At 43.5% G+C, this 72,089-nt stretch overlaps 1 protein-coding gene across 1 annotated transcript; it reads right to left on the bottom strand.

Moving 5' to 3' along the window:
• Positions 1 to 29,707: 29,707 nt before the first annotated feature.
• COX7A2L (cytochrome c oxidase subunit 7A2 like) lies at positions 29,708 to 45,170 on the bottom strand. The gene is made up of 3 exons (XM_075864583.1): positions 45,034 to 45,170; positions 32,409 to 32,537; positions 29,708 to 30,339 (listed from the first exon to the last, which is right to left on the bottom strand). Exons 1-3 carry the CDS (start codon positions 45,103 to 45,105, stop codon positions 30,199 to 30,201), a joined length of 342 nt encoding a protein of 113 aa, XP_075720698.1. The 5' UTR covers positions 45,106 to 45,170; the 3' UTR covers positions 29,708 to 30,198.
• Positions 45,171 to 72,089: the final 26,919 nt, after the last annotated feature.

Below are 72,089 nucleotides of genomic sequence, written 5' to 3'. Positions count from 1 at the left end.
TGGTGGAATATCTAGGAGGGAAGATTTCTCATGAACTGATGTTATATCGGCGGCGTCCTATTACAGGACCGCGCTGGAATTCAGTTATCTCTTTAGGGCTTGTCCACATGCTGCGGAATTGCCGTGTTTTTTCTGGACGGAATTTCGGATGGAAAAACCACAACAGAATACAGTAGCAGCATAGTGGATGAGATGTAACAAATCTCATCCACACGCTGCATAAAATCTCTGAGCCTAAATTGACCTGCGGTGCGTATTTTTTTTACTGCAGCATGCCAATTCTTGCTGCGGAAAGTGTCCAGAATTGCTGCGCTATTGATTCTGTCGGAAAAACGGAAACCATTAGCAATGTTTCCGTCACCATTGATATCAATGGTGATGCAAACGGAAGCTAAGGTTTCCGTTTGCCTTTCCGTTGAGGGGTTCCACGATGGAAACCTCAGGCGGAACCCCTCAGCGGAAAGCCAACACTGATGTGAACCGACCCTTACATTATTACACATACCATTCAAGCGGCAGGTAATAGTACCAAAAAATACAAATATAACACCACTATACTTACAGATATGGTATATCAGACCCCAAAAAAACAATCCCCTTAACCTAGAAGGACTATAGTGGCGATGGTTGTCACCCGCTCCGGTCTATGCCTGAGAAGTGTACGGAGGTTAAACATACAGTGGATATAAAAAGCAGCCATAATTCCAAAAGGTATGTTTGGCCAAAAACAACAGTGCACATCATCAGAAGAACATCATACCCACAGTGAATCATGGGGGGGGGGGGCAGCATTATGGAGGATCGTGGGGGCAGCATTATGGAGCATGGTGGAGGCAGCATTATGGAGCATGGTGGAGGCAGCATTATGGAGCATGGTGGAGGCAGCATTATGGAGCATGGTGGGAGGCAGCATTATGGAGCATGGTGGGAGGCAGCATTATGGAGCATGGTGGAGGCAGCATTATGGAGCATGGTGGAGGCAGCATTATGGAGCATGATGGGGGCAGCATTATGGAGCATGGTGGAGGCAGCATTATGGGGCATGGTGGAGGCAGCATTATGGAGCATGGTGGAGGCAGCATTATGGAGCATGGTGGGAGGCAGCATTATGGAGCATGGTGGAGGCAGCATTATGGAGCATGATGGGGGCAGCATTATGGAGCATGGTGGAGGCAGCATTATGGAGCATGGTGGGAGGCAGCATTATTTAGCATAGTGGAGGCAGCAATATGGAGCATGATGGGGGCAGCATTATGGAGCATGGTGGAGGCAGCATTATGGAGCATGGTGGGGGCAGCATTATGGAGCATGGCTCGGGCAGCATTATGGAGCATGGTAGAGGCAGCATTATGTAGCACGGTGGTGGCAGCATTATGGAGCATGGTGGAGGCAGCATTATGGAGAATGGTGGAGGCAGCATTATGGAGCATGGTGGAGGCAGTATTATGGAGCATGATGGAGGCAGCATTATGGAGCATGGCTCGGGCAGCATTATGGAGCATGGTAGAGGCAGCATTATGTAGCACGGTGGTGGCAGCATTATGGAGCATGGTGGAGGCAGCATTATGGAGCATGGCGGAGGCAGCATTATGGAGCATGGTAGAGACAGCATTATGGAGCATGGTAGAGGCAGCATTATGGAGCATGGCGGGGGCAGCATTATGGAGCATGGCGGGGGCAGCATTATGAAGCATGGTCGGGCAGCATTATGGAGCATGGTGGAGGCAGCATTATGGAGTATGGTGGAGGCAGCATTACGGAGCATGGTGGAGGCAGCATTATGGAGCACGGTGGGGGCAGTATTATGAAGCATGGTGGGGGCAGCATTATGGAACATGGTAGAGGCAGCATTATGGAGCATGGTGGAGGCAGCATTATGGAGCATGGCGGGGGCAGCATTATGGAGCATGGTGGGGGCAGAATTATGGAGCATGGCGGGGGCAGCATTATGGAGCATGGTGGAGGCAGCATTATGGAGCACGGTGGGGGCAGCACTATGGAGCATGGTGGAGGCAGCATTATGGAGCATGGCGGGGGCAGCATTATGGAGCATGGTGGGGGCAGCATTATGGAGCATGGTGGGGGCAGCATTATGGAGCATGGCGGGGGCAGCATTATGGAGCATGGTGGAGGCAGCATTATGGAGCATGGTGGAGGCAGCATTATGAAGCCTGGTGGGGGCAGCATTATGAAGCATTTTGCAGGCAGTATTATGGAGCATGGTGGGGGCAGCATCATGGGGGCAGCATTATGAAGCATGGTGGGGGCAGCATTATGAAGCATGGTGGGGGCGGCATTATGAAGCATGGTGGAGGCAGCATTATGAAGCATGGTGGAGGCAGCATTATGAAGCATTTTGAGGGCAGCATTATGGAGCATGGTGGGGGCAGCATCATGGGGGCAGCATTATGGAGCATGGTGGAGGCAGTATTATGAAGCATGGTGAGGGCAGCATTATGGAGCATGGTGAGGGCAGCATTATGGAGCATGGTGAGGGCAGCATTATGGAGCACGGTGGGGGCAGCATTATGGAGCATGGTGGAGGCAGCATTATGGAGCACGGTGGAGGCAGCATTATGGAGCATGGTGGAGGCAGCATTATGGAGCACGGTGGAGGCAGCATTATGGAGCACGGTGGAGGCAGCATTATGGAGCATGGTGGAGGCAGCATTATGGGGCATGGTGGAGGCAGCATTATGGAGCACGGTGGAGGCAGCATTATGGAGCATGGTGGAGGCAGCATTATGGAGCACGGTGGAGGCAGCATTATGGAGCACGGTGGAGGCAGCATTATGGAGCATGGTGGAGGCAGCATTATGGGGCATGGTGGAGGCAGCATTATGGAGCACGGTGGAGGCAGCATTATGGAGCATGGTGGAGGCAGCATTATGGAGCATGGTGGGGGCAGCATTATTGTGAAGCATGGTGGTGACAGTATTATTAAGCATGGTGAGGGCAGCATTATGGTGCATCGTGGGGGCAGAATTATGCTTTGGGGCTGTTTTTCTAATGCTGGAACTGGGGCTTTAGTCAAGGTGGGTGGAATTATGAACAGTTCCAAACATCAGTCAATATTGGCACAAAACCTGTAGGCCTCTGCTAAAAAGCTGAAGAGGAATTTCACCCAAAGCAAAACCTCCAAAATCAACAAAAGAATGGCTTCACCAGAAGATCAAAAATTTGGAATGGCCCAGCCAGAGTCCAGACCGGAATCCAATTGAAAATCTGTGGGGCGACCTGAAGAGGGCGGTAGACAGGAGATGCCCTCGCAATCTGACAGATTTGGAGCGCTTTTGCAAGGAAGAGTGGGCAACAATTGCCAAGTCAAGATGTGCCATGCTGATAGACTTGTACCCAAACAGACTGAATGCTGTCATAATGTCAAAGTATTAAACATAGTGTTAGTTAAGGGTGTGCATATTTATGCAACCACATTATTTTTGTTCTTTATTCTCATTTTTCCACCTTAAACGATTACAGTTTGATTTTCAATACAATTGTACAGATTATGGGCCACAGTAAAGTTGGAAAAAGCGCTGAAATTATTCATCTTGGACTGACTTTGTAACATGAAAAAAACTGGCATTTTAACAGGGGTGTGTAGACGTTTTAAATCCACTGTATGTGTGTATGTGTGTGTGTGTGTGTGTGTGTGTGTATATATATATAAAATGATTAAGAGGTGTGTCTGAATACTCCAGAACCAGAAAACTCCTTTATTAAAGATTGTTTTTCTTTTATCTGTCTGTGTTGGTGTGTGTTTTCTTAGTATGTGATGTATTAGTGCAGAGTTGTACTTTGTAGCATAACGAATTGTCTAACACATTCTGCTTACTTTATATTTGCAAACAATTTCTGTTATAATCACATAAGCGGTAAGTAATTTTTCAATTTATTTTTACCTGTATTAACTGTATTTTCGCCTGAAAACTTCAAAGCCCCAGATCGCCCTCATAGCTCACACAGGAGCACAGTTATATACCTAAGGACATATGCACCTGGTGTTTTTCCTGTTTACATGAACTGTATAGTTAGTTAGTCTTCTGGTAATTACATGTTTTTAACTTTGACATTTGTTTTTTTAATAAATATCATTCGAAGTTTTATAATACCAAAATGTCATCAGGACCGCTTTATTACTTATTAAGTTATTTCAAGCAAAGAGAGGCTGGATCCGGCAAAGGTTTCTGAAGATGTGTCACCTATGTCACCTATGCCTCATTAAAATAATGGGCTCCCTCCTTAATCACAAAGTCACCCTTGTCAACCAATTCAATCGCAAAATCCTCATCTATTCTGTTCACCAATACATTCATGCGCCTTAAAAGTTAACAAAAAAAAAACAACAACTATTTAGAATTTCAATTTATTTAAATCAATCTGAAATGGCAAAGAGCAAAAGGGATGATGTATTTTTAGCTGTATAGAATATATAGTTATGTGGCAGCATAAATAAAAAATTTATTTACTAAAGCACAACTTTTAATAAGATGTAAAGCTAAAATATTTGCAAAAACATTCCACATTCGAAAATGTATTGCATCTAAATTGATACCGCTGGGTCAAATAAGCGAGAACACCGTGTCACTGATGTAAGTAAATAAAACATTGTGAAAACAGTCAAACTGCTCATTATATTACAAAGTAGTCATGGAATAATCTTACCTTTTCAGTAGCTCACATAGATAACAGAACAGGGGTGTTCATGCAGTCCCTTAGCTGTAGTCCAATAGTGCACAGGGACATATTGTATTCTCTGTCCCTATTTCTCCGTCCAGTGGGTCTACAGATATCCCTAAGGTCTAACACGGATCTACCCCCCAAAAGGGGCGACCCAGTCTAGAACCTACCCCTGACAATAAAAAGTCCTAATATGATCTCCCATTGCACTGCCTAACGCATTTCGTCCAACATTTAAGTGTACATGCATCAAGGGACCTCTCAACATGAGTGACCAATACCTTCTAGCCAGTATGGTTTCGATGGGTTAGGTAAGGAATGGACCCTGTTAGATCCATTAGCAGCGTGGTGCATGCGGCTCATGGAGTTCTGTCTCGGCTCGCTCCAATCTCCATAAACCAAAAGGACCACGCTGCTAATGTACAGACACCCCTGTGAAGTTTGAATATTTTCACAATGCTTTACTTACATCATTGACACTGGTGTTCTCACTCATTTGTCCCATAGGCATCAATTTAGATGCAATAAACTTTAGAATTTGAAATGGTTTCGTAAATATTTTATCTTTACACCTTATTAAAAGTTATGTGGGGAGATTAAAGTTAGATAGGCCTATATCTTTGATATTTGAGGCAGTTTTTTGGCATGTGTTATTTTGTACAGAATATAGAGTGCCAAGATATTACATAGCGCGGTACACTGATTATCATTAGTCACATCAGTCCCTGTTCCTTGCAATCTAATTTACAAGGCCTAGAAGAAAAACTATTTCATAGGAAGTTAAATTCAGTAAAAGCGGTACCATTTAACCCCTTCTTAGCGTGTAGCGGACCCAGTGATCAGCTGATCAACGCAAGTCCAGCTTCTCGAATCCAGAGTCGTCGAAGTCCAGTTTCCCTATGCATCAGCTCATTTGTACATGCAGTGGCCACTACAGGGGACATGTAGTATTACATGGTGCCGATTTGTCCACGTGATACATGATAACATTGATTCCGCCTGATTCAGAGCCACTCTTTGCAGTGCCTTTCTGCTCTGGCTCATAGAAGGGGGTCAGTAGCAAGGAACCCTCCTCTATGATGTGCCCTAATGTGGTATATGGAAAGTGGTTGTCCTGATGGGACAACCCATTTATCAGTAGTATGTTACTGGAGTGTGGGGAAAAAAGCAGAAATATCAGAGGAAACCCACACAAGCACAAGCTAAACATACAAACTCCATGTAGATGTTGCCCTGGTTAGATTAAAACCCAGGACCCCAGTGCAGCTAAACAATATTGCTAAATGAGTTGGCTTAGGCACTAAAATGGACACTCCTAAACCCTTCCCGCAAATCGACTTACTATTATGTCGAAATTGCGATCCTCTAACTGCAATAAGATGTAATAGTACTTCCTTTCAATAAGATAATCAATAATAGACATGTACCCCAAAACGATGCCAATTAAAACTACAATTCATCCAATAAAAAACAAGCCATCATATGGCTACGTTGATGCTAAATATGGCTCATGATGAACTGTGGTGACAAAAAATGATTTTTCTTTCTATAAAACTTGTTTTTATTGTGAAAATGGACTAAAACATAAAACATCTACACATATTGTAACAACTCGTAGAATAACGTTAACATATTATTTATACCTCATGGTAAACTGTGTAAGAAAATGGCCCAAAAAAAGAAACAATGGTGGAATCATTGTCCTTTTCCATTCCCCCTTCTCCAAAAAGAAATAGTCAATTAATAAGTTCTATGTCCCCCAAAAATGAATCTCCTTTACAGCTACGTCAATAGGAAAATAATATAATTATGCTCGTAGAATGTGCAATAACATTTTTTTATTTTGCCATAAAAGGAACAACTCTGTAAAAACAGAAAAAAACAAAACAACTCATTCTACACTGCCCCCATTGTTTACAAGCGAAGCGGCTGAATCTCGGTGAGACTGCATTGTACATAGTTTACATATAAATAAATTAATGTATTATGTTTAGAGACAAAAATCATGATAATCCATAATCTACCTGATCAGGCCTAAACCTACATGTCCATGACCAGTTTAGAAGGGTTGTTTCACTAACTTAACCTCTTTCCATACGTCCGATCCTTGTATTACATGGACGGCTATTGATTTGAATGGTCGCCATATAATAATACGTCACTCTTGCAGCTGCTCGCCAATCCAGGTTAATTCATAAAAGGGGTTGTCATGGTGAGCCAACACCTTTAAAGGATTAAGGCGGTAAGGAGGTTATCAGAGGAAAATTTTAAATCATCAATGTACCAAAGACTGAAGAATAGATAGTTCATATTGGTGACATACAGAAATATCAGACCTAAGAACAATTACAAGAAATTTTCTGCATGATTTACATATATATATATATATATATCTGGGTGTATGTGCAGCGTAGGTTCCCACCTTACAGAGGTCGCCTTGTCGTGGCAGGTGGGCTAACACTTTTTGATCAAAATGTGCACTAAGAACCTCCCTATTTGTAAGTAGATTTAGCTTTAGTGCATATTTATTTATATTTAGTGGTTTAGGTGGCATTAGTGTCGCAGTGTGCTGTCGCCATTCTATGTCTGCTATACATATATATATATATATATATATATATATATATATATATATATATATATATATATATATATATATATATATAGTGCTGCTTGTTGTCACGGAGCTAGAATCTGCACAGAAGTCATTCCTGCAGCATTCCCTGAAGATTCAGCAGGTCTTTCATCATACACGTTGTCATCGGCTCTAATGGAACTGTGAAAAGTTCCAATATATTCCCGGAGGCACATTCCCAAATTCCTTCATGTCACAACAACCATTGTGACCTTTATATAAATAAATGTAAGCTCACAGCCCAAATGCTAACAGTCACGTGCTAGGTATAATTCTATCATATATTTTATCTGACAAGTAAAAACGCTCCACTTGGTGTAATCATAGAGAACGTATGTATTTCCCTACAGGAGCACTTAGAGACTGTGTACAGCGTTACCTGTTTCTAAATGTATTTAATTTATTCTTTTTTCACATATTTATGTAAAGTGTATCTGTCTACTGTTTCAAATTATAGGTTATTTACTATGTAAAGCATGGATATTGTGTATAGCTAACGCTCTTGTATGACGCTTGCAGCATTCTTATGTAAAACGTGCCTATCCTTCCACTGAAATGTATATATGCGTGAGTTAAAATAGCAATGTTTGCACCATTCGTGATAAACATCAGAGCAACAATTTTCCATGAGAACTATAAACCAAGCAAATGTATAGATTGTGCGGTCAGTGCTCCCTTTTACATCACAAAACAGGTTTTAAGGGGAGGGGTGAGAGTCCAAATTTTGGATTTCTGAACAAAGTAAAAATAAAACACTACAAAAGAAATCTGTAGGCTCAAAGCCAATTTCATTTGGTAGGTATATTTTTGATGAACATGAGGTTCTTAGTTTACGTTTTGATCAAAATGCATGCCCCCACTTGCCACTTCACGGCGACCTCTTTATAGTGCCATACAGTGCCCAGATATTGCCACAAACTCCAGATAACTAATGTTTACAGTGCCTGTACAGTGGCAACTAATGCCTAGATAAATACATAGATAACGTCACTAGAGGCCCTTTTACACTGGGCAATCATTGGGCAGACAATCGTTCATAGAACGCTCGTTGATGATAATTGCTGATTGTATAGTTTAAAAAAACTGAAATATTATCGTTGTCGGCAGCGCATCTCCTGTGTAAACAGGGAGATGCGCTGCAACCTGACAATAATGTATGGGGACGAGTGAGAGGAGTAACGACCGCTCGTCCCCATACATAGCTCCTTGCGACAGGATCAAACGAGCGCCGATTCATTGAACAATAGGGACTTAACTGTCCAGATAAGTAATGCTGTACAGTTCCCAGGCAATAGCACACAATGAGGAAGAACGAGGTTGGATCCAGCATGGAAGATGCGATAAAATGGAAAAAAAAAATCCAAGTTTAATGGGCCAATAAGTTTGGCTGGTTAAAATCAGGACTTGGGTGCACAGCGTGACATCCTGGTAGTGTGAGGAAAATTATAGTAGTATGTAGAGAGCCTACGCGTTTCAGACGCTGCAAGCGTCCTTAATCATGGCTGAATAGCACACAATGCACAGAAAAATAGTAACACAGTGTTATAGTATATATAACATTAAAATAATGCCACACAGTCTCCAAATAGTCATACGGTCCCCATACTATGTGCATCAATAGCAGCACCCATATAATAGTGCCATACAGTGTCACATCTGGTGGCTTAGTTGTCGTGGAATTGGCTACGTAGCATCATAAGACAAGTACTGAGTATTCCTTTCTACTGTGCTCTGCTTTAAGCTCAAATTATATTAGCAGCAGGATTATTGTGGACCTCAGATCTCCCCTATACAGCAATTTATAAAATGATAGTACTATGTTTATTTTAGGAGAAAACGTCTCTTTAAACAAAGTTTTAAAATGCGCCCATCGGAGCATTTAATAAACCATGGATTTAATGATGGAAAATTCCTTTAATCTTGAAATCATTTTCATGTTTTCTCCCTACATGGAGAAGATCGTCTATGTTTAATTGGTGAGGATCCGACCTCAAGTGACTCAAGTTAACGAGATGAGCTGTAATACTAGGCACAGCCGCTGTGCAGACACGCTACTCTACTGGCACAACCACCTCCATTATCTAACAAAGTGCATACCCTCCCAGATCATGAACGAAGCTGGTATAAACCTCACCTCTTGTCTCTATCTGACCCCCCATTTAAATTAAATTCTTAGCTCATTTTACTGTACAGAACACATATATACTATTCCTAATCGGACAACTCTATTCCTTGTAGATTTAATAGTTCCGATAACACCCAGTACAACAGCTTTCCTGCTAAACTTTAATCTAATATAGAATGATGACATCTAAGGTGAAAGTTTTTGACAGTTCGTGATTAAGAAGAAAAACACCCTGAAAAGCTGTGAAAAGTGAGAAAAGAAAATGGTCAAAGCCAATAAACAGTGAAATGGAAACCAAGAAGCGTCTTCTCACAGAGCTGAATCATTAAATCCTTTGAGAAATAGTTTCCAAAGTGGAAGATTATTGTTTGATTATTGTGGTGACTAGCTGTAAATATGGGGACAAGGGAAAGATGACGAAAGAAAAAAAATCAAATATTTTTTACTTAATAAGTATATTGAAGATTATTTATGGAAATGAAGAATATACGGTATATTGATAAAGGACATTTTAAATCAACTCCAATGAATTGATGATTTGGGAATTTGTAAAGGAAACGGCTGCAATAACGGCACAAGCAATATGACACAGTGGTATATGAAGCCATATATTTATTTTAAATTCTGTACATTGTGTATTGATCTTATAGAAATCAATGGGATATACACTAGTCCTTCTCAATGAATTAGAATATCATCAAAAAGTTAATTTATTTTAGTCATTTAATTCAAAAGGTGAAACTCACATTATATAGATTCATTACACACAGAGTGATCTATTTCCAGCATTTTTTTTTTCTTTTAATGTTGATGATTATCGTAACAGTTATCGAAAACCCCAAATTTTGTGTCTCAGAAAATTTGAATATTGGGTAAAAGTTGAAGATTGTAGACTCCTGGTGTGACACTCTAATCAGCGAATCAACACAAAACACCTGCAAAGGTTTCCTAAGCCTTTACAAGGACTGGTCTGCTGCTCAGTGTCCAAAGTCCTGTTTTCAGATGAAAGTAAATTTTGCATTTCATTTGGAAATCTCGGTCCCAGAGTCTGGAGGAAGAGTGGAGAGGCGTCAATCCAAGTTGTTTGCGGTCCAGTGTGAAGTTTCCACAGTCAGTAATGGTTTGGGGGCCGTGTCATCTGCTGGTGTTGGTCCACTGTGTTATATCAAGTCCAGAGTCAGCGCAGCGTCTACCAGGACATTTTCGAGCACTTCATGCTTCCCTCTGCTGACAAGCTTTATGGAGATGCTGATTTCATTTTCCAACAGGACTTGGCACCTGCCCACACTGCCAAAAGTACCAACACCTGGTGTAATAACCACAGGATCACTGCGCTTGATTGGCCAGCAAACTCGCCTGACCTAAACCCCATAGAGAATCTATAGGGTATTGTCAAGAGGAAGATGAGACCCCAGACCCAACAATGCAGACGAGCTGAAGGCCGCTATCAAAGCAACCGGGGCTTCCATAACACCTCAGCAAAGCCACAGGCTGATCTCCTACATGCCACGCCGCATTGATAACACCTCCGCAGTGCCACAGGCTGATCGCTTCCATGCCACGCCACATTGATAACACCTCAGCAGTGCCACAGGCTGATCGCCTCCATGCCACGCCACATTGATAACACCTCAGCAGTGCCACAGGCTGATCGCCTCCATGCCACGCCACATTGATAACACCTCAGCAGTGCCACAGGCTGATCACCTCCATGCCATGCCACATTGATAACACCTCAGCAGTGCCACAGGCTGATCGTCTCCATGCCACGCTGCATTGATAACACCTCAGCAGTGCCACAGGCTGATCACCTCCATGCCACGCCGCATTGATAACACCTCAGCAGTGCCACAGGCTGATCGCCTCCATGCCACACCACATTGATAACACCTCAGCAGTGCCACAGGCTGATCGCCTCCATGCCACGCCGCATTGATAACACCTCAGCAGTGCCACAGGCTGATCGCCTCCATGCCACGCCGCATTGATAAGAGCTCAGCAGTGCCACAGGCTGATTGCCTCCATGCCATGCCGCATTGATAACACCTTAGCAGTGCCACAGGCTGATCGCCTCCATGCCACGCCGCATTGATAAGAGCTCAGCAGTGCCACAGGCTGATCGCCTCCATGCCACGCCGCATTGATGCAGTAATTCATGCAAAAGGAGCCCCGACCAAGTATTGAGTGTGAAAGTGATTAAAATGAAATGTTTAAATGACTCCATCTTGCATAGACAATATCTTGTATGGTGGTGGCCATTTTGGATGTTGGAATCCATCTTGTCACCTGAGGGCGCCATTTTAAGATTAATAGGTTAGGATTGCTTTAAAAAGCTAAAATATATCTGTGAGCATTGTCTGAAACAATTCTATGAATGTTTTTATTATTCTTATTATGAGTCTGGAAGAATGACTATGTTTACCATACGGGAGGGGGTGAGCCTTGGAGAAGGGCTCTGTTTAAATGATTTCATGTTGGGCCATCTTATCTGCAGTCCCATTCTCTAGTGAGATAAGTAGACACACATTAACTTGTGTATCTGAAATGTGTGTCTTCCCAATGTGACAAAGGACAGGGCACCTGAGGGGACCTTGAGGGGGGAAGAATCATCATAATGCATTGAAATATTTTCATTGGCTGAATAAGAGTCATTATCATATTGTAGATGATTGGCTGAAATCAAAGCCTACGCCTTTCCTGACATCATACTTATATACTTGTTTGGATCAATAAAGATCAGAGAAGGATTTTGAGCATACAAGCATGGTCTCTTGTGTCATCTTTTCATCGATCATCTATGATTTGGAAACTGGATAAATCACTGGAGAGCGGGTATCGGTTGACATACCCTTATAATATTCTCATTTTCTGAGACACTAAATTTTGGGTTTCATTAACTGTTAGCCAGAACCATCAACATTAAAAGTAAAAATGCTGGAAATAGATCACTCTGTGTGTAATGAATCTATATGATATATGAGTTTCACCTTTTGAATTGAATTACTGAAATACATTTACTTTTTGATGATATTCTAATTCATTGAGAAGGACTAGTGTATAGTTGTGTTTAGGAAACCCTAGAATTGCAGCTCTCTAAAAAGAAAAATACATTTGATAAAAAACAATAATGTCATAAATATATTTTCACCAACAGAAGTTAAAGTTAAGAGGAGCCAATGGAATTTCCCAAAGGACAAGCAACTTATGAAAGGATAAACCACAGGTTGCAAAGAGCTCCCACTATACAGATCCCAGAACCAGAGTCCAGGAGGCTGTATAGTTTTTCCATCTGCTCTCAGCCAACCAGGATCCTGGGCAGCCATTCTGGTTACCCGGGGGCAGCTGACAAACAGAGCTCTCCTCCTATTCTCTTTAATATATTTATTAATGACCTTGAAGAGAGATTGCCAGTAAAATATATTTTTTTTTTGCAGGTAGTACTAAACTGTGTAAATAATTACATCAAAAAGAGGACCTTATTCTGTTCCAAATGGATAGGAATAAGGCTTTGTTCACATCTGCGCCAGGGTCCTGTTCTGACTGAGTTCCATAGTCGACTACACTATTGATTCCGTCAAAACGACGGAACCCTTGCACAACGGAGACAAATGGAAACCATTGGCACCGGATCCGTCACCATTGAAATCAATGGTGATAGAAACGGAAACCTATGGTTTCCGTTTGTGTCAGTCAGGGCTCCGTTGCGACGGTAAGCTCAGACGGAACGGAGCCCTGACACATGTGAACGCAGCCTAAGTTGGAGGCTTGGGCAGACACGTGGCAATTGAGGTTTAAAACCAATAAATGTAAGGTTATGCACATGGGAAAGGAAAATACATGCTACCATTACATACTTAATGGGAAAACGGACATGGAAAAGGAATTTTAGTTGATAGTAAACTGTAGAAACCAGTGTCAGGCAGCTGCTGCTAAGGCATATAAGATGGGTGAATCAATAGGGCCATGACTAGAAGACAGTTCTAACACTTTATAAATCACTCCTCAGACCGCACATGGAATATTGTGTACAGTTTTGAGCATCAGTGCAAAAAAAAAAAAAAAAGACATAGTAGAGCTTAAAGAGGCTCTGTCACCACATTATAAGTGCCCTATCTCCTACATAAGGAGATGGGCGCTGTAATGTAGGTGACAGTAATGTTTTTTATTTAAAAAAACGATCTATTTTCACAACGTTAGGAGCGATTTTGGTTTATGCTAATGAGCTTTCTTAATGCCCAAGTGGGCGTATTTTTACTTTCGACCAAGTGGGCGTTGTACAGAGGAGTGCATGACGCTGACCAATCGGCATCATGCACTCCTCTCCATTCATTTACACTGCACTAGCGATATAGATATATGTGCAGCCTCATACACAAACCCTAACATGACTACAGTGTCCTGATAATGAATACACATGAAATCCAGCCTGGACGTCATGTGTACTCAGAATCCTGACACTTCTGACTCTTTTTTGTGAGATTCCGGCAAGTGAAACTAAATCTCGCGAGATTACGGAGCTAAACGAGATTTCGTTTCACTTGCCGGAATCTCACAAAAAAGATTCAGAAGTGTCAGGATTCTGAATACACATGACGTGTACATGGCATCCAATCACTACTAAGAGGGGTGGGAGGAGCGCTTCTCCCATGAATATATCACTTTTATAATCGTGCGTCCGCTCTATTTATTGTTAGCTGCTATTAGCCAAACGCCACTATATGTTTTTGTGTCGTTCAGGCTATTAGAGCGGACCTGTCCCCATAGTATGGTGACAATCCATGTTACAGAGGCTTTGTCACCACATTATAAGTGCCCTATATCCTACATAATCTGATCGGCGTTGTAATGTAGATAACAACAGTGGTTTATATTTTGAAAAACGATAATTTTTTAGCAAGTTATGAACAATTTCGATTTATGCTAATTAGTTTCTTAAGCGACAACTGGGCGTTGTACAGAGGAGTGTATGACGCTGACCGATCAGTGACCAATCAGTGTCATACACTTCTCTTCATTCCAGCCCAGCTTGTTTCACCGAACACACGCGAGATCACGCTGTGCTGTGAGTTAAGTCCCACAGAAACTCTACCGAAGTGTTGGGAGCGTGAATAGACATCGCATCCTGGCTGGAGGTAATGTCTACTCACTCTCAAGACACTTTGGTAAAGTTAATGTGTGAGTGACAGCACAGCGTGATGTCGCGAGATCATGCTGTGCAGTGAAACAAGCTGGGCTGGAATGAAGAGAAGAGAAGTGTGTAACACGGATTGGTCACTGATTGGTCAGTGTCATACACTTCTCTTTACAACGCCCACTTGGTAAAAAGTTAAAAAACGTCCAGTGGTCTATTAAGAAACTAATTAGCATAAATCTAAAATTGTTCATAAGTTGCTAAAAAATGATTGTTTTTCAAAATAAAAACCACTGTTGTTATCTACAGGGTGGGCCATTTATATGGATACACTTAACCCCTTCCCTCTTTAGCCACTTTTGACCTTCCTGACAGAGCCTCATTTTTCAAATCTGACATGTGTCACTTTATGTGGTAATAACTCCGGAATGCTTTCACCTATCCAAGCGATTGTTTTCTCGTGACACATTGGACTTTGTTACTGGCAAAATTTGCTCGATACGTTCAGTATTTAATTGTGAAAAACACCAAAAATTAGCGAAAAATTGCAAAAATTAGCATTTTTCTCAATTTAAATGTATCTGCTTGTAAGACAGGCAGTTATACCACACAAAAATGTTGCTAATTAACATCACCCATATGTCTACTTTAGATTGCCATAGTTTTTTGAACATCCTTTTATTTTTCTATGACATCACAAGGCTTAGAACTTTAGCAGCAATTTCTCACATTTTCAAGAAAATTTAAAAAGGCCATTTTTACAGGGGCCAGTTCAGTTGTGAAGTGGTTTTGAGGGCCTTGTATATTAGAAACCCCCAAAAAGTCACCCCATTTTAAAAACTTCACCCCTCAAAGTATTCAAAACAGCATTTAGAAAATGTCTTAACCCTTTACACATTTCACAGGAATTAAAGCAAAGTAGAGGTGAAATTTACAAATTTCATATTTTTTTGCAGAAATATATTTTTAATACAATTTTTTTTATAACACAGAAGGTTTTACCAGAGAAATGCAACTCAATATTTGTTGCCCAGTTTCTGCAGTTTTAGGAAATATCCCACATGTGGTCGTAGCATGCTACTGGAATGAAGCACCGGCCTCAGAAGCAAAGGAGCACCTAGTGGATTTTGGGGCCTTATTTTTGTTAGAATATATTTTAGGCACCATGTCAGGTTTGAAGGGCTCTTGCGGTGCCAAAACAGTAAAAATCCCCCAAAAGTGACCCCATCTGGGAAACTAGACACCTCAAGGAAATTATCTAGGGGTGTAGTGAGCATTTTGACCGCACAGGTCTTTTACAGAAATTATTGGAAGTAGGCCGTGAAAATTAAAATCAACATTTCTTCAAAGAAAATGTAGGTTTAGCGATTTTTTTTCTCATTTCCACAAGGACTAAAGGAGAAAAAGCACCGCAAAATTTGTAAAGCAATTTCTCCCGAGTAAAACAATACCCAACATGTGGTAATAAACGGATATTTGGACACACGGCAGGGCTTAGAAGGGATGGAGTGCCATTTGGCTTTTGGAGATCACATTTAGCAGGAATGGTTTGCGGAGGCCATGTCACATTTACTAAGCCCCTGAGGGGACAAAACAGTGGAAACCCCCCACAAGTGACCCCATTTTGGAGACTACACCCATTGAGGAAATTATCTAGGGGTATAGTGAGCGATTTGACCCCACAGTTTTTTTGCAGAAATTATTGGAAGTAGGCCCTGAAAATAATAATCTACATTTTTAAAAAAAAATCTAGGTTTAGCTAATTTTTTCTCATTTTCACAAGGACTAAAGGAGAAAAAGCACCACAAAATTTGTAAAGCAATTTCTCCCGAGTAAAACAATACCCCACATGTGGTAATAAACGACTGTTTGGACACACGGCAGGGCTTAGAAGGGAAAGAGCACTATTTGGCTTTTTGAGATCACATTTAGCAGGAATGGTTTGCGGAGGCCAGGTCACATTTGCAAAGCCCCTGAGGGGACAAAACAATAAAAATGCCTAAAAAGGGACTCCATTTAGGAAACTACACCTCTTGAGGAATTCATCTAGGGGTGTAGTAAGCATTTTGACACCACAGATGTTTCATAGAATTTATTAGAATTAGGCAGTGAAAATAAAAACAGTCCTTTTTCTTCAATAAGACGTAGCTTTAGCGCAAATTTTTTCATTTTCTCAACAAATAAAGGAAAAAAAGAACCCAACATTTGTAAAGCAATTTCTCCCGAGTACGGCAATACCCCATATATGGTCATAAACTGCTGTTTGGGCAAACGGCAGGGCTCAGAAGGATAGGACCGCCATTTGGAGTGCAGATGTTGCTGGATTGGTTTCTGGGCGCCTGTGGGCCCAAAACAGTGGAAACCCCCCAGAAGTGACCCCATTTTGGAAACTACACCCCTCAATGCATTTACCAAGGGGTGTAGTAAGCATTTTAACCCTGCAGGTGTTTTGTAGAAATTAGTGTTCACTCGATGTTGCAGAGTGAAAATGGGATTTTTTTCCATAGATATGCCAATATGTGGTGCCCGGCTTGTGCCACCATAACAAGACAGCCCTCTAATTATTATGCGGTGTTTCCCGGTTTTAGAAACACCCTACATGTGACCCAAATCTTTTGCCTGGACATATGACAGGGCTCAGGAGTGAAGAGTACCATGCGGAGTGGAGGCCTAATTTGGCGATTTACAAAGTATTCGTTCACAACTGCAGAGGCTCAGATGTGAAATAATAAAAAGAAACCCCTGAGAAGTCACCCCATTATGGAAACTGCACCCCTCAAGGCATTTATTAAGGGGTGTAGTGAGCATTTTCACCCCACAGGTCTTTTCCATAAATGAATGCACTGCGGATGGTGCAAATTAAAAATGTATATTTTTCCCTAGATATGCCATTCAGTGGCAAATATGTCGTGCCCAGCTTATGACGCTGGAGACACACACCCCAAAAATTGTTAAAAGGGTTCTCCCGGGTATGACGATGCCATATATGTTGAAGGAAACGGCTGTTTGGGCACGCTGTAGGGTTCAGAGCCGAGGGAGCACCATTTGGCTTTTGGAGAGCGGATTTTGCTTGGTACTATATTAGTTTGAGTATTGCTGGTGTTTTATAATGTGGGGGTACATGTAAGCGGGGCGGAGTATATAAGGGGCATAGTCAGGTGGTATAAAAAAAATAATAATAATCCATAGATGTGTGTTACGCTGTGAAGCAATCCTTTCCGCACAGGCCAGTGTCGCACTGATAAATGGTGTCATTTCTTATCCCCCTTTTGGTCCACACTCCGCACCTTTTGTAGTTTGGGGAATTTTGCTGGGAAAGTGTTGTCCTGGTATAATACGGGCACCCTCGCTTCCAGCAGATATGTTTGGGCTCTCCCCTTCCTGGTTCCCTAATTTTAGGTCCTTGATAAATCACCTCTTGAAACAGAAGAAATGTTCCCCTCGGGCACAACTGCATATTTTTTTATTTCCTGACTTATTGGAGCCATAACTAATTTTATTTTTCATAGACGTAGCGGTATGAGGGCTGGTTTGTTGCGGGACGAGCTGTAGTTATTATTGGTACCATTTTGGGGTACATGTGACTTTTTGATCACCTTTTATCCTATTTTTTGGGATGCCAGGTAAACAAAAAAACGCAATTCTGGCACAGCTTTTTTCGGTTTTTTTATACAGCGTTCACAATGCGTTATAAATTACATGTTAACTTTATTCTGCGGGTCCGTACGATTCCGGCGATACCTAATTTATAGCACTTTTTTATGTTTTACAACTTTTTGCACAATAAAATTACTTTTGTAAAAAGAATGTATTTTTTCTGTCGCCAAGTTGTGAGAACCATAACTTTTTAATTTTTTTGTCGACGGAGGTGTATGAGGGCTTGTTTTTTGCGGGACGAGCTATAGTTTTTATAGGTACCATTTTTGGATACGTGCGACTTTTTGATCACTTTTTATTCTAATATTTGTAGGGCAAAGTGACCAAAAAGCAGAAACTCTGGTAAAGTTTTTTACGTTTTTTTTTTACGCTGTTCACCGCGTGCAATAAATAATATAATATTTTGATACCTCAGGTCGTTACGGTCGTGGCGATACCAAATACATAAGGTTTATTATTATTTTTCAATAATAAAGGACTTGATAAGAGTAAAAGGGGGATTGTGTTTTATTTGATTACTTGAAACTTTTATTGTTTTCAAACTTTTATTTTTTGCACTTTTTTTTACACTTTTTTATACTTTTTTTTTACACTTTTCTTCAAGTCCCACTAGGGGACTTGAAGGTCCAATGGTCAGATATTTTTTTTTCTAATACATTGCACTACCTATGTAGTGCAATGTATTAGATCTGTCAGTCATTCACTGACAGCAAGCCGATTAGGCTTCGCCTCCCGGCGGGGCCTAAATCGGCTTCCGTAATGGCAGAGCAGGAGACCATTGTGTCTCCTGTTGCCATAACAGCAGTCGCCAGTCCCGATTGCCTGTCAGGGCTGGCGATCTGCTAGTAACCGCTACGATGCAGCAATCGCTTTCGATTGCTGCATCGAAGGGGTTAATGGCAGGGATCGGAGCTAGCTCCGGTTCCTGCCGTTACAGGTGGATGTCAGCTGTACAGTACAGCTGACTTCCACCGCTGATGACGCCGGATCAGCTCCTGACCCGGCGCCATCTTGCCGGCAGCTACGGAAGCCGATCAGGCTCCGCCGCCGGGCGGATCTTGACCGGCTTCGGTGCTAGGCAGACCGGGAGGCCAGTATTAGGCCTCCGGTTGCCATTGCAGCCACCGGAACCCCGGCAATTTCATTGCTGGGGCTCCGATGAGCTGCAAACACCTTAAGTGCAGCGATCGCGTTTGAGCGCTGCACTTAAGGGGTTAATGGCGGGGATCGAAGCTAATTTCGGTCCCCGCCGTTACAGTCGGATGTCAGCTGTAAGATACAGCTGAGAGCCGACGATGATGGCACCGACTCAGCTTCTGAGCCGGTGCCAAACATTTGACGTAAATGTACGGCATTTTGCGGGAAGTCAGTACTTTCCATGACGTACATGTACGTCAAATGTCGGGAAGGGGTTAAATAAAATGGGAATGGTTGGTGATATTAACTTCCTGTTTGTGGCACATTAGTATATGGGAGGGGGGAAACTTTTCAAGTTGGGTGTTGACCATGGCGGCCATTTTGAAGTCGGCCATTTTGTATCCAACTTTAGTTTTTTCAATGGGAAGAGGGTCATGTGACACATCAAACTTATCGAGAATTTCACAAGAAAAACAATGGTGTGCTTGGTTTTAACGTTACTTTATTCTTTCATGAGTTATTTACAAGTTTCTGACCACTTATAAAATGTGTTCAAAGTGCTGCCCATTGTGTTGGATTGTCAATGCAACCCTCTTCTCCCACTCTTCACACACTGATAGCAACACCACAGAAGAAATGCTAGCACAGGCTTCCAGTATCCGTAGTTTCAGTTGCTGCACATCTCGTATCTTCACAGCATAGACAATTGCCTTCAGATGACCCCAAAGATAAAAAGTCTAAGGGGGTCAGATCGGGAGACCTAGGGGGCCATTCAACTGGCCCACGACGACCAATCCACTTTCCAGTAAACTGTTCATCTAGGAATGCTCGGACCTGACACCCATAATGTGGTGGTGCACCATCTTGCTGGAAAAACTCAGGGAACGTGCCAGCTTCAGTGCATAAAGAGGGAAACACATCATCATGTAGCAATTGTTGAATGCCCCCCTAGGTCTCCCGATCTGACACCCTTAGACTTTTATCTTTGGGGTCATCTGAAGGCAATTATCTATGCTGTGAAGATACGAGATGTGCAGCAACTGAAACTACGGATACTGGAAGCCTGTGCTAGCATTTCTTCTGCGGTGTTGCTATCAGTGTGTGAAGAGTGGGAGAAGAGGGTTGCATTGACAATCCAACACAATGGGCAGCACTTTGAACACATTTTATAAGTGGTCAGAAACTTGTAAATAACTCATGAAAGAATAAAGTAACGTTAAAACCAAGCACATTATTGTTTTTCTTGTGAAATTCTCGATAAGTTTGATGTGTCAAATGACCCTCTTCCCATTGAAAAAACTAAAGTTGGATACAAAATGGCCGACTTCAAAATGGCCGCCATGGTCAACACCCAGCTTGAAAAGTTTCCCCCCTCCCATATACTAATGTGCCACAAACAGGAAGTTAATATCACCAACCATTCCCATTTTATTTAGGTGTATCCATATAAATGGCCCACCCTGTACATTACAGCGCCGATCAGATTATGTAGGAGATCGAGCATTTATAATGTGGTGACAGAGCCTCTTTAAGTGCTTCGGTCTGGTGACAGTATTTGATTATAGAGGTTTGATAGGGACATCTTATGGTAAGCTCTTTGACAAAGGCTGCATTGGGCAGCTGAAACGTTGCATCCTATTGCACTGATGGGTGACTAAAAATCTTTTTTGATATTTTCCTTGGAGTGCTACCTATTTTTAAAAAAAAAATAATTTTATGTTATGGTAAGCGATTGTTTACCTACAATTTATCCTATTGTTTTTTGGTTTGGTCTTTTTTATTACATCGTGCACTTTGTCATATTTTCAATGATTTGATAAATGTTCCTTTATACATGTTTTATATGATTATTGGATTATAAACCAGGATCCAGTATTGGTTGGAGTCATAAACGGCTTCTGAAGAGGCTGAACAGACACGGATTGTTTTCCTGGGTTGTAAAGCATCTCAAGGAGAGATTATTTAGAAAGTTTCCTCCACATATTTATTGTTCATTTTCTCTACGTAAGGCAATCCATCATCCAACCACCTAACACGTGATTCCCGTGTTTCATATCTAGAATCTGGCCGCTATAGTGGTCTACTGCTGTTTTATGAGAACTGTTTCTGCACCATGACAACCAGTAACAGTCCAGTCCTGTTGATATTTATTGCACCCTGTAATAACTTATCATAAAGAACAGCAAACCGGAATATTCTGTAGTAAATCAAGCAATCCAAAAGTGGTTATGTTTATGCAGGGAAGAGGGGGCTTCTTCCACATCGATGCAGTCTATTTTGGCCCTCAGGACGCAATTTTTTTTTCGCTTTTTCAGAACCACATTCCGAAAACCGTACATTTTGGGGAACATTTAACTTGTCTAACTTTTACAAAAAAAATTGGGGGTGGGGGGCAGAAAAATAACAACAATTCCGACATTTTTGTTAAGCCGCTAATCGTATGGCATAAATAACATCTTAATTTTAGTTTATGGGTCACTTTGTTTACGCTGAAACCACATATATATTCGTTTTTATAAGCATTTTTCATAAAAGGAAAAGTTTTTGCCTCACCGCACTCCGAGGGCAATAACATTTATATTTTTCCGTCGCTATAGCTTTATGAGGACTTGTTTTTGCAGAAGTTAGACTTTTTAAGTGTACCATTTTGGGATACATATAAACACATTCATTAAAGCGGATCTGTCACTAGGTCCTATAAGTTGAACTGCTTTACTGACCTGAATAGCGCTGTCTCCCTGATTCCAGCGCTGTTTTTCTTTTTTTCCTGAACCCTCCTGTTCCAGAGATATGGCCCACTGTTGTGCTGGCTCACTATATGCTAATTTGCTGTAACTAGCCAACAGGATGTGAACTCCCATCAAGCAGCCTCATGCTGATTGGTCATCATCAGAGACAGGGAAGCTAGCTCCACCCCGTTGGCTAACTACAGCAAATTAGCCTATAGAAAGCCAACACAACAGTGGGCCATGTCTCTGGAATTGGAGAGTCCAGAAAAAAAACAAAGAAAAAAAACAGCGCTGGAATCAGGGAGACAGAGCTATTCAGGCCAGTTAACCAGTTCAACTTATAGAAGCTAGTCACAGGTCCTCTTTAAGCAATTTAGTCATGTACCTGAAGCCCAAGATTTGTTAAAAATGCTTAACCCCCAGTCAAAGAGGCTTCATGCACATGTGCATATTAGGGATCCATGTCACCCAGAACCTGAATACGGTGACCGTAGATTTCTATAAACCCATATGGAACCTACAGAGTTTCTTTCTCGTGGATCTCACTGCATATCCTTCTCCCCTAGAAGCATTACTTCTAGCGTGACCACATGATGACACAGAGCGCTCTACGAGTCCATACTGACCTGTAAACCAGTATGTGTTCAACCCTTGGCGGCTGTGTTCATGACCCCCAAAGCTAATTTAAGACATCTGATAACCAAGACACAAACAAGTCTCCCATAAACCTCAATGTTAGAACAATGATGTGAAGTCCAGAGAGTGACTATTTTGAATGGATTAGGGAGGTGCTGAGAGAGAATGGCCAGGCTCAGGAACAAGCTGCTGATAAAGATGGCATGTAATCTCAGAGGATATTTTGGGAACATTTCTCTTCACAACAACATCTCTTTACTGAGATATAAGTAGAAGAATTTCATTAAAGGGGTTTTCCTATCAGAGACATTTTATGACATATCCACAGGATTTGTCATAAATATCAGATAGATGCGGGTCCCACCTCTAGGACCCGCACCTATCTCTAGAATGGGGCCCCCTAAACCCCGTTCTGCCACTCTGTGCTCCGGCTGATTTCCAACCATGAAGAAGAAAACAGCGTAGCTCGCTGAGCTACGCTGTTTCCCTAAGTCCCATAGAACTGAATAGGAGTTATGGAAACAGTGTTGCTTGCATGCTATGCGGTTTCCGTAACTGCCATTCACTACTATGGGAGTTACGGAAACAACGTGACTCAGCAAGCTACGCAGTTTCCGTAATTCATGGTCAGGAATCCCACTTTTCAGCTACAACACAGAGCGGGTCCCAGAGGGTCTGTCTACACGCTCCTTTTAGATTAACCAATGCTTATTCATTTTGCTTATCTTCTTTTCCAGGAGCCTCTTCACTTGCCACTCTTACGCCTTTCATCAAGAATTTTAGTATCATGCTTAGTCGAGAATGAAAATCATATTATTCCACCTTCTGAAATGAATAAAAGTCTTAGGCTGGATTCACACGAGCGTGGCGTTTTTGCGCAAAAACCACTTACCAGCTCCGTGTGTCAGCAGTGTATGATGCGCGGCTGCGTGCTTTTCGCGCAGCCGCCATCATTATGACACTCCATTTGGATGTTTGTAAACAGAAAAGCACGTGGTGCTTTTCTGTTTTCATTCATCCTTTTGACAGCTAATGCGCGAATCACGCAGTACACACGGAAGTGCTTCCTTGTGACATACGTGGTTTTCACGCACCCATTGACTTCAATGGGTGCGTGATTCACGCAAAACGCCCAAAGAACGGACATGTCGTGACTTTTTTTCAGCGGACTCACGCTGAGTAAAAATCACGAACATGTCTGCACGGCCCCATAGACTAATATAGGTCCGTGCAACGCGCGTGCAAATCACGCGCGTTGCACGGACGTTTTTCCCGTTCGTCTGAATAAAGCCTTAAAGACATGAAAAAGTCTACAAGATGCAGCAAATACAGCAATGCTACACCTGCCATCATATCTGTAGTATACTAACACTGGCGTATATGCAGTAAGCTTACAGTCCCATAAACGGTCTATTTCATTTTACTATTAATTAATATTACAAGGCAGGATGACAAATAAGAGTCTGACAGATCATATAATATATATATATATATATATATATATATATATATATATATATATATATATATATAACACCAGTAAAATAAAATGGCAACAGGCAGGAAAGATCTTTTCATGACTGGGTGTCTCTAGTTCGGCTATTAACCCAAAGCATGTTGCTCTACGAAGGGTCAGACATTGACTTATAGGGTAGTGACCTATATTTGGCACTAGAGACAGTGTTATTCTGGAGGAGAGATAATTTGAATACTTTATCCCAGGGAGCATTGCCCTTAAAGGGAATGTGTCGCTAGAATTTTTTTATTTTTTTTCAGTTAAACAATTAGTATGAGTGATTACACATTGTTTTAATTTTTAAAATTTTTGCACAAAGTCAGGAAATATTATAAATTAGATTCTAATTTATAACATTTTCATGTGCTGGTCGCTAGAGGGAGCAGTTCCCAAAATTGCAGCATGGTCACTGTGGTAAAGCAACCTCATTGATTTATGCTGCAAATTTGGGGTGGACTGGGGTGGACACACTCTCCTCTAGTGTCCTCACACAATCCCCACTCCCTTATTCTGCCAGGAGGAAGGGGTTGAATCTTCAAACCTCCTACACTGTGTGCCGCCATTTTCTGAGCGACTGCAGTGTAGGAGGATTAGATACAGTGCTCAGCAGACAGTATAACACAAACATACACGAACATAATACACACATCACATACACGAACATAAATTACCTGCTCCTGCCGCCACCGCCTCCCCTCATATTCCTTGTGCCTTCGCTTCCTTGAACATGCGGCCGGAAGTCGTCACCTTACTGTCCGGCAGCGGCTTCCGGTCCACATGAAAATTGCACCGGATTTTGCTCTTTGAACGAGCTTTGGTTTGACCTGTGTGCACAGACGGCGTACGCTTCAGAGAATGGAATGGCTCCAGTTCGCATTCTCTATGGTGTTGTATGTGCCGTATAGCATCTCTGTATGTGTCGTTATTTGACACATACAGAGATGAAAAAAAAATGGCAGCCCCATAGAGAGGTAAAAGTAAAAACACAGTAAAAAGTAGAACATGAGAACACAAATAAATAAAATTGAATGTTAAGATCATATTAAAAGCAATATAATAATAATTAAAAAAAAAATCATGACACCTTCCATTTAACACTCCGTACCAGCTGGATCTTCACAAGGAAACTCAGTACCTTCCAAGGACTTCTGAACTAAAATGAGTGCACCATTCCCACCATGGCGGTGTTAAAATCGTCAGGTGGTGCTTTTTGCAGAATGTTAAGAACGCCACGCGGTTTGCAAATCCCTGGAGTCATAGGGGTGATGCAGCAGCATTATATAATCATGGAGTCATTGTTGTATTCCTGCCTATTCCTCAGTAAACGACAACCCCCTTCCCTATTGACGTCAGTGCTGGCTGCTCTGAAAGCTCTGACATGCATGGGGATGGGGCATGTTGGGGTGTTTACAGCGCTGACTCCGTGATTCTGAGTGCAGCGTTATTAAATGTAATATTCTGTAAACAGGGCCACCCGACTTTCTTAACACTGGCATGGTTGGAATTGTGTTTAAAAGCTCCATGCGGGCAGTTTGATGGGCTAAGAGCATGTGACGGGTTCCCTTTAAAAAAAGAAATAAAATGTAAAAAAAAAGAAACAGCTGCAAAATACTGATGAAATACACAAGTGTGAATGAGGCCTTAAACACTGTACAATACAGCTGTCTGAGTGAAGCCTATAGAAGTTTGTTCTCTGAAAAGTTGGGCTCAATACATCCTGTTAATATCCCTTGTATAAGTAACCAAAGACAGAAATCAGGTCTGAAGTATCCAAAACAGCAATTGTGCCCGCAGTGGGTCCTTCTGGCACATCGGCTATATCCACACTACACTACTAGCCAGTAGTGTAGTGAAGTGAAGGCACGCGAGTCACTACATCCTAATCGGCGCATGCGCAGTATAATCCTTATGCTCATCATTCTAAGCGGCATGCGCGGATTAGGATGTGGGGACGTGCGTTCGTTCACTACGGGGCCTGACGTGAACTCGCCTACTACGCTGCCTGGCCTCTGAGAATCAAAAGGAAGCGGGGGGGGGGGGGGTGTTGAACTGGGGAATGACGAGAGAGCATTTTGGAGCAACCGTGACACCCTCATTGCTCCAAAATGCTAATTTGCATAAATGTAACAAAAGCTTTTTCTCTTCAAAGGAGGCGCTCTGTGGAAAAACATCATATACGTCAGAATATAGTTATCCTTCTCTATAATAGCCTGTTTGTAGTTCAATACGGACATCTGGTGACAGACTCCCTTTAATGGTTAATTTGCAATGTTTCTAGCATAAAAAAAAAAAGCTAAATTATTTTTTGCTTCCATGTGTCCCCCTTAGTGGAGACTGTGCAGGATCAGCCTTCTTCCTCCTCTTCTGGCAGCTGACACTATAATCCCTTATTTCTTTCTTCAGCTATACTCATGCTACTATAAAGGCTTTGCTACTTCCCCGACAAGCACGGCAGAAAGAAAACACTTAAAGAGGCTCTGTCACCAGATTTTGCAGCCCCTATCTGCTATTGCAGCAGATAGGCGCTGCAATGTAGATTACAGTAACGTTTTTATTTTTTAAAAACGAGCATTTTTGGCCAAGTTATGACCATTTTCGTATTTATGCAAATGAGGCTTGCAAAAGTACAACTGGGCGTGTATTATGTGCGTACATCGGGGCGTGTTTACTACTTTTACTACACATACAGACATGGAATACGGCACATACAGCCCCATAGAGAATGCGAACGGGGCCCGTTCCATCCACTATGCTGTACGCCGTCTGTGTGGGAACGGCGCATGCGCCGCTCCCACACAGTCCAAATTGAACTGTGCGACGTCCGGCGCCATTTTCTTGTGGACCGGAAGTCACGGCCGGACAGTAAGATTACTACTTCCGGTCGCGGCTTCCGGACTTGTGCACTTGGAGCGGAGGTAGCAGACGGACCGGAGGGAGCGGCGGCGACTGGAGCAGGTAAGTTATTTCTGTAAAAATAGAGAGGAAGTTGGATCCAGCGCTTGGATAGGAGTAAAACGGAAGGAATTTCCAAGTTTAATTGAATTTTATAAGAAGTCCATTGAAATATGGTCCTGGTGTGTGGGTAATAGAAGGGTGATCCTGTGAAGCCTACGCGTTTCGGACGATAGCGACGTCCTTAGACTTGGCTGTAATAAAATTTGAAACTGGCGCCCTAGCCTTTTTGTACTATGTCCGGTGAAAAACAGCTGAGTTCTGATTGCGTTCCACTGTTTGATACGTCACATGGAACGCAATCCGGAAGTGGGAGACGTCCGTATGCATATCTGGTAAGTACTGCTCATGTATGTTGTTATATGTATGACACTAACTTCTTGTTGTTATTTATAGGTAATATTAGAGATTAATATCTTATTTATGCAGTATTACAGTATAAGTAAGATTTTGAGAAATAAACATGATTAATGGTCACGTGTGCGTTCCAGATCTTGTGGTCACATGGAACGCAAGATGCCGGACGAATCATTGGGAGCCGTCTGATTGAGCAGAGGTCATCCCATTTCAGCTGGCATGATGGGTAGGAGATTAATTCATTAATAGCAAACATAACTGATGATTAAATGATGTTTTCTATAATACATTAGTCATAGTGTGGCCGGAAGTGTAAATATTATGATTTGCCGTATGTAACGGAATGTATCATAATATAGGTACAGTAAGGGAGAGCCAGTTGGAGGTATTTGGCATCTTTGTAGTTCAATTATCACTGGTTTACATCATAGGATCATGAGTGCATAAGTGAGGAAAAAAGAAAAGAGATGAGGTGAAGGCTAAAATCGGGGATGTGGGGAAGTAATACATGCCATTAAGCATATGTTGTACATGCACTACGGAAGGTGATGGTTAAAATTGCGGGTAAATGGAGACTTTCTGGTTGGAAAGAATATCGAATGTATTTTTTTTTTTATTATAAAAATATTATGATGCAGTTAATGATGTCATGTGCTCTAAAATGATAGTGCACTGGTGGCTTTACTTGTTCCTTAATACTGAAACATAAGTTCCTTTTTTAAGTTAAGGCCATCCGGAAATCTTGTCCTTAATCTATATATCCAGAAAGCTTCTCTGAGGTGGGTTTTATTGATTATATCTCCTCCTCTTTTCGGTAAATGGATTTTTTCAATAGCATAGCAACAAAAACTTTTGGTTGTTCTATTGTGTTTATGTATGAAGTGTTTTGATGCATTTGAAATATTGACAATATTCGGATTCCTGACATAACTGAGATGCTCCAATATTCTGGTTTTAAGTTTTCTATTTGTGCAGCCCACGTATTTCAATTGGCAATCTGTACACTCAATTATGTAAATAACAGATTCTGTGTTACAATTAATGTAATTTTGTATGATAAATGTTTCTGTTTGAGTGGAGTTGCAAAAGTTTTTTGTAGGGTGTGCATAGGTACAAACTTTGCAGGGGTGTTGGCCACACTTGAAAAAACCTTTTGTTTCTAACCATGTTGTTTTCGTTTTGTCTTTAGAGCTGAAGTATGATGGAGAAAGGACGCTACCCAGGGATGGGCGTGTATTATGTGCGTACATCGGGGCGTGTTTACTACTTTTACTACACATACAGACATGGAATACGGCACATACAGCCCCATAGAGAATGCGAACGGGGCCCGTTCCATCCACTATGCTGTACGCCGTCTGTGTGGGAACGGCGCATGCGCCGCTCCCACACAGTCCAAATTGAACTGTGCGACGTCCGGCGCCATTTTCTTGTGGACCGGAAGTCACGGCCGGACAGTAAGATTACTACTTCCGGTCGCGGCTTCCGGACTTGTGCACTTGGAGCGGAGGTAGCAGACGGACCGGAGGGAGCGGCGGCGACTGGAGCAGGTAAGTTATTTCTGTGTATGTAAGTGTTTTACTGTGTGATTACTACTGTATGTTAACCTTCTACACTGTGTGTTAGCTCAAAAAATGGGGACACACAGTGTAGGAGGCTTGACCGTTCAATCCCCTCGTTTCTCCCGGCACTAGCCAGGATAAAGGAGGGGGGGATTCTGAGAGCTCACTAGAGCGAGTGAGTGTTCTCAAATTTTGCAGCATAAAGCAATGTGGTTGCTTTACCACATGCAATGCTGCAATTTTGGGAATTGCTCCATCTAGTGACCAGCGCTGGGAAATATTATAAATTAAAATCTAATTTATAATATTTCCCTGACTCGTGAAAAAATTACAAAAAATTAGAACAATGTTTAATCACCTACACACTAATTGTTTAACTAAAAAAAAAAAAAGTTTCTTCTAGCGACACATTCCCTTTAAGGATCCACAGTGCACAGAGCACCTTGGGAAATTGCATTTGACGGACCAGTGAGAATTATTGACCCTGGTATATTACACGACATCCATTATACCAATTCAGAAAATTTGCCTGGAGTTTCGCTTTAAGTTATTCATCTTCCATCAGTGCAACAAGACGATCTCACCAGTAATCACGGTCACTTTTTATTTAAACATTTAGACATCTCTCTCCAGTCTTATTTTATCGTACACATAACTTAATCCCTTGTAAAGCTGCGGCATCACCCTCATCGCGCAATTATTTTGTATGTTAATTAACAATCGTTCTGTAAAAAGACTTGATAAAACCATTTTACGGAGCAGCCCGAGACAACGCGTCTCATCCTTGGATCATATTCTTCCAAAGTAGGAAAATGGATCAAATCTACGGCTGTGAGGAGATGACGACATTTGTAATTTGCATAAATATTTCTCCGTCAGGTTATTCGCCTGGTTGGCGTTGGATAATCCGTGTTGGACACATCAATAACCTGTTGATATAGCATTAAGCTGGGATGAAGAAGTGGACCAGTCATATTTTGTAGAGGGAGGAAAATCTGTTGATTTTTACCAAACATAAGTAAAATAAGCAATAAAATGTGATCTATGGACAGAATTCAGACATTCGCTGTAACCATTTTAGTTAGTTCTTTTTCGGTTGTGAAGCAAGGTAGATTGCTATGAGGCAATAGATGGTCCCTCCGACTGTCAATGCCATAGTGGTTCTGTAGAGCAGTTTGTCAGGAAATCCTCGCTTTAAGTGGACAGGAATCCCATCTGGTTTCTTATAGACAAAAAGAAAATTATAAAAAGACTCTCAATTAAAAACAGAAAAAAAAAAAAAACAACTTGTAGTACTCGCAACATTTCTTAAAATTATATCTTGTATCATTTACGTAAACTTAAAGGGGCATTTCACAGGATATGCCATAAATGTTGGATAGATGCGAATCCCCGCTTTGGGACCCTGACCTATCTTGAGTTAGGGGGTCATAGCTGTGAGTGTTACAGAAGCAGACGAGCAAGCGGGTTTGGATGTTCCCGTAACTCCCATAGGAATCGTGGGCGCAGCGCACATGCGTAACCACCTCTCCATTTATTCGCCGCCTGGATGCACCAGTGGCCGCCTTACCAGGTGGGCATAGGGCAGCGTCACCCCCATTCTTGAGATAAACATGCATTTATCAGACATTTATGGTATATCCTGCAGATAGGACATACATTTCTTTGGTGGGAATAACCCTTTATAGTAGGTCCATCGCCCTCTTCGGATTTATCATACTAATCTCTCAAGCAGGGGGAAGGGCACTCTGAAGGGAGAAGTCAATCACGTTTCCACCTTTTATTTTCCAACAAGCCTCTGACAAATGAGAGCTGGAAGGTGATTGGCTGCTATGGGAAACTGCTAGACTTTTTACCTGCACTAGTTTTGATAAATGCCCCCCATTGTATCAATCACATGCAAGAAAAATTAACGAGTTTCAGAAATCATTGTACAAAAATATTGTGCAAAAATATTGCACCTGTCAAACGCATTGGCCCATTTTTGCCATCCAGTATCAATAGTTTGAGGGGCTACGTAGTCATAATGTTGCAACATTTAATCAAGGCAGTTATATGCGGGCACAATCGCACTGCTACAAGGGTACGAGGCGCTAGGCTTGCAGTGCGCGTTCCCCTCTAGTTCATGTTAAAAACAACATTTATGAGTTGCTGCACAACATTCTGAAACCTTGTGGCAGATGCGGCTATTTTTGGTGCCACGGAATATATTCAATTCAAGGGGACAGACACGCGGTGGAAAATTCTGCAGAAAAACCAAAACCAGAATACGCAGGGAACACTGTCCGAAAGACTGAACCAAATTGTGTTTACATTATTTTTATTTGCAAATTCTGGCCGAATTTACCACTGCGAACAACATCCCTGCGGCGCTCCGTGCGGTCGGGCTCCTGGGATGACCTCTTGTCCCATGTGACTAATTAAATACGATTAAAGTGGAAGCAGGGCTTTTATTTTCTTGCGATTTTTGTGTTGACATCCATTTTGCAGCAAAAAAAACCAAACCTGCAACATTTGATATTTGTGGCAGAATTTCGATTCCCTACTGAACTCAATGTGGAAAACCTGCAACAAATGCGCAACCATTCCTCAGCACTAAAATGGACATCCTACAGATTGAACAATCAGCACCGTAGGTTAATTTCTGCACAGAAAATAAAACTGCAGAATGTGGATGAGATTTGTCAGCATTTGCTGCTACTGTAACATGCTGTGGATTTTCAACCTGAAAACCCAGACAGAACGCAGCCCAAGACCCTCATTCCAGCTAATTTTTTCAAATGGAGGCGATCGATTACATGCATTTTCTGGTTTTGAGCAGCTCTCTAAAATACTTGTGTTTCAAATCACCATTTCTCAAGATCTTTGCTTGCTGGCAGCAAATGAAAACATTTTTGTCAAATCCAGAGGATGAAACGGCGTCCTGCTCACACAGGTGCATGGCTCATTACACCAATATAACGTAACAAACTTTACACCTGTGTCGGCTGGACAAAATCAGGGCAAGATTTTTAAGCCTCCGTTTAGAAAACAGAAATTTTCTAATCTTTGACAGCAATCTGACAGATCCCGAAATGTTGAGAAATTAAAAACACAAAGGATATTAGAAAGTAGCAGAACTTCAGTGCACAACTTTACCGTACGCCTAGGACCCAAGAGAGCTAAAGTTTATTAATAAATTTGTATCCATTTATGTCTAATATCATAACCGGTAATTTCCTGACCATTTGTGGAATTGGTGTCAGTAAATATTGGTGACTATTTGTTAATCTAAATACTTTAATTTCTTACCTGGAACAATTTTTGCAGCTCTGGCACTCTATTCTTACCAAGGAATTCAGACGATGCGTCACTTGGAAGTTTTGTTGGAGTGGTAAATATGGGCGCAGGAGCCTCCGGGTAAGTGAATGGTCTTAGCCCCTGTAAATACAGCGAATGAAAAAGTTATTGGAGAGCTAATAATCAAAAACAACTCTATAAAGTACTGACACAGTAAAGAGGTTTTCTTCTAAAATCACGTCAATCAGACAAATCAAAAAAGCCACCAATGTGGGTCCGATGGCTGGAAAACTCTACTGATCTTACATGGGAAGTCCTCATTCTAGAGAAGGGGCTACACATGCGCAGCTACTGGGAGCAATGTGGCTTAAAGGGTTTATTGTAAACTACAGCGACTTATGTCCAGGATTGCAAGCACGCATAAGATGGCGGTAACCATGCAAGTCTGCCAAACAAGCAATTTATCCTCAAATCTAAAAAAAAATACAACAAAAACCCTTCATTAAAGAGGCTCTGTCACCAGATTCTGAAATCCCTATTTCCTATTGAAGATGATCGGCGCTGCAATGTAGATAACAGCAAAGTTTTTTTTTTTTTTTTTTTTTTTAAAACTATCATTTTTGCCCAAGTTATGAGCAATTTTATATTTATGCAAATGAGCTTTGAAATGGACAACTGGGCGTGTTTTCTCGTTTTACCAACTGGGCGTGTATTGTGTTTTTACCAACTGGGCATTGTGAATAGAAGTGTATGATGCTGACAAACTAGCATCATACACTTCTCATCGTTCCCACCCAGCTTCTTTCACTGCAGAAATACAGCGTGACGTCACCCACAGGTCCTTCAACATTGTCGTCGGACAAAGAAGATACATCGGCTCCAGGCGTCCAAAAGGTTAATATGCTCATCTCTAGGGAGTTTGCTATGCTTACCTGCACATACACTGCACTGTAGCCTCTGACGCCTGGAGCTGATGTGTCTTCTCACTTCCGACGCCAAGGTTGAAGGACCTGTGGGTGACGTCATCATTCCCAGCCAGCTTCTTTCACTGCTGACACACAGCGTGACGTCACCCACAGGTCCTTCAACCTTGGCGTCGGAAGAGAGAAGACACATCAGCTCCAGGCGTCAGAGGCTACAGTGCAGGGTATGTGCAGGTAAGCATAGCAAACTCCCTAGACGCGAGCATATTAACCTTTTGGACGCCTGGAGCCGATGTATCTTCTTTGTCCGATGACAAGGTTGAAGGACCTGTGGGTGACATCACACTGTATTTCTGCAGTGAAAGAAGCTGGGTGGGAACGATGAGAAGTGTATGATACTGATTTGTCAGCGTCATACACTTCTATTCACAACGCCGAGTTGGTAAAAACACAATACACGCCCAGTTGGTAAAACGAGAAAACACACCCAGTTGTCCATTAAAAAGCTCATTTGCATAAATATAAAATTGCTCATAACTTGGGCAAAAATGATCGTTTTAAAAAAAAATAAAAAAATAAACTTTGATTTGATAATCTGGTGACAGAGCCTCTTTTACTGCATCGTGAGAATTAGTCATATTACGGATTAGTGCAACCTCCGTGTTGTGTAAAGTCATAAGACACCGATAGACTCTCAGAGCCTTAGCGTACCTCACTAAGCCTTTGATTTATAGAGGTGTCCATCTTTACCTATTCTTGAATTTGGTTAAGGACTCCAATTTATCATGAAACAAATTCAATACAATATCGCGACACAAAACCTTTCAATAGCTGAAATGCACATCACAACCAATGGGTGGCCAAACAGACACGTAGCAGAGACATCTCGTGACATAGTATCACAAAATCCTGGTCATCTCACGCCACACATCTCAGGATATGTGGAGATAAGAGGAAAGGTAAGAAAGGACACGTGTAATCAATGCATTCTTGATCGGAGATATTATCCCCTAGAAGCAACACTCCAGCATATGGTGCCACACAGAGTACCATAAGTCAGCACACAGCCTCTATGTTATAGAGCTGCAGGGATTCATTGTGCCAATGTAAAGCCTCCTGCATGCATTACAGGGGTTTTCCAGTCCTCGAGCGCAGCGGCCTCTTCAAAGCAGCCGATCGGTGGGGGTTCATGGAGTTGGACCCCCACCGATCTGGTATTGATGGCCTATCCCAAGGATAGGCCATCAATTCCTTAGTACTGGAAAACCTCTAAATTTAAGCCCTACAAAAATATACTAAAAAGTAGAAAAAAAGCATTTGTAATGGCAGGAAGGAGGTGAAGGGAACAAGTGAGCCCTAATCTACCCACCGCCCTGTCCCTGCCTACTTGCAACGACCCGCCCTAGGCGACGGGGTACAACTTGGCGGCGGTCCCTACGCTGTCTAAGTGCAAGGGAGTACAAACAGGGAACACGCAAGGGAATACAGTAGCCCGCGGAACGCCGCGAGGAAACTGAGCGGTGAATGAGCCAGTCAGGATCAGGATGTAGGAGTATACAAACGGGAGCACGGAGAAGAAGCAAGCCAGGGGCAGAGCGACGCAGGATAAACGGAACTGAAGCAAGGCAGAAGCACGGCAGAAGCAGGCTGGAGCAAGGCAGCAGTGGGGCCAGGAATCCAAGAAGAATAAAAAGCAAAGAGGAAGAGAAAACGGCAGGTATAAATGGACAGGGGACGGAGCTAACTCTGACTGACCAGGCCGCGATAGGCTCTCCCACTCCTGAGCCTGCCACCCTGATTGGTGGGAGCCGGTGTCAGTCTCAGAGGTCTGGCCTCAGGTGTCGACTGATTAATCCTGGGAGTATACCCAGACGTAGTGCCTGGCAGATCCTTTACAGTACTCCCCCTTTTATGAGGGGCCACCGGACCCTTACTAAGAGGACCCGGTTTAGTGGGGAAGAGAAGGTGGAACCTCCTGATCAATACCCCAGCGTGAACATCTCGAGCAGGTACCTAAGTCCTCTCCTCCGGCCCGTATCCTCTCCAATGGACCAGGTACTGGAGGGAGCCCTGGATCATCCTACTGTCCACAATCTTGGCCACCTCGAATTCCACCCCCTCAGGGGTGAGAACGGGAACAGGAGGTTTCCTCGAGGGGGACCAGGACGGGGAGCAGCGTTTCAGGAGGGAGGCATGAAAGACGTCGTGTATGCGAAAGGATGGGGGCAGCTCCAGACGGAAGGGGACAGGGTTGAGGACTTCAATGACCTTATAAAGGTCCAATAAATCGGGGAGCAAACTTCCTGGACGGGACCTTAAGGCGCAAGTTCCTCGACGACAACCACACCAGATCCCCGACGACAGACCGGGGGTTAGCAGAACGTCTACAATCAGCCTGAATCTTTTGTACGCTCTGTGACGCCTCTAGGTTCTTCTAAACCTGGGCCCAGACTGTGCCCAGTTCCCGATGAACGTCCTCTACCTCGGGATTATTGGAACAACCAGGGGAAACTGAGGAGAACCTAGGATTAAACCCGAAATTACAGAAAAACGGGGAGACCCCTGACGAGTTACTGACCCGGTTATTCAGGGAAAATTCGGCGAGGGGAAGGAATGAGACCCAATCAAATTGACAGTCAGAAATGAAAGACCTTAAATATTGTTCCAGGGATTGGTTAGTCCTTTCCGTTTCGCCATTAGTTTCGGGATGGAAGGCGGAGGAGAAGGATAGATCAATCTCCAACTTTTTACAAAAAGCTCTCCAAAATAAGGAAACAAAATTGTACCCCTCTGTCCGAAACGATATTAACTGGGGCCCCATGGAGACGCAGAATGTGTTAAACAAAGAAGCTAACGTCTTGGCGTTAGGTAGTTTCTTAAGGGGCACAAAGTGGCACATCTTGCTGAAGCGGTCTACTACCACCCACACCACCGACTTGCCCTGAGATGGAGGCAAATCGGTGATAAAATCCATGGAGATATGGGTCCAAGGTCTCTGGGGAATGGGCAAGGAACGTAGTAAGCCCGCAGGTCGGGACCTAGGGGTCTTGGACCTAGCACAGACCTCACAAGCGGCGACGTAAGCCCTAACGTCTTTAGGCAGCCCAGGCCACCAATAGTTTCTGGTAATGAGAAGTTTGGTACCCAAGATGCCAGGATGACCAGATAGAGCGGAGTCATGGTTTTCCCTGAGTACCCTTAGCCGGTATTGCAGGGGGACAAACAGTTTGTCCCCAGGGAGGTTCCCGGGAGCTGAACCTTGATCAGCCGCGATGTCAGAGGCTAAGTCAGAATCAGTGGCAGAAGCAATTATACCAGGGGGTAAAATACAAGCAGGATCCTTCTCAGAAGGAGGATTGGCCATGAAACTACGTGACAGGGCATCAGCCTTAATATTCTTGGACCCAGCCCTATAGGTAACCAAGAAATTAAATCTGGTAAAGAATAGTGCCCAACGAGCTTGTCTAGGATTAAGCCTCCGGACAGATTCTAGGAAAACCAGATTCTAGTGGTCAGTAAGGACCGTTACCTGGTGTCTGGCCCCCTCCAAGAAGTGACGACACTCTTCAAAAGCCCATTTAATGGCTAAAAGTTCGCGGTTGCCAATATCATAGTTACACTCCGTGGGCGAAAACTTCCTAGAGAAGTAAGAACGGGTGAGGGAGCTGGTACCCTGGGACAAGACGGCCCCCACTCCCACCTCGGACGCGTCAACCTCCACAATAAATGGCTCCCTTTGGTTGGGCTGAACCAGCACGGGGGCCGAGATAAAGCACTTCTTGAGGGTCTCAAAAGCCTGGACGGCCTCAGGGGGCCAATGGAGGACATCAGCACCCTTGTGAGTGAGGTCCGTAAGAGGCTTAGCGACGACCAAGAAGTTGGCATTAAATCTCCTGTAATAGTTAGCGAACCCCAAAAAACACTGTAGCGCCTTCAGGGAGGCAGGTTGGACCCATTCCGCCACAGCCTGAACCTTGGCAGGGTCCATGCGGAATTTGACCTAAAAATGGTATCTCCTGTACCCCAAACACACATTTTTCGGTCTTCGCAAACCGATTTTCCCGAAGGACCTGGAGGACCTTCCTGACATGCTCCACGTGGGAGGACCAGTCCTTGGAAAACACCAGTATGTCATCAAGGTACACTACAAGAAAATTACCCAGGTAATCCCTCAGAATTTCATTAATAAAATTCTGGAAGATGGCAGGGGCATTACACAACCCAAAGTGCATGACTAGGTATTCTAAATGACCTTCGGGCGTGTTGAACGCAGTTTTCCACTCATCCCCCTCTTTGATGCGGATAAAGTTATATGCCCCCCGTAGATCGAACTTAGAGAACCATTGGGCCCCCTGAACCTGATTAAAAAGATCCGGAATCAAAGGAAGGGGATACTGGTTCCTTACTGTGACCTTATTCAAGTTCCGATAATCAATGCACGGCCTAAGACCACCATCCTTCTTCCCCACGAAGAAGAAGCCAGCACCTACAGGAGAAGTCGAGGGGCGAATGAAACCCTTGGCCAGGCATTCTTGGATATACTCCCTCATAGCTTTACGTTCAGGACATGAAAGATTAAATATCCTCCCCTTAGGAAGCTTGGCACCAGGCACCAAATCGATGGCGCAATCGTAATCTCTATGAGGGGGCAACACCTCGGAGGCCTCCTTAGAAAACACATCAGCGAAGTCCTGAACAAACTCAGGAAGCGTGTTTACCTCCTCCCGGGGAGAAATAGAGTTAACCGAAAGACATGACATCAGGCAATCACTACCCCATTTGGTGAGATCCCCAGTATTCCAATCAAACGTGGGATTATGCAGCTGCAACCAGGGAAGACCTAATACCAGATCGGACGATAATCCCTGCATCACCAGTACAGAGCACTGCTCCAAATGCATGGAGCCAACACGGAGTTCAAAAACAGGAGTATGCTGAGTAAAATAACCATTAGCAAGAGGAGTGGAGTCGATACCCACTACCGGGATAGGATAAGGTAAATCAATAAAAGGCATTTTTAGAGACATAGCAAATTCCACAGACATGATATTAGCAGACGAGCCAGAATCCACGAAGGCACTGCCAGTGGCAGACCGGCCAGCAAACGAGACCTAAAAGGGAAGCAAAATTTTATTGCGTTTAGTATTAACGGGAAATACCTGTGCGCCCAAGTGACCTCCCCGGTGATCACTTAGGCGCGGAAGTTTTCCGGCTGCTTATTCTTGCGCCTGGGACAGGTGTTCAGTAGATGCTTGTCGTCCCCACAATAGAAGCAGAGACCATTCTTCCTGCGAAACTCTCTACATTGTCGAGGGGACATGGAGGCCCCGAGTTGCATAGGTACCTCCGAGTCCTCCGTGGAAGAGCGAGGAGACGGGACCTCGGGGGGAATCGCAGGGCAGTCAGAGGGGAAAACATTGAAACGTTCAAGCTGACGTTCCCTGAGACGTCGGTCAAGTCGTACTGCTAGGGCCATAACCTGGTCTAGGGAGTCAGAAGAGGGGTAGCTAACCAGCAGATCCTTCAGGGCGTCAGATAATCCTAACCTAAACTTGCACTTTAGGGCCGGGTCGTTCCACCGAGCAGATACGCACCACTTTCTAAAATCAGAACAGTATTCCTCAACAGGTCTCCTACCCTGACGTAAGGTCACCAGCTGACTCCCGGCTAAGGCAGTCCTGTCAGTCTCGTCGTAAATGAGACCGAGGGCAGAGAAAAACCGATCAACGGAGGAAAGTTCAGGGGCGTCAGGAGCCAAGGAGAAGGCCCACTCTTGGAGTCGGGATATAATGATACCCACCCGCTGGCTCTCGGAACCTGAGGAGTGAGGTCTTAGGCGGAAATAAAGTCTGCAACTCTCCCGGAAGGAGAGAAAAGTCTAACGGTCCCCAGAGAACCGGTCAGGTAACTTGAGGTCGGGTTCTAGAGGTGAGGTGAGGGGTACTACAAAGGCAGCGTCAGACTGGTTGACCCTCTGAGCCAGGGCCTGGACCTGTAGGGAGAGGCCCTGAATCTGCTGGGTCAGGGTCTCAAGAGGGTCCATGATAGCGTCAGCGTAGAAGAAATGGTAGACTAGGTAAGGGCTTGTTATTATGTAATGGCAGGAAGGAGGTGAAGGGAACAAGTGAGCCCTAATCTACCCACCGCCCTGTCCCTGCCTACTTGCAACGACCCGCCCTAGGCGACGGGGTACAACTTGGCCGCGGTCCCTACGCTGTCTAAGTGCAAGGGAGTACAAACAGGGAACACGCAAGGGAATACAGTAGCCCACGGAACGCCGCGAGGAAACGGAGCGGTGAATGAGCCAGTCAGGATCAGGATGTAGGAGTATACAAACGGGAGCACGGAGCAGAAGCAAGCCAGGGGCAGAGCGACGCAGGATAAACGGAACTGAAGCAAGGCAGAAGCACGGCAGAAGCAGGCTGGAGCGGGGCCAGGAATCCAAGAAGAATAACAAGCAAAGAGGAAGAGAAAACGGCAGGTATAAATGGAGAGGGGACGGAGCTAACTCTGACTGACCAGGCCGCGATAGGCTCTCCCACTCCTGAGCCTGCCACCCTGATTGGTGGGAGCCGGTGTCAGTCTCAGAGGTCTGGCCTCAGGTGTCGACTGATTAATCCTGGGAGTATACCCAGACGTAGTGCCTGGCAGATCCTTTACACATTTGTTTTAAAAGAAGATATCAAGGCTCCCAAACCCCAGTAGTAAGGTCAGTACAACTAGAGTCCCTCCAGCAGAGATGGAAGAGAAGACTGCGGAATAAAGTGTGAACGCACAGTCTGTCTCATCTCGCTCTCACACCAGCCTGTCAGATGTACTTGTAAGTAGCCAGAACAACAGGAGACGTGGCCTATTTCTGTCCAGCCAGTGTTGGTAAAATCAGGGTCATTTGCAGTACACTTATCACATGTAGGTGTCTGATGGCATGAAAAAGCCTCCCAGAGTCACGCTGACCTTGAAATTACTCGTAAATCCTGCAGCCGTTCTCCTCACCTACTAGAACAGGAGTGTCAGTTAAGGCTACAGAGGAGGGGTTCTGTTCTCCTGTAGAGATGGTCACTGCTTCAGATTTGTATTACCGGCCTTAAGATTTCCTCCTCCTCATCTGATCTTATATTTACTACATTCTAGAATTGTATTTTAATACCAAAAAGATCCACTGCAATATAAGTCTGACCCTTATTTAAAACGCAGACGGCAATTACAGACTGAAAACGGCAAAAAAAAATCCTATACTCCGGCATGTACTTAGTGTGACTCTAAGGCCTTATTTACACGAGCGGGTTAAACGTCCGTGGGGCGGCCGTCTCACGGACCTATGTAATTCAATGTGGCCGTTCACACAGCCGTTGTTTCAACGGACTGTGTGAAGGGTCCGTGGGAAAATAGGACATGTCCGTTCTTTTCACGCATCACTCCATAGACCCTCAACTATGGGGGATGCAAGACATCGCGTCCCGCAATGCCGAAAAACAGATGCATCTCGGACGTGAAAAACTGTCGTTTTTCATGGCCGAGGTGCGCAAAGCTCGTGTAAATAAGGCCTAAACTACAGGAAATTCCTATTAGCCACAGAGACCCAGACGGCTAGAAAGGCTTCTGATAGTCCAACATTGGAGCTGGAATGTCAGGGTTAAAACACACGGAGCAGCAGCAGCAGCCGCACATGGTCAAATTGACACCCCCATGCGGTGGCGAATGCCTACACTAACTACCACTATTCACGGATGCAACCTGTCCATTGATAAAGGTGCGTAAAACAAAGGAACAGGGGGGGGGGGGGATGCCAGAGACTCACCACTGCTGTTTTAGCTGCCCATACACTTTAGATAGCGATCACATGAATGATTGCTCAGACGACAGCTCTGCCTCCCCACTCCACCATACACGCTTACCTCAGACGAGCTTGCATGTATTTTCATAGGAGAAGAGAAAGCCGCGGCCAGACGCCTCTGCGCTGTCACCGTTGTGCAAGGGTTCCGTGATTTTGAGGGAAGCAATGTCGTAGTTGACTGCGCTATTCATGCTGTCAAAACGACGGAACCCTTGCACAACTGAGACAAACCATTTGCACCGGATCAGTCACCAATGAAATTAATGGTGATGCAACTATGAACCTATGGAATCCGTTTGTTTCAGTCAGGGTTCCGTTCTGATGGAAAGCGCCGACGGAATGCCAGAACGGAGCCCTGACGTGAACGAAGCCTTGTCTACTAACTAAAACTATTGGGTATGTTAAAACTCAATATGCCTGACCTGTCTCTCCCCCAATATCTCATCGGGGGAGAGTCCGGACACGGCATGCACATTAGACAGTCAGCCTGTCCCACTGAATCAGCAGCCTCGGCCGACGTACATCTAATGTCTATGGCGAGCTTTAGTCCATGACAAAACAAAAAATGTATCCTTTTTTTATCTTTCATTTGTCTCTCGGACAGTGAGGCTACGTTCATACGTTGAGATAGTAGGTCATGCGCTTTTTGATCACACACGCTTTACCAATGTTTTGCAAAAACATGTTTCACCTGTAAAAACAAGTTGTTTTTTTGCCGTGTGGAATACTACCACATTGTGTGAACACAGCCTAAAATAAGCACAAATTGAATCAATTATGTTGCTAAAACCTTTGTACAGCGCTGTATAATACGTTGGAGCTATATAAGTGATAAACCAGAGATTGGTGCTGCCAGAGATCGGCCTGTACAGTACCCGATCACTCCTCTTTATCTGCAATTCCGGATCTATAATTTCAGATAAAAATACTGATCCCTTGATTTCTTTGGCCCACGGACACCTTCCCGTATAGATTTACGGGTGTGTGACCGGGCCGTAGAAATGACCCGCAAAAAATAAGATCTGTCCAATTTTTGAATTTGTGAACCGTGCTCCTATACTTTATAATGGGAGCACAGCCTGCAAATGCGGGTGACTATCCGCTGCCGTCCGTGCTCGTAATCACAGATCGTGCACACGGCCTTCGAGAAGAACGTTACTATATAATCTCTTACAGATTCACATGAAAACCATGAGAACAAAGACAACTGGCACATACACAGTAAGGCCCATAGAAATGTTTGCGTGCTGTATTATAAACTGTACAACATGAACGTGCAATATGTGCAGAGCACCTTCTTAGACTGGATTCACATGGCCATAATCTAAGTTGGATGTGAGGTCGGATCCCAGGGAAAACCTTTCCTTTTAACATTTAACTGTTGGACGATGGGGAATTGGAAACCTGTTGATCAGACTGACAGATACTAAAGCATCGCTCCAAATCCAGGTATGACAGATTCCAGAAAACCATATTGGTGCAAATTGGAAAGTTTACTGGAGAAGCAATAATCCTCGGTGCGGGAAATCTTATAAAGTGTTATCTGAGCTCTTACCCCATTTTATTTACCCATTAAAGCAGTCGTCCCGCAGCGCCCCTTGGTCCTCGCTGTTCCATAACCCCGAGTCGTGGTGTTGGCGGCCATTGGACATGTGACATGACGTCTTCATGGATGAGGGATATATAATATATTTAGTGCCAGGATCAGATGCGACCAGGACAAAGCAGGAAAACTTATTACAAAAGCTTTTTTTAGGAAATAGTTTCTTTTTCCTGACAGGATCTGTTTTAGTTCCCGGCACTAAATATTCTGCTTACGTATGGTGCTGTATTATGGCTGCTTTACCGCGGCCTTACTTAAAAGGTTATCCCCTTCATCTTATAGGACTGGGACCTGCCATCACATTATGATCAGAGGGAATCCAACCCCTTAAACTCTGACCGATCCAGAGAATGAAGGGGCCACAGTGCGGATTTAGAGCTACGTCCCCTTCTAAAACCAAGAGGAACACAGGGGACGCAATTGTTATGGGTACTAGTTCGCCATCGATGAAAATGTAAGAAAATATACAAAAGCAAACAGACATGAGGGCTGGGGCTACACAATCATGATTTATAGTCTGGTACATGCGACTGCCATACAACAAAATACCAGCAGAAAACATCTCTTCTTTTACATTACTCAATGGAAAATTAGGGTTGATTCTCACTGACCCTAAAAAAAACAAACACAAAATCAGCCCAAATCACCCCCATTAATTTCAATAGGAGACTGAGGTGTTTTTTACCTCGGGCGGCTTTTGGCTGCTTGCGGGAGGAAAAAAAAAAGTATGTTCTTTCTAGCTAGTCTCCCCCTCCAAAAAAAACCTGCAGCGCTCGTTTCTGACCATTTTTCCCGCGGTCCTTGCATTAGATTCAATGGCCTTTGGGGAAAAACAAAGTAAAAACACACCACGTGAACAGGGCCTGAGAAGTGTGTTTTTTTTTCTAACTTTTAATAAGTGTTTTATTTTTAGAACATTGCTAAAAACTTTAAACACATTTTTTAATCCCGCTAGGGGACTTATGTATTGCGGTGTGCTGTGATTTCTACCGGCGAGAGCCTAATAGGAGGAGAAAGATGGCAGATCTGGGGGCATTCATTAAAGGGGTTTTCCCATCAGAGACATTTATGACATGTCCACAGGATGTGTCATAAATGTCAGATAGATGCGGGTCCCACCTCTCAGACCTGCATCTGACTGAGCTGCGCTGTTTCCGTAAGTCCCATAGAACTGAATGGTAGTTACAGAAACCGTGTAGCTCGCATGCTGCGCTGCTTCCATTACCGCCATTCACTACTACGGGAGATATGGAAACAGTTCCTCTGAGAGCTACGCTGTTTCCAGAATTCATAGTGGGAAGTCACGCGCTTCAGCCACAACAGAGCAGTTTAACACGGTTTAGGGGGCCCCGTTCTAGAGATGGGTGCGGGTCCCAGAGGTGGCTGTGTGGATGTGTCAAACGTCTCTGATGGGAAAACCCATTTAAGCTCCCAGCCTGCACTGACAACCATTGGCACCCCGCAGTCACATTGCAGGCGATGGAGAGACAGACGCACCCAGTCTTCCTAACAGCTTAGATGCCGCGGTCACTAATGACTGCGGGATTTAAGCGGTAAAACATTCAGGATTGAAGTTCTGGAGCGAGGGGTCAGCAGTAATACACAGCGGACGACCGCAGCGTCTGGACGGAGCTCAGATCCTGAGCCCACTCCATACATCTGCCCCCCCCAGTTACATCACTGGTCCTTAGGGTTTTTTGTAACGTAGCACCAGGGACCACGGCTATGTATGTGTACACCTGGATAAGCTACAACCGCCCCCATAGACCACCGCTGTGGTACACCTGTGTGTACAAATTCACAACAGCAAATCTGGTAGTAAGTACCCAACAAAAGGCGGTCACGTTTTAGGGCCATAACAAATCAACACCACTTATTACCAACAGGGAATCACGATATAGATTTGTAAAATCTGGAGCCCATAGAAACCACACTGGAGCGGTCACTTTCCAAAAGGCCTGAGAAACTAGAGCTGGCTTCTGATTGGTTGCTATAGGCAACCATCCTGGTGGTAAACAAACATCCAATAGATCTGCGCTCGGGATTTATATCACAGGAGCACACAGAATGCTCGATTCAATAAACTTTATTTATAAACATGTAAACAAGACGCTGAAACGACATCTTGTGAGGAGCGTCTTCCTCTAATACGTTAGTAATTTCCCCTCAACGTTACTGACAGTCCCCGAGGCTCCCATCCTTCAGTGCCCGGTGAAGGTCAGTGCTAGCTCCCCGCTGCTAATCCCTCACGTCCCGGCATCTCCGCCTTCTCCTCACCTGAGGATTGTACGCCTCCGCTGGAGCAGCCCCAACCAGCTTCTGTGTGAAGCCGTTGAACTTATAATACATGTTCGCGACCTCAGTCTGTGTCCGGACGCTGATCTTTTCCGCCGGGAAGGACCAGGCTAGCAGAATGGGCGCCTTTTGATGACGTCAGAGGCTGTCTTGACGCTGCCTGTTCTCATTTACATATTTAGATTGATTTTAGCTCATATTTTCAATACCCGAAAATCTTATAAACGATCTATCTTTAATTTACATCTATTCTTGGTATACTTTGCGCTATTATTTGTACTATTTAGATACGGTACTGTAACAGGCAGTAAAAGGGCAGCCCGCTGGTGTCACCTTGTGGGTGAAGCCGCTGTGTCTGGGTCACCCTCTCACGGCCGCTTGTGATCTGCTCATAGCTGTGTTGTGTAATAGGAAGTTACTTACAACTTGTGTGTAGATTATAATAACATCCTAATGATAAATTATGTTTATAATAAAATATTACTGCATTTATAAATAAGGACTTTTTCATTTGTGATTTTTAAAAAAATAGTTTTAAAGAGTCTCTGTCACCAGATTATAAATGCCCTGTCTCCTACATAATGTGATCGGCGCTGTAATGTAGAGAACAGCAGTGGTTTTTATTTTGAAAAACGATCATTTTTGACCAAGTTATGAACAATTTTAGATTTATGCTAATGACTTTCTTAATGCCCAACTGGGCGTTTTTTAACTTTTGACCAAGTGGGCGTTGTAAAGGGAAGTGTATGATGCTGACCAATCAGTGACCAATCAGCGTCATACACTTCTCCCCATTCATGTCTTATCTGTATTCACATCTCAGCGTGATCTCGCGAGATCACGCTGTGCTGTCACATACACCCACAGGAACGTTACCGGAGTGTCTTGAGAGTGAATAGACATCGCCTCTAGCCAGGATGCGATGTCTATTCACATTCCCGACACTTCGATAAAGTTTCTGTGGGACTCACAGCACAGCGTGGTGTCGCGAGATCACGCTGTGCTGTCATTCACAGCATTATCTCGTGAGATCACGCTGTGCTGTAAGTCCCACACAAACTTTACCGAAGTGTTTTATGGGTGCACTATGGCTAGCTCCGCTCATCTTCAGTCCGGCCAGGACCTCGCATGGCCACAGGTAATAGTAACGCCAGCTCACCCGAAAATGTCAGACTGGAAAGTTCATCAATTATTCCCCTATTCTACCGACTCATGGAAATTATCCAAGGCTGGTATACGAGACTAAATAAGGTGAAAAGAAGGATTGCATTCCCAGAATCGATAATTATTATCTCCCTACAGAATAGGTGATAATTAACTGATTGCTGGGGGCCCTTCTGCTAGGATCTCCACCGATCGCTAGAACGGGATTCCCAAACACCCAGATAGTATATGACAAGCGATGTACCACAGGAAACAAATTTACTGCAAAACACCACATATATACGGTAGTATGTTTGGCAGTTTTGGTCATTTGTATTGCCAACATCTATTGTTACTTTATACCTGGTGACTGTGTGTATTAGTTTGAAATCCATCATGCTTATCGCCTCATATGTGTTATGTTTTTAACTATTTGTGTAATAAAAATCACAATCAATGGTAGTTTATATTTCATTTTTCTCTGGGTATGTTTATATATATATATATATATATATATATATATATATATATATATATATATATATATATACAGGGTGGGCCATTTATATGGATACACCTAAATAAAATGGGAATGGTTGGTGATATTAACTTCCTGTTTGTGGCACATTAGTATATGGGAGGGGGGAAACTTTTCAAGGATTGTCAATGCAACCCTCTTCTCACACTCTTCACACACTGATAGCAACACCGCAGAAGAAATGCTAGCACAGGCTTCCAGTATCCGTAGTTTCAGTTGCTGCACATCTTGTATCTTCACAGCATAGACAATTGCCTTCAGATGACCCCAAAGATAAAAGTCTAAGTGCGTCAGATCGGGAGGCATTTCTTCTGCGGTGTTGCTATCAGTGTGTGAAGAGTGGGAGAAGAGGGTTGCATTGACAATCCAACACAATGGGCAGCACTTTGAACACATTTTATAAGTGGTCAGAAACTTGTAAATAACTCATGAAAGAATAAAGTAACGTTAAAACCAAGCACAGCATTGTTTTTCTTGTGAAATTCTCGATAAGTTTGATGTGTCACATGACCCTCTTCCCATTGAAAAAACTAAAGTTGGATACAAAATGGCCGACTTCAAAATGGCCGCCATGGTCAACACCCAGCTTGAAAAGTTTCCCCCCTCCCATATACTAATGTGCCACAAACAGGAAGTTAATATCACCAACCATTCCCATTTTATTTAGGTGTATCCATATAAATGGCCCACCCTGTGTGTATATATATATATATATATATATATATATGTATATATATATATATATATATATATATATAGCAGATATAAAAAATGGCGACAGCACCCTGCAACACTAATGCCACCTAAACCACTAAATATAAATAGATATGCACTAAATCTAAATCTACTTACAAATAGGGAGGTTCTTAGTGCACATTTTGATCAAAAAGTGTTAGCCCACCTGCCACGACAAGGCGACCTCTGTAAGGTGGGAACCTACGCTGCACATACACCCAGAACTGGGACTAAGCCTACATATATACCTGGGGATGGTAGGATCCAGCATTGAACTGATTAAAATCACACATAAATAGGCGGCAAAATAGTGCGGTTATTGGGTATCACAAGTGAACGAGGTCGTGGCAGCCGCTACGTACCCTAAAGATTTATTCAAGGTTATCTTAATATATTTGCATTATTAAGTCTAAGGTGTCATCTGGGTGTTCCACCCACAGAACTTGGATGGTAAACCCCAATTGGTCAAACTTTTTATCACATGTTTACTTATGCTATAAGTAAGAACCCTGCGGAAGTCTGAAACGCGTAAGTAAATTTTATATATGTTTTTTAAGATTTTTAAATGAGGAATCGCCAAGAGTGCTGGTTACGCTTTTTTTCTAATGGCAAAAACACCCTGCCATCTTACGGTCCATGTTTCCTTTGCATATTCTTTTGGTCAAGAGCGGATTTTGGCAGACGGAAGCAGGAAGAACTTTACTTTAGAAAAGTATTTCCCTTTTTCTCCACTTGAATTCAATCCTGGAACACAAACTGCCAATATGGCAATATATACCCGTATGTATGCATGTCTAGCCCCTGTCCTGACCCTGGGTGCATGTGATACGTGGCCCTCTAAAGGACTCAAGGGCCAAACCTGAGGCCTCTATACTGTGACAGGTTGACCACCACTGATGTATCATCTGGGCTTTGCAGTGAGACTACGTCAAGACCATATGCAACTATAGTGGGTTGTCCTCTGTAGACAACCCCTTCCTATATTATAGGCCAGGGACAATGAGGTAATTGTTACAGGTCCCACTGTTGGCATCTTCCCACCCCCACATTATAGGGGAAGTGGCTCCCTATTACATCCAATATGGCCCTAAAATAGCAAATGAAAAGAGTTTTATTTAAAAAAAACAAAAACGTATTATTGCATATAATGAAAATACATAAATTGTAGTTAAGGGTATGTTTACACAGGGCGGATACGCTGCAGGGAATTCCGTCCGAAAAACCGCACCAAATTGCGGAAAATAGCAGGTAAAAAAAAAAATCTGACTTACCTGTAGCCATAGCGACGCATCCCTCTGACGTCCTGCAGCCCGGTCTCCTGAGATGTTTATCCCATGTGACCGCTGCAGCAGTCACATGGGATGAAATGTCCTTCCCTAGAGGCCGGGCTGGACACAGGAGCAGAGAGATCTGGGTAAGCATAAGATTTTTTTTTACCGAGTTGCGATTTTTGCGGCAGAATCGCAGCTTTTCCACCGCAAAAATCTCAACATCTCCTATCTATTGCAGGTTTTTCCTCCCCATTGAATTCAGAAAAGCAGCGAATCCGCAACATAACTGGACATGTTACGGATTAAAAAACCACACCGCAGGTCAATTTGTAAAAGTTTTTTCTGCGTTTTTTTTATGTAGCGTGTGGATGACATTTGTTCAAATCTCATCTACTCTGCTGCTACTGTATTACGCTTGGGATTTTCCGCAATTAAATCCCTTGAGGAAAATCCACAGTATTTCAGGTTTGTGTGAACCCGGCCTAGCTGATCCAAAGACGTGCAGTGAATACAATAATCGTGAATCCAGATATAAAGCATTCACCTTCGTATTTTAAGAAACAAATGTTTTATTTTTCATTGCTGGGAATCAGTAATTATCTTTTGTAACGAAAAAGAAAATGCAAATATATGCGTCAGTAACTAACCTTGTACGTAACAATCCAATGACTAATATTCTATCGTTGATATGAGCCAGATTACAGCAGTAAGAGACGTTCCCACACATGCATGTTATATTCATATTATCAGATATGTGATTAATAGACGAGAAATAGGGAAGATCTGTCTCTACTGTATGTGCCGTAACATCTGGCAAGGTTAATATGACAACTGATAATACATACATTACTCACAATTATACCCGGTAGGCGGTTACTTATGTAGGCATGATGAGCAGAACACGTAGGCCATGATCACATGCTGTGAAAAATCCACACAGGTGCCCGCTGGAATATACTTTATGTAGAGCCTGAGTTAGATGATTTACTAGGGGACCAAAGACAGGTACATGTGGAACATGGAGGCTCCAGTTTTTAGATTCCCCAACCTCCCAGAATAGTCATAGCAGCCGCAGCTAGTTACTTATTGCACTTCACAACTCCTCCACCTTCTTCATACATGACCGAACTGACCTGCTTGGTGTTTGAGTCCATATCCCGTCAGGTAGCTGTAACGGGCAGCAGATTGTGAACCCTGCTGAACCACCTAACCAGTTTGACTTTGGGCCACTCCCAAGGGTGTTATCTAAGTAGTTCCTCTGTACACCCGATACAGGGTTTTTGACTTCGCTGCAGAGAAACTACCATCCCGCTACCTCTCGGAGTGGTCCTGGGGTAGGTGACAGCTTACCAGAGGCCAAGAGAGATCGGCGCAAAGTGCCAAGGGTCAGGCAGGAGAAAAGTCAGGTACGGGCCGAGGTCAGGGCTGGTGGAGCTTGTTCAGAGACAGTAAACAGGCAACAGGGCACCACGGGTTCAGAGGTCTGGGACAAGCCGGGGTTAAAACTTGTAAACTGTTGGAAAAGTGAAAACTGGCAAAATGTAGTGGATTTGGCATAACTTCGCAGGGACTAGCTAGGCCAGAAACCTATATTGCTCAGGCAGTTAGAGGTGGGCAGAGCAGGAAGATATAGGGAAGGGTGGACTGGAATTAATTGCGGAAATTAGGTATAGGTGAGCGCGTACGCTGGCCCTTTACAAACCACAGCCGTTGCGCGCGCACTAGACAAAACTGCAGTGCAGGAGGAGGGAGAAGACAAACCAGGGACACGGCGGGCACTATAAGTCAACAGGAGCCGTCAGCAGGGACAGAGAACTGGTGGCCTGTCACCGTCGGCTTAACAGTAGCGTTTGAGCTACTATGGCAAATAGCATTAGTCGAGATCCGTGAGTCTCTGTATGATTTGTAAATGTGCACTTCACTAGACAAGGGTGGTGACAGCCACACTGAGACATGAATCTATGAGGAGGCAGTTTTTTTTTTCTGCAGGAGATCAACAACCTGGTGGCCCAACATCGAGACATACAGGTCCCCACTGTGAGGTTTACAGTTAGATTTTGATCTACTATTTGGCAAACCCTGGTCTAAAATGTATGGCTAGCTCAACCCCTTCCCGACATATGACAACTGTATGCAATGGCTAAGAAGGGGTGCCGGCTCATGGGCTGAGCATGCTCCATTCTCAGCAGGTGTCGGCTGTATGTAACAACACATCACTGTAACGGCCGGGATTGGAGATAACTCCGATCCCGACCGTTTAACCAATTAGATACCACTGTCAACAGTGACTGCGGGATCTAAGCCGATAGAAAGAGGGATAGCCCTCTCCGTCACCCCTTCCCCACCCCGCGATGCATACCTGGGGTGCCGATGAATGTCATGGCAGCCTGTATGCCTAAAGCCCACAGCTCTGCCATTTTTGTGTTCCTATTAAGCCCTGCCAGAGATGGGGCTTAATAGGAGCTGGTAAAAATGAGAATACACTGCAATACATAGGTATTGCAATGTACTGCACTAGCAATCTAGTGATTGCTTGTTCATGTCCCCTAGGAGGGCTAAAACATTTTATTTAATAATGTACAAATTTTTTTTATTTTCCCCATAAAGTAATGTAAAAACCTAATAAAAAAAATAAACAGTTGGTATCGGCGCATAGTAGTATGTATCAAAAAATGGTACCAGTAAAAGCTGCAACATGTCCTGCAAAAAACAAATCCTCACACAGCTTCATCGACAAAAAATAAAAATGTCATGACTGTCAGAATATGGCGACACCAAAAATTTTTTTGGGGACAATTTGTTTTTTATTTGTAAAAGTAGTAAAACATAAAAAAATCTATATAAATTTGACATTGCCGTAATCGTATTGACCCAAAGAATAAAGTTAACATGTTGTTTTTCCTTCACAGTGAACACAGTAAAAATGAAACCCCAAAAACAATGGAGGAATCAGTTTTTTTCCCCCATTCCACCCCACAAAAATCTTTTTTTTCAGTTTTCCACTATAATAAATGAGGCCATTAAAAACTACAATTCGACTTGGTGTTCATTAAATAATGTAACTTTTTTCCTCAGCACATAATACATATTTATGAAATCATTTCTAAGCCTGACAGTTGAAATTGCTCAATTAAAATAACACTTATTCTGCACAACCACCCATGATACAGACATTGATGTGACGAGAAGTTGTAGCTTTCAAGTTCCTTGGATACAAATTCAGCAATAGAAGTTATTCACTTTTTAACGTTGATTTATTTTGTTTCCCACTCTTAGGAATGACTGGTCACGCTGGTCTTCCCGGCAGAGCAGAGGGTGTTCGGATACTCAGAATAACAACTTTGTTGCATCAGGAGAAAACTTCAGATGAAAGGCTCTGGGTCAGTCATACACTGACAAGTGGTATTTTCAGTAAAGGTTAGCACTTGTAGCTCATTAGGCACTTGTCTTACTGGCACACAGAATCCCTTCAGCTCTGCAAAGATGTGAAGTCACTCAATAATATTTGGCTTTGTTGCCAGTGATCTTTCCATATAGATCTAACCAACTTAACATCAATGAAGAAGATGCATTTTCCTGCTAGTGTTTTCATTAGTGTGTGTCAAATACTTGTATTCCCCATGAAATAACAATTCTGGAGCATCTTTTCAGAAAACTGTGTTGTGCCATTCCTCTGTTATTCCTCTTAGAATTGAATTAATATATTTACCACTGGGTGTTACCCTTCCCCGTGTCAATGGGGTGTGTCCCTACACAGGATGACACTGTGAGCACTGATTGGACAGTGTTAGTCTTTCTAGGGACACACCCCCAACTGGTAACACCCAGGTGTCAATTTATTCAAAAATTTGTAGGAGGAGTAACAGAGGAGCGGCACAAAATAGAGTTCAAATAAAAGATGCTACAGTTATTTTATAGGGAAGGGAAATATATACTGAACAGACATGTGAGGAGAGTGTCCTGCAGCTCCAGAATGTACAGATGCACCGATGTGGCTGATGCAAATATGAAGGGCCCATTGCGCTCCAGTGAGCGAATAGGCCGTCATTATCAATTCCTAGAAAAACCCTTTTAGGATGAACTCTGTTTTTCCGGCACATAAATATTTTGCTTTACGTACCCTATGCCTCTACAGGGTTAATTTACCATGGCTGCTGTGTGTGTAAACAACAATACATGTTGGGACATCTCCTATTCAGGTCCTACTTTAGTGTAAAGTGTGTTAAATGATGCATTATCATCATCATCATCATCATCATCATCAGATTAATGTATTATCTTTTAGTTCTTGTATTCGCAGCATAGTCAAAGACATAGAACAGATGTGAAGCTGTGAAACCAGGTAGGCACATATAGATTTAGCATATGGATATATTAACACTTCCAAGAATCTGCAGCTTTCCCTTGTTCTTCACCACAAGTGCAAATCTCTGAAGCAGGGCTGAAAGCATATGTACCTATTACTTCTACATCAATCTGTAGCGTGCCACCAGCTGCCGAGAAATGAATGAAAAATGGAAAGTATGAATCACTGAAAGTGTCGTAAGTCTGTGATGTACTGTTATACTGAGAGATATGATGTGGTGCAAGTATTTTCTTTTGACTAGTTTTTAATACAATGCTAATTTAGTACCTGGCATTACAAGAAAAAAAATCACAGTCCCTTCATAGGCAAGTGAAGACGTGTATTGGATGTAGTGCACCTAGAAATGTTGTATATGTTGCGGAAGTCATGGCTCAAAATATGTTAGACTGAAATTTTAGACGAGTGTTTCATCCGACGCTCAATCCGGGAAATTTATTCAGATGCTAACCATATATTAGATCGATATGTAATAGAGAGAAACAGACACAGACATTGCTTGTATGCTAAAAATACTCCTCTGAGGTTTATTGCCAAAACAATTACAGTAATATCATTCATTAAAGGAAGTAGGCTTAATTTCAGCCAATCATTTACAGTATGACAATAACTCTGATTCAGCCAATAGCATACAATGAAGGATATTTCATATTGAGCCAATCACAAACATACAAAACATTTCAAATGTAATATTATAATTCTTCATTTGATGCTTACGTCAGAATTCCACCTGGAGACAAGAATGCAATAGCATCCTTATGAGCTGTTCTTTCTCATGGGGGAGTTATATTCACATACATATGAAAATATAACGATAAAGAGAAATAGTTGCAAATTTTGTCTGGGCGTTCAGCCAGGCTAATTGCAAGAGGCCGTAAGAAGAATACACAGAGATTACATGTTTCTTGCAGACCAAGAGCAGAAATAAGGGGGGGGGGGTCATTTGAGATGGAGGTTACAGCTCTGCGTGATTCGGAATCCTGCTTGATAACTCATAATGTAATTTAATACTGAGAATATAAGCAAATTGACCATCACATATATAACTCAGATTTTTGGTCTTTTACCTCCCTCACTATTATTTTTGAAAAGACACAATTTCTCCCTATAACTTTGCTGTATGCTTTGACCAATTATACGTCCCCTCTCCTCTCACAGCATGGACTGACAACCTGTTGATTTTTATGGAAAGAGAGGAATTGGGACAACAAAAATATCCCAGCCTTGTACTAGTGTCATGCCGCCAAATTCCAGACATGGCCTATACAATACTTGCAATCTTGTGGAAGACAGCAGACATGTCCGGTTTGATTCAAAGGTTAATTTTTAATTTTTTCTTCTCGAAACACCATAGCAGCAACATTTCAGCCTACAGATATAGTAAGGCCTTTCTCAAACATCTGTTGATTCTGCCAGTTTCCAGAAGTGCCGATCTAAGCAACTGTAGACGAGCCGGTCTTTTTTTTACAAAAACAGATATATAGGGCCAAAGTAGAGATAAAGAGACATAGGTCTGCTTGGGATATAAGGAAGCTGCTGATATCCGGCCTCCGACTCCCGTGCTGTCTCCTCAAACTATCTGTACAGTAACATCTCTGAAGCTGCTCCACCCACTGATGCTTCATCTAAAGAAAGAACAATTTTCACACAAACAACTGGTTAGAAACAGTGGCGGATCATCATTAGGGCAGTTTGGGTGACCGCCCAAAGCTCCCTGGGGGCCCATGGCCGCCCGAACCGCACATGACCGCACAAGCCCCCCTCATGCTCGATTGCGACGCTAGCACCGGAAGGGGGCCCCGATGCTAGCGGCAGCCACATTCACTTGTATCTGAGTCCTCAGGACTCAGACACAAATGAATATTATGGGCTGCTGGCCACGTTAGGCCTGCAGCCTATAAGACACTGGGAAGACTCCCTGCGCAGGCCGGCGTGATGACGTACTGCATCACGCCGGTTTGCGCATGCGTCCCGCCCGGCGGATGCGCATGCGTGCGGCCGGGGGGGAAATGGGGCAAGGTGTAGCGTCCACAGCCGCAGACCGTCGGGATTACTCCCCCATACCTGCTACCTGTATCCTGCATCCCATTCTACTGTTGTTCCTGTGCCTTAGAAAGTTGGAGTCGTGTCATGCCACCGGTCGCGCCTGCTGTGTTACACCACGCCTTGTGTCTACTGCGAAGGTCCCATCTGAGCCTTGTCGTTACTACTGTCTAAACTGCTACAGGTACCCTTGTGCTTGGACTATATAGACATTGACTTGGTACACTGTTTGTCCAGCTGCTATCCTGCTACGGCTGTGCGGCCTAAATCGTGACACAAGGTAAGTACAATATTTTTTTTTGGGGGGGGGATCACTGTGTGGCCCTATATACAAGGGGGGAGAGGAGCGCTGTGTTGTCCTATATACAAGGGGGAGCACTGTATGACACTATATACAAGGGGGGGAGAAGCGCTGTGTGGCCTTATATCCTATATACAAGGGGGAGCACTGTGTGGACCTATATACAAAGGGGAGGGGTGTGTGACACTATATACAAGGAGGGAACACTGTGCGACACTATATAAAAAGGGGGGTAGTGCTGTGTGGCACTATATGCAAGGGGGGAGCGCTGTGTGACACTATATACAAGGGGGAGCGCTGTGTGGCCCTATATACAAAGGGAGGGCTGTGTAGCACTATATACAAGTGAGGGGGGGGCTGTGTGGCGCTATCCACAGGGGTATATGTGTGCCGCTCTCTACAGGGGGGCTGTGTGGCGCTATTTACAATAGGGGGAGGGCTGTGTGGCGCTATCTATAGTGGGCTGTGTGTGGCGCTTTCTACTGGGGATGCTGTGTGGCGCTATCAATAGGGGGCTGTGTGTAATGCTCTGTACGGGGGGATGTGTGTGGTGCTATCAATAGGGGGCTGTGTGTAATGCTCTGTACGGGGGGATGTGTGTGGTGCTAGCTACAGGGGGATGTGTGATATCTACAGGGGGTTGTGTGTGACGCTCTCTACAGGGGGGCTGTGTGATGCTATCTATAGGGGGCTGTATGTGGTGCTCTCTACAGGGGGGGCTGTGTGGCGCTATCTATAGGGTGTTGTGTGTGTAGCACTCTACGGGGGAATGTGTGTAGTGCTAGCTATAGGGAGGGATGTGTGATATCTACAGGGGGTGTGTGTGATGCTATCTACGGGGGGCTGTGTGTGGCGCTATCTATGGGGGGGTGATATCTACACTATGTACATGGGACATTGTGTATGTGGTGCATTACTTTACAGTGTTTGACATAATTATATTTAGGGGCACAGTGTATGGTATTATTATATTCAGGCGCGCAGTGTTCAGTGTTATTATATTTAGGGGCACAGTGTTTGGCACCATGATAATTTTATTTTCATTTATGGGTTTGGAAAAAATTCTGCAGAAATGGGTCATGGCTGGGAGAAGTCGTCATGAACTCAGGACCGGATAGAGAAGAAAGGAGGGAAAAGAACTACTAGAATCTTAGACGTCGTCACCTGTGAGTCACTAGATTTATAGAGAATCTGTCACCACTTCTGACATGTTTATTACAGGAAATCCTTGTATTTCACAAAAAGTCTTTGTGCAGTCCAGGACTGATAGACAATTCCCCTTGTCAGGAGGATGTGTCCCTGCACAGTGTGATCCTGTCAGTATGTAGGGGCACAGTCCTGTGACAAGGTGAATCGTAACACCCATTTGTTAATGCTTACACAAAAAGATAGTGTTAACAATAATTACGGCGCGGCAGGGCAGCTGTGCAGAATGGGGGTCCAAGTTTGGGTAACAGCCGAGGGCCTATGGTCTACTTAATCCGCCACTGGTTAGAAACTTCTCCCTATTTAAAAATGTTCTGGAAGATATAGAATAAGAGCGGCAATAGTCAGAGAGCTAACATAGGTATAATGCAAATTGTGTAATGAGTGCATAAATCTAGATATTTATTCTTATCACACATGTGCAAAAACAGTACAGATATAGCCAAGTTTATCTTGACTCTGACAACTTGCTGCATGTGATCTCAAATAACAAAAGCCATTGAAAAGTCATTGAAAAAGTCAAGTTAAAGTTTCTTGCCACTCTGTATTTAATGCATTATGAGTCAAGATAAAGATGGCTACATCTGTATATGGGCTCCTTCGTCCAACTGCCAATTTTATAGCACATATGGTATGTCCACCCCTGAGTGTACCTAACTGAAATGACTTGTGATGTCACAGTAGCTAACCTGACATAAATACACTTGTGATGTCACAACAGATTACCTGACAAAATAATTCTTGTGGTGTCACAGTAGATTATCTATCGGAAACCCAGTTGTGAATCAAAGCCGCTTTCCTGACTGAAACCCACCTACAGTATTATGTCTCAGCAGCTTAGAAAGTTGTGATGTCACAGCTACTTACCTGACTGAAAAACTCTTCTATCACAGTTGCTTATCTAACTAAAAATAATTGTGATGTCACAGTAGACAACCTAAACACACTTGTGACGTCACAGTAGATCACCTAATGTAAAACACTCTTCCTTCACAGTTGCTTACCTGACAGAAACCCACTTGTGATATCATATTACCAAACCTGACTAAAATCCCCTTGTTGTGTCACAGCAGCTTCCCTGACAGAAAAATCTACCTGTAATGTCATAGTAGCATACCTGAAAAAATACTAACTTGTGATGTCACAGCAGCTTACCTGACTCAAACACTCTTGTAATATCACAGTACCTTACCCGGCGACCGATACCAAAAACTTGGCTCTTTTTCAATAAATGTGTATTGACTCCTTTATGAAAAATTGCTAATTTGATGACAGTGGGGAGTTATACATAGTAACAGTAGATTACACATGGCTCTCCAGAGATCCCCTTTGGGATTGGTTACTGTATTTTAAATGAAGCATTTTCTCTAATCGGCTAATAGATTGGCGTTAAGGTACTACTTGGCTAGGAGGGGCATTAGCGGGCATATGTGGCTGGTGTCATTTGTAAGCCAGGGCTGATTTAGATTCCCAGTCCGGCCCTGCAGGCAGGGAAAGAGTTACAACTACTGAAAGGAGAGGAAGAAGTCACGTTCCCCATATAAGATATATTACAAACTTATGTATTCACCAGTTCTACTGATTTATGCAGCATAATTGATAACGACGGGTACTCTCTAATCATATTCATTTATTTATCCACATGCGTCATTAATAACAACTGGAGTTTCACATTTTTGTTCATTAGGGAACGTTTTACGCTTTCTAACAAATAATTTTGGTCTCCGCCATGTTTACTAACCACCACCTACTTTATGCAGATCAACCAATGCCCCTTACTATACTAGAGAAAGACATGAACAGTCTATGGCTTGCTGGATAAGAAATGATTATTATTTTTCAAGGCTGAGATTTGGAAATAGTCTAGTGGACGGGTGAATTATTATCATTAGCCCCTAATTGGGGATACTGGGGTAAGTTTTTGAAGTTGGCTACTACTAGGAAATATCTTGCAGAACAAAAATTCCAAAATCCAAAAATTTACAAAATCCAAAAATTACCAATAAATCTATTAGGTCCTAAGTGTAAACCAAAGTGAACTGACCAACCATTACTGTTTTAGATGCAATATCAATCCATCAGGGTTTGTACAGTCTAAATTAGGCTGCACCAATTTATACCAGTTCATTGATTTTGATAGTAGCGTCATATTTAGTGTTGACTAAAAATCAGAAAATGTCTGCCTACAGGCTATACAAAGTAACACCAGCGTTTTTGTTTTTTTGGACTGACAAAACATCAGAATGGGTAGTTGGCACCCTCTGGTATACATCCGCTCATTGCTCTGTTCATATATTGTATACAGCAGTTACAAATGGAATTGATCTTGGAACTAGAAACTTAAGACACAAATTTATCCTACATCAAAAAATTGATATCGCCAAAATATGCGCAAATGTTACTACATCTTTACAGAGTGTTAAATATTTCACATTGTATAAAAGATCGCTATGTAGCAAAATGCAAACAATGATGTATTATATTCCTTTTCAAGCTAGGGAAAGGCTAATGTACTGTACTTCAAAGGGATTGCTGCATATGAAGTCTGGAGTGTATATGAGTATCCATCTTCATAGGGTTCAAAATAGTCAGTTCCTATAGTGTAATCACCTGAAATGTTTACATAGATATATGTGAAGATTTCTAGTACCTTTTTATACGTTAGCATAGTTACAATTTTGGTTTTAGAAGGCTAAAGCTTAAAAAAGCCAAAAAAAACAAAACAAAAATAAATAACACCGCTACTCAATGCCTAAAAAGGGGAAGTTGGTTAATGGTAAAGTCCCTGGTGATCTATGGCAGTGAAGTGGTAAATGGTTAAGTACCTGCTGGTCCAAGTTTATGTTTCTTCGAGTTCTCTAGGAAACAGGTTCCTGGACATTTTTTTTATCTTGCACTCCTACTCCCATTTTGCCCTGGGTGATTTTTATTAGTTTAATGCTGGTTCCTACCATCCTAAAATATACGCAGGTTTAGTCCAAGTTTTGGGTGTATGTGCAGCGTAGGTCCCCACCTATAGAGGACGCCTTGTCGTGGCAGGTAAACTCACACAATTTGATCAAAATGTGCGCTAAGAACCGCCCTATTGTAAGTAGATTCAGCAGCAATGCATATTTATTTATATTTAGTCGTTTTAGTGGTGTTAGTGTTTGCAGAGCGCTGTCGCCATTTTCTTGTGTGCTGTGCTGTATCTATCTATCTATCTATCTATCTATCTATCTATCTATCTATCTATCTATCTATCTATCTATCTATCTATCTATCTATCTATCTATCTATCTATCTATCTATCTATCTATCTATCTATCTATCTATCGTTAGGTCCAGAATTATTTGGACAGTGACACAATCTTCATGATTTGGGCTCTGCTGCCACCACATTGGATTTGAAATGAAACAACTGAGATGCAATTGAAGTTTAGACTTTCATGTTTAATTCAAGGGGTTGAACAAAAATATCCTGTGATACGTTTAGGAATTGTAACCATTTTTCTTCACAGCCTCCTCATTTCAGGGGCTCAAAAGTAATTGTACAAATTAACATTACCATAAATAAGATGTTTATTTATTTTTTAAAACTTTGTAGAGAATCCTTTGCAGGCAATGACGGCCTGAAGTCTGGAACCCATGGACATCACCAAACGCTGGGTTTCCTCCTTTGTGATGCTTTGCCCGGCCTTTACTGCAGCGTCTTCAGTTGTTTCTTGTTTGTGGGTCTTTCTGCCTTAAGTTTTGTCTTAAGCAAGTCAAATGCAACTCGATCGAAATGAGATCTGGTGATTGACTCGGCCATTGCAGAATATTCCACTTCTTTGCCTTATAAACTCCTGGGTTGCTTTCGCAGTATGTTTTGGGTCATTGTCCATCTGTCCTGTGAAGCGACGTCCAATCAACCTTGCTGCATTTGGTTGAATCTGAGCAGAAATTAAATCCCTGTACACTTCAGAATTCCTATGGCTGCTTCTGTCTTCAGTCACATCATCAATAAACACTAGTGACCCAGTGCCATTGGCAGCCAGGCATGTCCATGCCATCACACTGCCCCCACCATGCCATCACACTGCCTCCACCATGCCATCACACTGCCCCCACCATGCCATCACACTGCCTCCACCATGCCATCACACTGCCCCCACCATGCCATCACACTGCCTCCATCATGCCATCACATTGCCCCCACCATGCCATGACACTGCCTCCACCATGTTTTACAGAGGATGTGGGGTGCTTTGGATCATGAGCCGTTCCAAGCCTTCTCCATACTTTCTTCCTCCCATCATTCTGGTACAGGTTGATCTTAGTTTCATGCTGTTCCAGAACTGGGGGCGGCTTCTTTACATGTTGTTTGGCAAAGTCTAATCTGGCCTTTCTATTTTTGAGGCTGATTAATGGTTTGCACGTTGTGGTGAACCCTCTGTATTTGCTCTCATGAAGTCTTCTCTTTATGGTAGACTTAGATACTGATACACCTACTTCCAGGAGAGTGTTCTTCACTTGGGTAGATGTTGTAGAGGGGTTTTTCTTCACCATGGAAAGGATTCTGCGATCATCCACCACTGTTGTCTTCTGTGGACGTCCAGGCCTATTGGAGTTCACATGATTACCAGTGCACTCTTTTTTTTCAAGAATGTACCAAACTGTTGATTTGGCCACTCCAAACATCTGTGCCTTCTCTCTAATGGATTGCTTCATTTTTTTACCCTAACAATAGTCTGTTTCACTTGCATTGGGAGCTCCTTTGACCTTATGGTGTGGGTTCACAGCAACAGCTTCCAAATGCAAATGCCACACATGGAATCAACTCCAGACCTTTTACCTGCTTAATTGATGATGGATTAACGAGGGAATAGCCCATGCAGCCCATTAAATAGCTTTTTAGAGAACTGTCCAATTACCTTTGGTCCCTTGAAAAAGAGGCAGCTACATATTAAAGAGCTGTAATTCCTAAAACCTTCCTCAAATTAAATTAGAATGTGAATACCCTCAAAGTAAAGCTGAGAGTCTGCACTTTAAGCCCATATTGATTATATAACTGTATATTCAATATGTTTTGGTAAACCGCTAAAATGCCAAAACTTGTGTTACTGTCCAAATAATTCTGGACCTAGATCTATCTATCTATCTATCTATCTATCTATCTATCTATCTATCTATCTATCTATCTATCTATCTATCTATCTATCTATCTATCTATCTATCTATCTATCTATCTATCTATCTATCTATCTATCTACAAAAAAGTTAGTCAGCTCCTCCTGAAACATAAAATGAATATGCATGTGCTAATCTGCTGTGACTTATATGAACGAACAAGAAAATGCTGTTTTTTTTAAATTATTTTAGTTGTATTACTGCTATAATTTATATGTTTATAAATGTGGGGTTCTTAGCGCTCAGTTTGATCAAATTGTGTGAGCCCACCTGCCACGACACGGCGACCTCATACAGGGGGTCCCTACACTGAACATTATATCCCTATAATAGGAGACTTACCTCTCTCTTGGGACTAAGCCCGCAATGAGGAACCAGTTATATACTATTCTAATTAAAAACAGCCTCTCTATCGATCAATCTCATATCTATCTATCTATCTATCTATCTATCTATCTATCTATCTATCTATCTATCTATCTATCTATCTATCTATCTATCTATCTATCTATCTATCTATCTATCTATCTATCTATCTATCATCTATCTATCTATCTACCTATCTCATATCTACCTGAATGTTAGGATCTTGCCTAGTCAAAGAGCAATAAAAGCTTCTCCGTAGGAATAATTTATTTCCTTGATCTTCTACCAGGTAATAGCGGAAATGTTAGAATCATTCCAGTGTGAATTATTTCACCATTCGGAGATATGACTTTTAGCATTTTCCACCTGTTGAAATTTACACTCTGGAATGTATCCGTGAGTGTAGCCTGTTCTTGTTGCTATATTGTGTCCATATTAGTATAGCTGGCGTTGCTAAGGTAGAACTTTCTATCAGTAATGGACACACATATTATTTGCCATCATTTTAGCACAGATGTCTGTACTCAGCCTTCATAAATCCTCCGGTGCAGGTTTGTTCCTATATAATAAGGAACAAATGAGTGGGTGGATGTAGAACATGAAATTGCAGCATGTCCTCTTGTTTTGTTTATGGAGCAATCACTCTGAAAAGGTTTAAATTTCATGTTTGCCCTTTAAACAAATGAATTTTCCTGCATTGAAGAAGATACAACTGGAAAACTGATTAGAATGGCTGAACTGCTGCTGAAAGTGGTACAGTGATTGCTTTGCGGCTAAGGGTACAATACGGGCAGTCGTCATTTAACTAAGGCCTCATAAATAAAAAAAAGGAAAGACTTTAATATTGATTCACGTATTTTGCCTTTTTAGCTGAGATGTAGGGAAGAATGCATTATTTATTATGATGAGACAAAATGGCCTGGTTACGGCTGTGGGGTATGTGGACCCACTAGGCTGCTCCGCCGTAGCGCAGAAGCAGCTGGTCAAACAACAGTCAATAACAGTCTCTCATATATGGGTACCTAGGTAGAAGATCAGGCAGGTACTCTGAATAGCAGACACTTGAAGCAGGCACAGATGGTGCTTGACGTGGCAGATGGCACCAGACGTGGCAGATGGCACCAGACGTGGCAGATGAGGCACACACGACTCCAACAATAGGCTTAAGCTCAGGAACAAACACAGCAACAGGATACGGAAACAGGATACGGGAACACTAGGAGTAGAATACAACTAAGTGTGCATTTACATAGACGAACACAGGAATACAAACCACGCGCGGGCAAGGAGAGGAAGGGCAGAGCACTTTATAAAGTCCAGGGTGTAACGGGGTTGGCTGGGGAACTTTAGACAGGTGCACAACCTATGGGATACAGGAGGGAATGCAGCTGCATGTTACAGTGCCGTAAAAACAAATAGGGACCATTAATGACCGCTGTCAAAAAGGAGTATAGGCGTCATTAAGGGGTTAAAGTCCTGGGTTGACTCATGCAGACAACCTCTTTTTATATAGAAGCCGGTCTAGCAATCAGCTGATCACTGAAGGTTTGGCTTCTGGCCATATATTTCCTCTGCAGACATGGCTGGGGAAATGTAGTCGATGTAGTAAATGTAGTGGCTCTTCCCTCTGGCTCTTACAGAGAGGTCCTAAGCCGGGGTCCCCATCTATGATCCCCTAATAAAACATATGTCATGTTGTCAGGAGACGACCATTTAACATGCACCAAGCAGCTGAGATGTAAACCGTTTTCTTGTAGACTGCGAAGTCCATTCTCTGTAGGGGAAGTCATTGCTCCACTTATAACACTCATGCTGCTTTCTGTATTTTGCGGAACTAATTCTAATAAGGTAAAATTTATTATAATTTTCTTTAAGACTAAATCTGCATGAAAAACTTGTTTGAGGCATAAGTGTTTAAATTGTTAGCACATGCTGAGGTTTTACCAGTCAGTTTGGACATTTTATATATACGATAATTGCACGCAAAATTGTAGTCAGAAACGGCCTAAAAATACTGCATTGTGGGCACGAGAAGGGGTCAGGCAGTGTGTGGGCGCTTTTAGAATTGTGTTGAAGTACGGCTTAGTAAATAATTCAATTCAATATGAAAGGTCTTATGAATGGATTAGTTTTCAGGAAAATCCTCTGTTCATGGTAACACTCTAAGAAATGTCAATGTTTTTCCTTATAGGGTTTTTTCCTGTTTTATGTTTATAACGTTTGAAAGCTATGTACACCTTTGACATAGTTTTTAAAAAATAAATAAAAAAAAGACTGTGCATCAGTGTAATTGGTGCAACTTCCTAAAGACAATTTATTAAAAACTTTTGACTTTTTCAGATACAGCTGTTTTGTATTTTGTATACAGAGCAGCGGTATCGTTCGCTAAGACCTGAATCCGTCAGGTTCGCAGGACTGACGGGTACAGTGACAGCGGGTCACGCAGCATCCACCTGTAATCGATCACATCTAAGTTATGAAATTTGATGTGATCGATAGGAGCTTGATCCTACGTGTCAGAGACACGCTGGACTCACTGACACTGAACCCGTCACTCCCGCGGACCTGACGAATACAGGATTTAGTGCAAGATAGAGCTGCTCCGTGCATACACTATAAAAAGCAGCTGTATCACAAAAAGTAAAACGAATATTTAATAAAATGTATTTAGGAAGTTGCACCAATCACACAGATGCTCAATTTTATTTAAACCCCCCCCCCCCCAAAAAAAAAACCGATGTCAAGATATACATAGCCTTTAAAGGGTTTGTCTCATGAAGACACCTACTGGTTTTTTGGGGAAAAATGTCAGGTGATCAGCTGATCGTTGCGGGTCCCAGTGGTGGATTAATGTGATTTTAGGCCCTGGACTGTACATAAGCCATAGGCCCCCACTCCACAAGTGAGTCTCACCTACATGTTAATGTCTTTTAGCCTGATCACCTGCTGCCACACTCACACCACAGTCATTTATATGCATGTATAAGAGGTAATGAAACATGCAACTATTGTGTGACCTAGGGCGGTATGAAAAATAGAGGGGGATAGGAATTTGATGTAACAACTTTTCTCCTAGATTTTTTGTGACTGAAATCATCTATTATTTTTGAGAAGTCAAGACCTTTTAAAATTATATTCAATGCACATTATAGATAGATGGTTTCATCTATTTTGTCTTATTTGGCTTCTTATCTCATCCTTGATTCTCTTGAATTTTGAGAAAGAGCGTTTACCGGTGCCATTTGAAACCATCATAGATAAATAAATGCAAATAATTTTTTCAGAATTTGGAAACATTTGGAAACATTTTGGTAAGTACATTTTTATGCAAAAAAAATAAAAAAATAAACATCTGGAGCTTTGATATTGTGGTTTCTTCCTTAAAGAATGATGATGTAAAAAATGAGAAAACTGAATTAATTCATTTCAACAATGAAATACGTTTTGGAAAATCTGCAGCTAATCCAACCCATGTGCAAAAATACTAAAGGTATTAATTTATAAATAAAAAGTTTCCATTTAGAAGCCGATGCTGAAAAAAAAGTATATACAGTAACCATTCTAAAATATCAAAAAATATAGAAACTTCTGGGCTGCTGTTAGCGCTGTCTTTCCAACAAGATTTAGAGAGTGTGCTGCACACAGTATAAAAGTAGCATATAAACAATGTTCTCTTATTTTAGCCTGGACATTACTGCACTTGCCACTCATATAGGAAGCATTGTCGTTTGATTGCCCACGGCATTGTTAATGTCAATGCCATTCTTGTACAGGAAATCTAGAATCTATTGTGTCAAGCCTTTGCCATTGTGACCAATTAGTGGTAAAAATTTTAAGAATCTATCCTCAGGACCAGTTGGTAGAACATAACAGACAATAAATGTGAACTGTCACGAAGGGTCTGTGGACCCACTGGGTCGTACCGCCTTGGCGGTAAGGCAGCTGGCCAACAGAGAGCAGGTGACTGTCTATAGTTATATAGGTACCTGTGGCAGCTCAGACAGCAGCAGGGCAGGCTCGGCTGGGACTTAGGTAGCAGGCGGACGTCAGGCGAGGTGAAGCAGGTCAGACGTGGATGCAGCATGGCACGACTTTGGCACAGCACAGTGCTAGACCAGGAAGGTATGGATTTGCTAGGAACCTGGAACTGGAAACAAGTATAGGTACAGGGACAGGGACTGGAACAGAGACTGGAACAGGAAACACACTAGGAGGCCATCACATAGACAAACTATAGGGAACACAACAACGCTCAGGCATGGATCTAGGGGGCTGGACCCCTCTTATAGTCCAGGGTACTCACGGGTTAAAGTTCGTCCATGAGGTCCGGTGCGCGCGCTGCCCCTTTAAGAGCGGGCACGAGCGTGCGCGCGCACCCTATGGGATCCGGCAGAGGTGAGTGGACGCGAGCGCTGGCATCTCCTGAGGAGGAGGTTGGGGCCAGCGCTTGCCGACTCGTGGCTGCGGCTGTCAGGGGGAAGTTGGAGCTGACAGCCCGCAGCCACGAACATTACAGTATCCCCCTCTTACGCCCCACTTCTTGGGACCAGAGCGGGAGAGAAACTTCTTCAGAAGAGTAGGGGCATTGAGGTTCTCCTCTGGCTCCCAGGACCTCTCTTCAGGACCAAACCCCCTCCAATCCACCAAATAAAAAGTCTTTCCTCTCACTCTCTTGGTGTTCAAGATCTCCTTAACCTCAAAGATGTCCGAGGGGCCACTGGAGGCAACCGCAGGGCTGGGAGTCTTGGAATAGCGGTTCAGGATCACAGGTTTGTGGAGGGAGACATGGAAGGAGTTGGGAATCCTGAGGGTAGGAGGCAGCCGAAGCTTGTAGGCGACAGGGTTGGTCTGCTGCAGAGCCTCGAATGGTCCGAGGAACCTGGGGCAAATTTACATGACGGCACCCTCAGTCGGATATTCCTGGACGACAGCCAGACCTTAGTGCCAAGAAGAAACCGAGGAGGTTCTCTTCTCCTTGAGTCAGCCTTCTGTTTCATGCGGTCCACTGCCATTAGGATGGAGGATCGAGTCTGCTGCCAGATCTGCAAAAAGTCTCTAAACGTGGAGTCAGCTGCAAGTACCTCAAAAGTATCAGGCACCGGGAGAGGAATTTGTGGGTGCTGGCCATAGACAATGCAGAACGGTGTATTCCTGGTAGACTCGCTGGTGTGATTATTGTAGGAGAACTCCGCCCATGGGAGCAGCTGCACCCAGTCATCATGCTGCTTGGAGATGAAGTGGCGTAGGTAGTTCTTCAAAATCTGGTTGATCCTCTCGACCTGACCATTAGACTGAGGATGGTAGGCAGAAGAAAAGTCCAACTTCACTCCAAGAAGTCCGCAGAGGGCTCTCCAGAACCTCGAGCTAATCTGAACCCCCTGATCAGACACAATATGCTGCGGCAAGCCGTTCAGGCGGAAGATGTGTTGGATAAATAACTTGGCCAACTGAGGAGCAGAAGGAAGACCGGTCAGAGGAACGAAGTGGGCCATCTTAGAAAATCGGTCCACCACCACCCAGACAGCACTGCATCCAGCAGAGAGAGGCAGGTCTGTGATAAAGTCCATCGCTATATGCTGCCAGGGGGTATTGGGCACAGGCAATGGCTGGAGCAGGCCAGCAGGTCTGGAGTGGGTGGCCTTGTTGGCTGCACATACATCACAGGAAGAAACGAAGTCCACAATATCCTTGGGCAGAGTAGGCCACCAGAAAGGACGAGCAATCAAATACCGGGTCTTGCGTAACCCCGCGTGACCTGCCAGTCTAGAGGAGTCACCCCAGTGGAGGATTCTTCCACGATCAGCCAGGCGCACAAAAGTCCCCCCTGGAGGAATGTCCCTAATTTGCAGGGGATTGACTGAGACAATGCAAGATGGATCGATAATGTTCTGTGGACTCTCAATGATGTCTTCTGTCTCGAAAGACCTGGACAAGGCATCGGCCGTCTGGAGGTAGGTCAGATTCTTGTGGTCCGTAAAAATCAAGATCGGATGAGCTGCGCCCTCTAGTAGATGTCTCCACTCCTCCAGAGCCAATTTGATGGCCAGTAACTCCTAATCCCCAATCGAGTAGTTGCGTTCTGCGGAAGGGAAGAGCTTGGAAAAGTATCCACATACCCTTGACTTGCCCTAGGGACCTCTCTCTGGAACAGGTGTGCACCAGAAATCAGTTCAATAGGGCAGTCATACTCCCAATGTGGGGGCAATGTCTCTGCCTCCCTCTTGCTGAAGACATCCGAAAAGGCAGCATAATGACCCGGCAATCCTGCCAATGTCCGAGGCAGAGAAGGCTGAGCCGAACGAATCCGCACCAGGCAACGACCTTGACACTCAGGGTTTCCATTGGAGAACCTCTCCAGAATTCCAGTCCAGAACAGGGGCATGCAGTCGGAGCCAAGGCAGGCCCAGCAACACAGGGTTAACAGCTTTGGGCAGGACATAGAAAGACAGAAGTTCGGAGTGAAGAGCTCCCACTTGGTCACGGCTATAACTGGGTCTGGCAGAGGTTGTCCATTTACTGAAGCAACTGTCAACGGGCTCTCCAGAGGGGTGGTGGGCAATTGCAGAAGGTCCACCAGATCTCGGTGGATTAAATTAGCAGCGGATCCGGAGTCCAGATACGCAGAGACCTGATGCTTTTTCTCGCCGGACACTATGGTCACAGGTATGGACAATTTAGACGGAAGTCCATCTTTACCCAAGGTCGTTACACCAAGCAACCTTAGGTTTTGGGATTTTTGGGGGCACAGGCGCACATGATGACCATCGAGACCGCAATAAAGACAGAGTCCAGATGTGTGTCTGCGTTGTCTCTCTTGAGTAGATAACTTACACTTGTCCGTTATTACCAACTTCTTAGGAGGATCGACATCGGGGGACAGAAGGGGCTGCTGCAAAGTAGGAACCAGACTAGGAAGGGCTCTCTCCCGTTGAACCTCTTGGGGGGATTCACGGATCCGTATATCAATCCGGGCAGACAGAAGGATGAGGTCATCCAGGGTAGACGGCAGATCCCGGGCGGCAAGTTCGTCTTTTATTCTGGAAGATAGTCCATGCCAGAATGCAGCCACCAGAGCCTCATTGTTCCACAAAAGCTCTCCCGCCAGGGTGCGGAAGTGGATGGCGTACTCACTCACGGAGGTGTCTCCTTGGCGCATGTTAATCAAAGAGGCCGCTGCAGATGAGACCCGTCGAGGCTCCTCAAACACCATGCAAAAATTCCGGAGAAAGGCAGGGAAGTCACGGGTCTCTGGTCCTTGTCTCTCCCAGATAGGGTTCGCCCATACAAGAGCATTGCCGGTGAGGAGAGAAATGATAAAAGCGACCCTGGCACCATCAGACGAAAAAGTCCTAGCATACAGGCTGAAATGGATCTAGCATTGATTAAGAAAACCACGACAGGTACTTGCTTCTCTATCATAGCGGTCAGGAAGTGGCAAAGAAAAACGTGGGTCAATACTGCCAAGAGGTGTAGACTGAGGATCCACTTTGCCAGGAGGTGTAGTAGGAGAAATGGAAGCTTGAGCCTCCTGCCGACGTGCAAGAATGTTCAACGCCTGGAGGAGTTGGTCCTGTCGAGACCGGAGGTCCAGCATATACGCTCGCATCTCCTGTGACGTCGTCATAGTCTTGGATCGACCAGCAGGGTCCATGGCCTGAGCGTACTGTCACGAAAGGTCTGTGGACCCACTGGGCCGTACCGCCTTGGCGGTAAGGCAGCTGGCCAACAGGGAGCTGGTGACTGTCTATAGTTCTATAGGTACCTGTGGCAGCTCAGACAGCAGCAGGGCAGGCTCGGTTGGGACTTAGGTAGCAGGCGGACGTCAGGTGAGGTGAAGCAGGTCAGACGTGGATGCAGCACGGCACGACTTTGGCACAGCACAGTGCTAAACCAGAAAGGTATGGATTGCTAGGAACAGGAACTGGAAACAAGTATAGGTACAGGGACAGGGACTGGAACAGGAAACACACTAGGAGGCCATCACTTAGACAAACTATAGGGAACACAACAACGCTCAGGCATAGAACTAGGGGGCTTGACCCCTCTTATAGTCCAGGGTACTCATGGGTCAAACTTCGTCCATGAGGTCCGGTGCGCGCACTGCCCCTTTAAGAGCAGACACGAGCTACGGCATCCGGCAGAGGTGAGTGGACGCGAGCGCTGGCGTCTCCTGAGGAGGAGGCTGGGGCCAGGGCTTGCCGACTCGTGGCTGCGGCTGTCAGGGGTTGGTTGGAGCTGACAGCCCGCAGCCACAGACATTACATCAAGTGATCTGAGTGCACAATATCTGGTGTTGAGTCCGCAGAAACAGAATATAATTTAGCTTTTCATAATTCCTGTAAAATAGTTTCAAGAACTTTTGCGATTGCGCTATTGATTCCGTCAAAACAACGGAACCCTGTCACAACGGTGACAGACGGAAACCATTAGCTAGGTTTCCGTCACCATTGAGTTCAATGGTGAGGGAAACGGAAGCTGAGGTTTCCGTTTGTCTTTCCGTTGAGGGGTTAACCCGATGGAAACCTCAGACGGAACCCCTCAACGGAAAGCGACGGTGATGTGAACACAGCTAGAGTTGTTTTATCCATGCAAATTCTGTGTGAAGCTACTGCCACTAGATGTATCCCTTCCTGTAATCTGCTGTCCACCCTCTGTTGTCAAGCAAAATCCGTCCCTAGTTACAGACGGACTGCAGAAGATGGGGTGTGTCTCTACACTGCCTGCCAATACAAGTATAAGAAGGGGAGGGGCATACAGGAGCAGAGAGCAACACAGACACTGCTGCCCATACAAGTTTATGAAGAGGGGAGCAGTAGCATAGTGAGAAAGACACAGACAGACGTGCTGCAGCTTCCTGGTAAGTGTTCCTATCTCACCCTAGTTCTGAATTCTCAGCTACACTGCTCATTACTGCTGTATAATCTCCTCCATGCTGCTGCAGCTTCTATGAATGTGATAGATAGAGATAGGAGAGCAGGATACTCCTCATCTATTAGTGCTGTGTATAGAAGACATGATAGCAGTTAGGCACCATCCACTAGCGCAGAGACAACTTAGAATTAGACATAGAGTCTGCAGCGGAGAGAACTGCAGAATACAAGTTATATTATGGCCAGAACTAATGTTATTTCTCAGTTACACATATGACAGCTCATTCTAAAAAATCACAAAACCGCTAGCAAATGCATGTATGGGCTTAAATTGCCGTTCCTGGAAGCCTTATAGGAATGGAGTGGTAGTGCGAATGCTCGGCCACCGCTCCATTCATTTTTTATGAGGCTGTCAAGCATGCGCATTAACGCTCCATTCATATGGAGCTCCCAGGAATGGCAAGTTAAGCGTGATCAGTGGGTGTCCCAGCAGTCGGACTCAAACCGATCAGATATTTATCATGTATCCTGCAGATATATGATAAATATTGATTATGGGAAAACCCCTTTAATAATTCAGATTCTCTATTAGGAGAGAATGTCAGGGCAGGGAGCCTATGGCTCCCTGTTCTGCCATAGGTTTCCACTGTATCCGCGGCCTATGGACGTGGATACAGTTAAAAGTGCAGATCGGTGCAATCAATGCCTTTGCCTGACGGGCAGCCCTTTCGAGCAGCCACTGGGAATTGAACAGATTACCAGTCTGGGTCTGGATATGATCTCCCCGGATACTCTGATGTTTCAGCCATAAAGATAGGCATTTAACTGTAGGGGAATTGTTTCCACATATCATGCAGCTTCTTGTACCGGGATTATTATCTAAAGCATTTGCTGAACACATTTTATTTATGACCAGTCCCCTGGATGATACTTGATGTTTTGATACCTGGAGATACAAACAGCAAAGGATCCTAAGTGAGATGTGAATAATTTACATATTCTCATCTCTGATTCCGACAAGTGGCGCACAAACTGTAGGCGAGCCAACTAA

Source organism: Rhinoderma darwinii, chromosome 4 (assembly GCF_050947455.1).
Source record: "Rhinoderma darwinii isolate aRhiDar2 chromosome 4, aRhiDar2.hap1, whole genome shotgun sequence".
Classification (NCBI taxonomy): domain Eukaryota; kingdom Metazoa; phylum Chordata; class Amphibia; order Anura; family Rhinodermatidae; genus Rhinoderma; species Rhinoderma darwinii.
This window is presented reverse-complemented; position numbering and strand designations above follow the sequence as displayed.

Bases quoted from the DNA above. Each gene is read 5' to 3' on its own strand.
- COX7A2L (XM_075864583.1), bottom strand. From the start codon at position 45,105: ATGTATTATAAGTTCAACGGCTTCACACAGAAGCTGGTTGGGGCTGCT. The intron at 32,538-45,033 runs GTGAGGAGAAGG...CTGTATTTACAG, and splicing joins CGGAGGCGTACAATCCTCAG to GGGCTAAGACCATTCACTTA. The intron at 30,340-32,408 runs GTAAGAAATTAA...TTTGTCTATAAG, and splicing joins AGCTGCAAAAATTGTTCCAG to AAACCAGATGGGATTCCTGT.